The sequence below is a fragment of the Myotis yumanensis genome, unplaced genomic scaffold (assembly GCF_028538775.1).
Source record: "Myotis yumanensis isolate MYYU_CA2020_CCGP unplaced genomic scaffold, mMyoYum1.0.hap1 SCAF_27, whole genome shotgun sequence".
NCBI lineage: Eukaryota > Metazoa > Chordata > Mammalia > Chiroptera > Vespertilionidae > Myotis > Myotis yumanensis.
In genome coordinates this window covers 716,116-787,147 of record NW_027223778.1, presented here as the reverse complement: position 1 = coordinate 787,147, position 71,032 = coordinate 716,116, and the positions used below count along the sequence as shown (strand labels likewise).

Genomic DNA, 71,032 nt, shown 5'->3' with positions numbered 1-71,032 from the left:
AGTCGCAGATGTGCACACTCCGGAAGTTCTCCCAGTCCTACGGGCGCCAGAGCCCGCTGACAGGAGGAGCGTGGAGGCTGGGCTGGGTCCTTGGGAAGGTGGTGGGCAGCAGCTCTCCAGTGGGTCCTGCACCGGCAGCAGCTATTGCTCTCCCAGCACTGTGAACCGGCAGCAAGGTCACGTGCGCCCTACTGGGCTCAGCATGCAACTCGGATGCAGGCGCCAAGGCCCGCCGCCACGCTCATGCGCAGTGGCCACCACAGGGTGTTGGCGGTAGGGTGGCGGGGTGCAGAGCCCAGGCCACCTCCCCAAGGTGTATGCTTAGAGGTTCGCCAACTATGCAGGCGAGCAACTGTCGGCGGAGGCACACTGACCTGGGCTCCTAGCACCCGCGTGGGCGCACACCCTGGTCCCCTCTGGTCCTGCGGCATCTGCAGGACTGGCCAGGAATACAGGGCCAGTGGGCAGCCCAGGGCCTGCGGGGAACACTGGCTCCTCAGGGTGCATAGTAATGGGGGACAGCACAGAAAGCCGAGACAGCTTCCCCAGGAGTGGCACCAGGACCGCTTCCGCAGGGCCTTCGACAGGGGCGCCGGCCTGATGACCGGGGGAAGCTGCTGCTGTCCAGCCTGGACTTTGGAGTGTCCGACGCGGACATCCAGCAGCTGTTTGAGGAGTTCGGGCCTCTGAAGCAGGCCGCTGTCCATTACGACCACTCTGGCCGCAGCCTGGGAACAGCCCACGTGCACTTTGAGCGCAAGGCAGACGCCCTGGAAGCCAGGAAACAGTACAACGGCGTCCCTTTGGATGGCCGTCCCCTCCACATCCAAATCCTCACCTCGAAGATAGTCACGCAGCCCGGGCCGGTACCGAGTGTCAACAGAGGCTGGGTGACTACAAACCGAGGATCTGGAGTTGTGCTGCGGTGGCGGCAGCGGCACTTATGGCCGCGCCAGCGGAGGCAACAGGCGTCCAGGCAGGCGCACTGGCAGCCATTCAAAGCGACACATCTCGGCGGAGGAGTTGGACGCCCAGCTGGACGCTTACAACTTCATGAGGGGCCCCAAGCAGTTGGATGCCAAGCAGGACGCTTACAGCGCGATGAGGGGCACCCAGCAGTTGGACTCCCAAAAGGGTGCTTACAACTCGATGAGGGACACCAAAAGGATGAATGCCCACCTGGGCGCTTACCATGCCAAGAGGGACACCAAAAAGTTGGACGCCCAGAAGGATGCTTGCAGCGCCATGAGGGACACCGAGGAGTTGGACTCCCAGCTGGACGCTGACAGCGCGATGAAGGACGCCGAGGAAATGGACGCCCTGCTGGACGATGATGATGCGATGAGGGACACCAGCTAAAGCACCAGCAAGTCAGTGTGCGCGAGGATGGCCGGGGACCTGGGGCCAATGATGGAGTTGTTTCTTCTGTTTGGAAATAGGATTGAAAACTCCTAGAAAGATTTTTCATTAACTTTTATTTTATTAAATAACTCTGAAAAAGACCTGTTTTGTGCCGAGTCATTTTCGGGATTCATTTTACCGGTTGCTGTTTTCACCTTGGCCATAATCACCCGAAAATGTGTGGGAAAAGCAAAGCAAACAAACAAACAAAGAAACAAAAGAACTCGTTCCCTCCGATAAAACAACAACAACAAAATACCCTCCTCAGAAAAAAAGGTTGATCCCGCCTTTCCAATTTCTGAGGTTTTGGCAAGCCCAGGTGGTCAGGCCTGGATTTGGTCTCTGGGTGGGGGTCTGACCATCCATCCACAGAGTGAGCGGGGTGGGGGGAGGGTTAGGGGTGGGGGGTAGCGGGGTGGGCTTAGGCAGGGTGACAATCAGATGGACAGGCCAGGACGTCATCTTTGGCTGTGGATTACAGAATTTGGGTGGACTGGGGCAGGGGCCGAAGAGCCCGCCCCGCCCTCTGCTGGTCGAGAAGCGTCAATGCAAGCCCCCCTCCTGCAACCTCCTGTGGGGAAAGCACAGACAGGTGACTGGTCTTCCCAATTTCTGGCTAGACCCTAGGCGGGAAGGACGTGCAAGGGGCGTAGTCTTTGAGAAGGCAGGGCCTGAAGGGTGTTCATGGATGGCGACGGACCGTTCAAAGCAAGGAGTGTCCGTGCGGGACTGCGGATGTACACGCACAGACGCACACGCTCGCGCGCACTCAAACTCCCACACCCACAGGCACACACCTATCCCTTCCGCCTCCAACCCCCCCTCCCCGCCCCCCGCGTCCCCCCACCACACACACACACGAACACACACACACACACACACAAACACACACACGAGAGCAAAAGGTCCCGCTAACAAGATTATCTGCCGAGGGAGGCACGCCTAGGAGATTTTCCGTGGCTTTGTCTGCTTTTAGCCTTTCCTGGGCCAACCAGAGCCTGTCTAAGTATGTATTGCCCCCTCTTCCACCGAGAAAAAACGGTGATGCTCTCCCGCAAGGCATGGAGAAAGAGCCCTGCGGGCCTCCTTGGGCAACTGCCCTGTCTCCCAAGTCCTCCCCCAAGCCCAGTGAATCGCTTGGGTGGGGCCAGTAGCGCCCTCTCCTGGCCCTGCAGCGCAAATGCACGCCTCCTCTCCTAAGCTTGAGGCCCAACAAGTGATGTTGGTCCTGGGGGCGGCTGACAGGTCCAGAGGCTGCTTTGAATCCTCCCACCACACTCTGGTGATATAAAAGAAAGCAGGGTCCTGCGTGCTGAGCTTCTCAGCCCTAGGCTTGTTGTCTTGGTCGCTGTCGCTGACCTCCTTCTCCAAGGGAGCTTTCAGGGGAGACGTCTTCCCAAGACGCGGTCCCAGGACATAGAAGCCGCTGAAGCATCTGGCTAGAACCTGGCAAGGCTGCTGATCCACTGACCGCCGTCTGCGTGTCATTTCTTATTGGCCGACTGTGGTCTTCTCCCGGGGCCCGGTGCCCCCCAAACCACGGAGGGAGCCCCGGGAGGTGCTGCCGCACTAAGGACCCCGGACCTCGCTGGGTCACTGGTACTTGTAACGTTTTGACTCACCGCCACTGACTGCACTGCCTGCTGGCCCTGAGGTTGAGCGAGGGGGACCCGGCCTGGGTGACGTGGTGCCCGTTGGCGGAGCCCAGGGCCCTCCCACCCTGGCCCGCCCTCCTGCACAGGAAGTGATTCCGCGGTCCAGGACTGGATTGCGGTTCTCACGCCCCTGCTGTGGGGAGGGGGTGTTCAAACCAAGGCCTTCGGTCCTTCGGTGTCTTGCGAGTTTTCTGTGTATGCCCATATTCTGCTCTTCAGTTCATAAGTATACGTGTACTGAGCGTGTCCACGTCTCCTTGCCCAAACTGAGGAGTCCTTTGGCACCATGTGCTGGGGTCCAATCCCAGCGGGTCCAGGGGTCCCCAAAGGTGTGGACGGAGTCGGGGAAGAAGGAATGACACGAAGACAGCCTTCAGTTGATCAGCAGCCTAGTCAGGACCTATAGCCAGGATTTCCAGCCAAAGTTCTGGTCGGAGCTCTGGTTAGGAACTGATGAGGTTCTGATGTTTATTGTCTTGTTACATCCATATTTATACCAGCCGATTTTAATCCTGTCAATTTCTATTACAAAGGTTAGGGCGTTTCTTATCTCCATTCCAGGGAGTAAAGATTATGTAGCTTAACTACCCGCCTGGCACTTAATTAAGGGGTTGTATCTCCTCCCTAACCTCAGGGAAAGATCCCCACCTGGGGAAACAACCTTTCTCGGAGAGGTGACCTTGGTTAAAACACATGGCGCTAAAGAGAGCAAACATATTAAGAACAATATGCTATATATGCCAGGTCCCTTGAAACATATGCTGTGCAGATGTTTCTTTCCTGCAGCGACTGTGTCAAGCAGCAAGGATGGACTGGCTCCCGGCAAATTCCCCGTTTTTTATTTTTTCAATGATAGCGCATGCAAATCAGTGGCCACCTCTCAGATTGGGCTGTTTAAGACTTGGAAGAAGACTGGCAAGCAATGACAATAAGCATAGCTATAAACATAGTGGATGAAGCACACAAGGAGCCCCGTTCCTTAGGAGGTTGCCAGCCTCTTCAGTCAAGAGATTTCAGCTGTCCTCAAGTTGTTGGTTTGATTGTCTTTGTTGGTCTGGCTAGCGGGTGGCATCACTGGCGACGGGCTTCCCGACGTGTCAGCGAGTTGAAGGGCTGCATCAAAGGGTCCATCAGGGCCGTGCTTGATGGTGGCGTCGGCGTCCAAGGAGGAGCAAGCTGTGTTCTCTGGGTCAGCTGTTATGGAGGATGGAGGGTAGTAGAGAGAAAAAGAAAAGAAAGCAAAAGAACTACAAGGCATGGAAGCGTTCAGAAAAAAGAGGAAGAAGAAAGGGAAGAAGGCAGCATCCTGCTCCAGCCCTTTCCTTCAGCTGCCCCTTTCCCTGAGGTCCAAGGTAGAAATGGGAAACAAGTCCTGTTGCAGTGAAAGGGAAGCTGCTGTCAGCCAGGTCTCTTATCTAGGTACTGATCTCAGCTGGACCAAGTCTCTTTCTGTTCCCGATCTGAGCTGGGCCAAGTCTCTATTCGTTATCTGGGTCCCTATCTGGGATGGACATGGGAAGCGAGAAGCAGCCATGGGGGAAGGAGACCTTCCTCAGAAGGGGCGAGTGTTCAAGCCCCTGCACCATTGGGGGGGTGAGGATCTGTGCCCCACCTCTTTTGAACCCCAAGTTCTCTCCTACTGGCCCCTCTGTGACTGTGCCTGTCTTAGGTTGTTCCTCCCTGAGGAATCTTACCCGTCTTTGACTAACCAGCCAAGCTCCGGGGCCAAGCAGGGTAATGTGAGGTTCAGTTCTGTCTCCTTGGTAGTCTATGTCCCTCTGGCCTCCATGCCCAGCAACTGCCTTTGGATCCCCTCGCCTGCTGGTGGGGTCCTGGCATTGATCACATATCTTGGGGAACCCAGGTTTCTTCTCCAGAGAGAACCCAGCTCACTCCATTGGGAGAGAGACATATCCATGGTACCAGCCACCGTGACCTCAGCATTAACAGAGAACTCAGGCAACAGCTGTGGGCAATTGGATTGTAAGAAGAGGGTCCCTCTTGACACAAGGGTCAGAGGGGCCAATACAGGAAAAAGGAGAGTCCCGGGACAGGGCTTTCTCAGCCCAGGATGTCAGGCTCTTGGCACAAGACAACTCCATGTATGGGACATATACCAAACATCCATAGTCACGGCAGAAAAGGGAGGTGCCCTTCCTGGAACAGTAGGGTAGGGAGATTCTAGAAAAGGCTGTGTTCAGGAGAGAAGGAGACAGGCCAAAGAACCAGCAAACAAGTAGTTAGATTTTTAAGAAAAAGGAAAAAGGAAAGAAGATGTGGGGCAAAGCTGGGACATATGGAGGCACATGTGATCCTCCCAATGGACAGGTGGTTCCAGCTCAGGGCTGCACATCTGCTGCAGACGGGCACAGGTCAGGTGTGCTAGGTTGAGGCGGAGATGGAGGGTGGTGAGACATAAGGTCGGACTAGACGGTCTGGAATCCACACAGGTGAGTCTGCGTCCTGTGGAAATATACAAGCATATCCTCTCCCCCGTGTTAAAAGTACATCAGGTCCCTTCCAGGCTCCTGTAAGCAAGTCTCTCCATTTGACGAGGACTTTAGGTTTAGTTAGATCAGGGTTCCAATGCCTGTACATCGGGGAATTTCCCTCAGAATCTACATTTAGTATATTAATTACAAATAGAGTATGTTGTAGAACATGATGAGGAGAGGAATATTTAAACTCATTTTCTTGTAATTTTTTAATTTGTGTTTTTAAAGTTTGGTGAGCCCTTTCTACTATTGCTTGGCCTTGAGGATTGTAAGGTATTCCTGTAGTATGTGCGATGCCGAATGTAGAGCATAAGTTTTTAAAAGCTCTAGAGGTATAGGCAGGCCCATTGTCTGTTTTAAGTGCCCTTGGTATTCCTAGGTAGGAAAAACATTGGAGTAAATGTTGACTTACATCTTTAAAGGCTTCTCCTGTACGTGCAGAAGCAAGGATAACATGAGAAAAGGTATCAATACAAACATGCACATAGCAAAGTTTGCCAAAAGATGGGACATGAGTAATATCCATCTGCCATAAGTCACAGGGTCTAAGTCCTCTTGGATTAACTCCAGTAGCAGGGCTAGGAAAATGAGTAGGACAATGGCCGCAGTCACGCACAATACTTCGAGCAGCTTCTCTAGATATGCGATAACATAGACGGAGAGCAGAAGCATTTTGATGATGAATGGCATGAGACCGCCGGGCTTCTTCTAGAGCTGTACAAACTATTGGGCAAGTTAGTAGATCCGCCTGATAATTTCCTTCGCTTAAGGGTCCTGGTAGACAGGAATGAGCTCTAATATGTCCAATATAGAAAGCCTTTTCTCGTTTATGAATGTAAGTTTGTAGCTGAGTTAACAAAGAGAAAATGGCTGTTCTTCCTTGTGGGAGAGAGGCGGTCTCAATATGAGGAAATAATTTAACTATATATTGAGAGTCAGTGTACAAGTTAAAGGGAACCTGTTGCAATTGTTCAAAGGCATAAATGACTGCCAAAAGCTCTGTTCTCTGGGCTGACGTCTCTAGGGTTTGTTGAACATGGGTTATTGAATCAATGATTGTTACTGCCTTACCATTAGAGGAGCCATCTGTGAATACTAAGGAGGCAGGAGGTGATAATGGCTCTTTTGAACATTTAATAGGAAATATAAATGGATGTAGGGAGAGAAATTGCAATATAGGTGATCTTGGCAAATGATGTAAAATTTGTCCTGGGAAGTTACTTATAGCTATTTGCCACTCTTCTTCAAATTGTAATAGTGTGTCTAATTGTTCTCTTTTATAAGGTATTATTATCTCAGTAACTTCTCTTCCAAAGAGTTCGATACTGCGGCGTCTACCTTTGATAATGAGAGTGGCCACTAGGGAAGGATAGGATGGTACAATCTTCCTAGGAGTGACAGGTAAATGTATCCATTCTAATGGTCCTTCCTGCCATAAACATCCTGTAGGAGTATATTTAGTGGCTAGAATAATTAAGGCCCAAGATTTGGAATAATCTAGATACTGTAGTTGCTGTTTATTGATGGCCTGTTCTATTTTTGCTATAGCCTTTTCTCCTTCTACAGTTAATTGTCGGGGAGACTTAGGGTTAGAATCTCCCTTTAAAATGTCAAATAGAGGTTTTAAGTCAAAAGTGGTTATTTTTAGATATGGCCTGACCCAGTTGATATCACCTAATAGTTTCTGATAATCATTTAATGTGTTTAAATGATCTTTTCTTAATTGTAAAGGCTGATGGGTGATAGTAGAGGTATGTAATATTCTGCCTAAGTAGGAAAAAGAAGGTTCAGTCTGAATCTTTTCTGGGGCTATTTTTAGACCATAATTTTCTAAAGTAAGGACGGTCTGAGTAAGAATTTCCTGTAAAGTAGCCCGATCTTTATGAGCTAGTAAAATATCATCCATATAATGAATAAGATATAGATCTGAAAATTTCTTTCTAATAACTTGCAATGCCTGATCTACAAACTTTTGACATAATGTAGGACTATTTTTCATCCCTTGTGGGAGAACCTTCCATTGATATCTCTGATAAGGCTGTTTAAAGTTTTCTGATGGTATGCTGAATGCAAATCTTTGACAATCAGCTGGGTGAAGAGGTATAGTGAAAAAACAATCCTGTAAGTCAATAACAACAACACAATACTCCTGTGGAATTGCCACAGGGGAGGGCAATCCAGGTTGTAAGGAGCCCATATCTTCCATGGTGTCATTTATGGCTCTTAGATCTTGCAAAAGTCTCCACTTGCCTGATTTCTTTTTTATTACAAATATAGGTGTGTTCCAGGGACTATTTGATGGCTCTATATGTCCCTCTGCTAATTGCTGATCAATTAATTGTCGGGCTGCTGATATTTTCTCAGATGTTAAGGGCCATTGCTCGACCCATACTGGTTGTGATGATTTCCAGACTATGGGATCAGCAGTCCTATGGGCAATGGCCCCAATTATAAATCCTGTCGAGGAGTGTGAGGTATTACTCCCTTTTCCTAATCCCTTTTCTGGATTAAATCCCATGTGCAGCATCTGTGATGTTACTCTATCACTGGGGCTATATAATAGAACTCCCATTTGAGACAAGATATCTCTTCCCCATAATGTAAAGGGGATAGTCGTAATTACATAGGGACAGAAGGTTCCTGAATGTTGATCTTCATCAGCCCAAGTTAAAATCTGAGAACTCTTTTTTACATTAGATGCCTTGCCTAGTCCTACTAGGGAAGTGGAGGTGGTGTGTGTGGGCCATGAAGAGGGCCAATCCTTCCCTGCTATGCAGGAAACATCTGCTCCTGTATCCAATATACCTTCAATTGGTTTTCCCTGAATTTGTAAAATTTTTGTAGGTCTAGTAGCATGGATTTCTTGTATCCAAAATGCTGCATCACTAGATCCAAAGCCTCCGGCCCCTCTGGCTTCCTGGGTAACAGCTGTCCCTATTTTATGTATTGGTAACAGGAGTAATTGGGCAATTCTCTGGTTGGGCTGAATCTGTATAGTTGTGGTGGGTGGGGAAAGTAAAATCTGTATTTCTCCTGTGTAGTCTGCATCAACAACTCCTGGGATGACTAAGATCCCCTGTAACGAGGTGGAGCTCCGCCCTAATATTAATCCTACAGTTCCCTCAGGCAGCGGCCCAGACACGCCTGTAGGAATGGCTGCTACTGGCGAGTCTGGGGTTAGTATTGCGTGGGTGGTTGAATGGAGGTCCAATCCTGCACTGCCTGGGGTTGCTCTGAAGAGGTCACTGACGGATTGAAATTTGCAGCAGAGGGGTTGAGGGTGGATGCCCCTATTATTGCAGGGGCCTGGGGCCGGCCCCTTCTCAAGTTTCCCAATTGAGGTGATGGGATATAACCTCCTTGGGAGCGATTTGTAGAATTTAAAGGCCGACCATTCTTATGGTATTTGGATCTACATTCCTTTGCCCAATGGAATCCTTTCTGGCATTGGGGACAAACGGTTTTTGGAGGATTAATATTATTCCCTGATGTATTTCCAGGCTGTCGAGGAGCTTGCCATCTGGCTTGAGTATTATTATTTCTATTTGGGCATTCTCTGCTAAAGTGCCCAGATAAGCCACAAGAGTAGCAGTTCATATTTCTTTTATTACCTGTATTATTGCTGGCTTGTCCTATGCCCTGTACATATTGAGGGTATGTCTCCCCTTTGAGAGCTGCAGCTATAGCTACACCCTGTATAAATGCTGGACTTACATCAGCACACTGTTTTATAAAATCATTTATAGTTCCCGTTCTGCGAATCGGCCTTAATAAAGCCTGACAGGTATTATTAGCATTTTCAAAAGCCAGTTGTTTGATTAGGATATCGGCAGCCTCTTCATTATTGATTACTCTCTTGACTGCCTGTATGAGGGGAGAAAGGAAATCCTGATATGGTTCCTCAAACTTCTGTTTAATCTCTGTAAGGGAGGTTGTTTTTCCTGCTGTATAAGGTAGGGATTTCCAGGCATTTACTGCACAACTGTTTACTTTAATAAGTGCCTCTTTGGGCATATACATTTGCTCCTGAGCCGTGTTAAAATCACCTTCTCCTAATATCATGTCTAGGGTTACTCCTCCTCTGGATTTTTTGCTAGTGGCTACAGCTTTCTTAGCAAGATCGTCATATTCAGTTTTCCATAATAAGTAATGGCCTCCTGAGAGACAGGATTTACAAACCTGTGACCAATCATAAGGAGTCATCCATTTATTGGCTAGGGTTTCTACCAAGGTTAGTGTGTAAGGAGCTAGAGGTCCATATTCAGAGCAGGCCAATTTTAATTCTTTAAGTATTTTGTAAGGTATAGCCTCCCAGGTGAAGCTTTCGTCCTCATCAAACTCATTCTCATATGCAACTGGGAAGCAGAGTGAGAACTCAAGATCTCCATTAGCTTCAGCTTCTCTTATCGCCCTTTGAAATTTAGACATGGAGCTCCTAGGAGCCGCAGGACCTGGTTTAGGCTTTCTTTCTAATTTAGGGAGCCTGTTTTGAATGGGAGGGCCTCTCTCCTCTCTACTGACTGGAAAGGAACAATGATCATGTTTATGATATTTATTCTCCTTCCGATCAGTAGGCATAGCTAAATTGCTCTTAGATTGAGCTGGAGACAATAATGATGTGTCTTCTCTAGGTGGATCCGAGGGACTATTTAAAGTTTGAGAACGTTCAATAGTTTCTGCCTCTGGTGCCAAGATGCCACGAATTAAATTCCAGAGGGGAAAAGCATTTTCCGGGACCTTCTGGTCCTGCGGATGGAAGGTGTGATAATTCATAAATTGCTCTCCTATTTTAGTCCAAGTTCTTAAATTAACAGTTCCATCCTCAGGAACCCATTGACATGCATATTCTATAAAACTTTCTATCTGACTGGGAGTAATCTCAACTCCTCTGCTAGCAAGCAGATGCATCAAAAGATTAACACAGAGTCTTTTTTCTTTAGACTCAGTATGACCCATCTTGTCAATCTAAGTTTTGTACTAACTACCTGCTTACCCTACTTATCCTCTATACGAGGGGTCTTCAGCACCCTACAGTGCAGTCCTATCCGTCCCAAGTACGTCCAAAGTATGGGGGGACTTACCTTCGTGCCCCACGTTGGGCGCCAGTTGCTGGGGTCCAATCCCAGCGGGTCCAGGGGTCCCCAAAGGTGTGGACGGAGTCGGGGAAGAAGGAATGACACGAAGACAGCCTTCAGTTGATCAGCAGCCTAGTCAGGACCTATAGCCAGGATTTCCAGCCAAAGTTCTGGTCGGAGCTCTGGTTAGGAACTGATGAGGTTCTGATGTTTATTGTCTTGTTACATCCATATTTATACCAGCCGATTTTAATCCTGTCAATTTCTATTACAAAGGTTAGGGCGTTTCTTATCTCCATTCCAGGGAGTAAAGATTATGTAGCTTAACTACCCGCCTGGCACTTAATTAAGGGGTTGTATCTCCTCCCTAACCTCAGGGAAAGATCCCCACCTGGGGAAACAACCTTTCTCGGAGAGGTGACCTTGGTTAAAACACATGGCGCTAAAGAGAGCAAACATATTAAGAACAATATGCTATATATGCCAGGTCCCTTGAAACATATGCTGTGCAGATGTTTCTTTCCTGCAGCGACTGTGTCAAGCAGCAAGGATGGACTGGCTCCCGGCAACCATGTCCTGTGTGCATTATAAATTCGCTTCCACACTCAACTATGCCATCGTCACCTTTGATGGGCGGCACATCTCCCTCCGAGACCTAGGAAACAGATTTTGGGGAGAGAGAAGCTGAAAGCTGCCAAGTGCGACCTGCAGATCAGCAATGCGCAGATCGTGGAAGAGTACACTGATGATAATGCTCTGATTCCTAAGAATACGTCTGTCCTTGTTAGAAGAATTCCTATTGGAGCTGTGAAATCTACAAGCCAGACGGACGTTATACGTCGAACTGAACCAGCGATGGGAACTTCAAAAGTCACTGACGACTCTTCTGCACCTATGTGTCTGGCCCAGCTTACAAAGACTGCCAATCTGGCTGAAGCCAATGCTTCTGAAGAAGATAAAATTAAAGCCATGATGTGGCAGTCTGGCCGTGCATACGACCCCATCAATTACATGAAGAAGCCTCTAGGTCCGCCACGTCCATCTTACACCTGTTTCCGCTGTGGTAGACCTGGCCATTATATTAAGAATTGCCCAACCAATGGGGACAAAAACTTCGAATCTCATCCTAGGATTAAAAAGAGCACGGGAATCCCCAGAAGTTTCATGATGGAAGTGACAGATCCTACCATGAAAGGTGCAAAGCTCACCAGCACCGGAACATACGCAATACCGACTATAGAGGCAGAGGCATATGCAATTGGGAAGAAAGAAAAGCCACCTTTCTTCCCAGAGGAGCCCTCTTCGTCTTCTGAAAAGGACGACCCTATCCCAGACGAGTTGCTCTGTCTCATCTGCAAAGACATCGTGACTGATGCTGCTATCATTCCCTGCTGTGCGAACAGCTACTGTTATGAGTGTATAAGAACAGCGCTCTTGGAATCAGAGGACCATACGTGCCCAACGTGTCATCAACATGATGTCTCTCCCGATGCTTTAGTTACCAATAAAGCCTCGCGACAGGCTATTAATAACTTCAAAAATGGAACTGGTGGTTCTACAACAGGACTACGGAAACCGTTACCACCACCACCACCGCCGATACCACCTCAGAGACCACTCCTTCAGCTGAATCGACAGCCTCTGATGAGATCTCCAATATCAAGACAGCAAGATCCTCAGATGATTCCAGTGGCGTCTTCATCAGGCCACCCAGCTCCCTCTATACCTTCGTTCACTTCTAATCAGTCTTCCTTAGCCCCTGCTGCGCCTGGAAATTCATCTACCCCAGTGCCTGTACCCGATGTAACTGCAACCGTCTCCATATCAGTCCACTCGGAAAAACCAGATGGGCCTTTCTGGGATTCCAATCGTAAAATATTGCCGGCCACAGCCCTCGCCTTCGAACATTCAAAGGGAACCTCTTCAATAGCAATGACTGCCCTTGTGGAGGAGGAAGGTTACCAGGTGCCTGTGCTCAGAACCCCATTTTCACTTGGACAGTCACCACCTGCTGGGTATAGCGTCCCTACCCCCGGGTTCCCTGCAGCACCAGCCAACTTTTCCACACCTTGGGTATCATCAGGAGGGCAGACTGCTCACTCAGATACCATCCCAACAACACAAGCACCACTTCTGTCCAGGGAAGAATTCTACAGAGAACAGCGACGGCTAAAAGAAGAGTCTCAATATCCCTACAGTGTTTCCGCATACTCCGGAAGTCCTTCTGCCAATTTATCAGCACCTTGAGTATCATCAGGAGTGCAGACTGCTCACTCAAATACCATCCGAACAGCACAAGAACCACTTATGTCCAGGGAAGAATTCTATAGAGAGCTGCGACGGCTACAGGAAGAGTCTAAGTCTAAATATCCCTATAGTGGTTCCTCATACCCCAGAGGTCTTTCTGCTTACGCAAAGTCAAGACGTGGTTCAGGGCGCTCACATTCTCATTCTCGATCACCTAGCCATTCACACTCTCATTCCTATTCGCGATCACTGCCATGCCCCAGAACAGGCAGAGGCAAAAGTCGAAGTTACCGCCCAAGGTCTAGGTCTAGAGCTCATGGATATCGTTGTCGATCTGGGTCAAGGTCACCACTATATAGGCGACATCCTTTGTGATCAAGGTCCCCTCAAGCATTTAGGGGACAGTCTCCAAATAAACGCACTGTACCACAAGGGTAAACAGAACGTGAATATTTTAAGAGATACAGAGACGTTCCACCACCCTATGACAGAAAAGCTTATGATGGGAGGAGTGTTAACTTTAGAGACCCATTTGTAAAAGAGCATTACCGAGAATGGGAGAGGAAATACAGGGAGTGGTACGAAAAACGCTACAAAGGTTATGCTGCTGGAGCACAGCCTCGACCATCAGCAAATGGAGAGAACTTTTCTCCAGAGAGCGTTCTACCACTTCATATCAGGAATTCTCCCCTTACAAGGGGCCGCAGAGAAGAGATTTGGGTGGGAAAAGTCGTAGAAGTAGAAGCATCGGTGCTAGCAACCATCCAGAAAAGCTTTCAACAAGAGACAGCCACAATCAGAAGGACAGTACAAAGTCAAAAGAGAAGGAGAGGGACAGTGCTGCAGGAGATGGTTCAGGAAGTAAACATACAGATCTTCGAAGGTGGAAGAAAGTGAAGGCTTTCTAAACCCAGAGTTGTTGGAACCTTCTAGAAAATCAAGAGAACCTACAAGTTCAGTGATAAGATGCCTCCCAGGGCCTCCGGTTTGGGAGAGAGTGGCATTCCAGGTGCACCCCTTCCCCAACTCCAGGGCTACACCTCCGGGGATGCTGGGGTCTCCCACCACTGGGTGCTGACTGCCGGAATAGGCCCAGCCTTGCGTTCTGCAGTGTTCCATGCAGAACCCCTAAACCTAAACTTAACAACCCCATCCCTAACCCTAACTACCCTCACCCTCACCCTAACCCAAACCTGACCATGAACTGACACTGACACTTATGTTAACCCTGACCCTGACGCTAGATCTGACACTAACCCTGACCCACTATACCCTATGCCGTGGCGTCCACCACCTGGGTTTTCCCGTGGAAGGCCCCGCAGGCTGAATGGCAGTGAAACCGGGACTGGAGATTTTTTTTCTTTTTTTTCGTGTGTGTGTGTGTGTATGTGTGTGTGTGTGTGTGTGTTTGGCGGGGGGTAGGTGTGGGGGGATTGGGTGTGACTGAGGACTGAGTGGATGTACCCAGAACACTATTTGTGGACCTGGACCCTTGAAACCCGGGAGCTCTGAAAGCCTAAAAGAGGCAAGTACTCCAGGGACAACAATGGAGGATTCATTTTCTCTTTGTTGTTCTTGCTGTTGTTTTTGCAATTGAATGTATTGGGGGAGACATCGGTCAATAAAATGAAATGGAATGCCATAGGATAAAATGGAAGGTGTAAATACATAAGAAGCTTTGCATTGTGGATGAAAAGGGGCCACATGCTCACCTGACCCACTCCCGGGAGGCCTGGCCTGGGCTTGTAAACTCAGACACCTAAAGAGATCACCCAGGATGTTCTGAAAATAAAAGTCTTTTAAAAGTAGTAAGCAGTGTATAGTGAGTGTGTAGTCATGCCCTAGGCCGGGTATCTTCCCTGAGAGAGATCTTCTTTGACCTTACTGGTATCTGAGCCTATTATCTTTCTATGCCTCTAGGATCACATGTCTTTAGACTCGTGAAGGCCACGGTAACAAGTCACTTTCCTTTTTTCCAGTGCCCTCAGGACACAGGCAAGGGTCCCAGGGTAGAGACCACAAATTCCCTCGTTGTTAGTTTTGTATTTTTTTTATAAATCAAGGGACACATGAATAAGCAAGTGGAAAATCAATTTCCTGTCCATCTCCCTCTCCCTCCCCTCTCCTCTCCTTCTCCCTTTCACTTCCAATCTGTTTTTAAACAGCAACAGCAAAATGGCCCTAGCTGGTTTGGCTCAGTGGATAGAGTGTCAGCCTGTGGACCACGAATCCTCCCGCGTTCGATTCTGGTCAAGGGCACATGCCTGGTTTGGGGGCTACATCCCCAGTGTGGGGTGTGCAGGAGTCAGTTGACCGGTGATCCTCTCTCATCGTGGATGTACTATCGCTCTCTCCTTCTCCCTTCCTCTCTGAAATCAATAATGATATATTTTAAAACACACACACACACACACACACACCAATGTCACAACGATATTTATCCACTTCCGTATAGAAAAACGTACACTTGTGCAACGTTTTGTACTTGCATTTTGTGCTATCCAAACGCGGAAGTTAAAACGCAGGATTGGGTTGGCAGGGAGAGGATTAAAGAGAGGGATTGACCTTTGCCATTTCACAATGGCGGCTGCCACCCTAACTGGTTTGGCTCAGTGGACAGAGCACCATCCTGCGGACTAAAGAGTCCCAGGATCGATTCCGCTCAAGGGCATATACCTTGGTTGTGGGCACATCACCAGTAGGAGTCGTGCGGGAGGCAGCTGATTGAAGTTTCTCTATCTTTGAGGTTTCTAATTCTCTATCCCTCTTCTTTCCACTCTGGAGAGAAAAAATCAATAAAATATATTTTAAAAACAAAATGGCAGCTGCCAAGTTACTGGGGCCAAAATGGCGGGAAGTATGCCAGGGTCACCCGCATCACGGGACAGTGCATGAACACTAAGGTAGAGATCCACCTCATGGGCCGCATCCACCGGCCAGATGGTGAGATCTTCTGCAACTTCAAGGAGCTCTCCAGCGTGGTCCAGTAGATTGGCGAGCAGGTGATCTGGGAGCAGCAGCAAGAACTCGGGACTAAGGAAAGCCAGGGACATGGCTTGCAGGACCCTGCCCAGCCGATCGTCGGGGAGCCCAGGGCTGCAGCTTCGGAGGAGCAGCCTGTTCCATTTGTTCTGCCTGTTAGCCTGAGCTCAGGACCCCAGAATTACCCCATAACCGCAGGATTTGTTCCTATAGCGAGCATAGAAACCATTGCTGTAAACTTCCCTATGTACGTCTTTACCAGGCGCCGCCCTGGAGTCTTCATCCGGTTCAATGAGAACTACTCCGAGTTCATCTGTCTGGAGGCAAAATGCTTCATCCTGTTCGGCAGAGTCCAGAAATCCTTCCAGAAGGTGGAGGCACCATCCCCACAGGTCTTCCTGGAGATGCTCTCTAACATTCAGTCCGGGCCCCCTAGGAGGAACAGCTTGCATACACTTTGAAGGTGCAGACCTGGAGTTGGGGAAGGGGTGCAGCTGGAATGCCACTCCCACCCAAACTCGAGGCCCTGGGAGGCATCTCGTCACTGGACTTGTAGGTTCTCTTGATTTTCTAGAAGGTTCCAACAACTCTGGGTTTAGAAAGCCTTCACTTTCTTCCACCTTCGAAGATCTGTAAGTTTACTTCCTGGACCATCTCCTGCAGCACTGTCCCTCTCCTTCTCTTTTGACTTTGTACTATCCTTCTGATTGTGGCTGTCTCTTGTTGAAAGCTTTTCCGGATGGTTGCTAGTACCTATGGTTCTACTTCTACGACTTTTCCCACCCAAATCATCTTCTCTGAGGCCTCTGGTAAGGGGAGAATTCCTGATATGAAGTGGTAGAAAGCTCTCTGGAGAAAAGTTCTCTCCATTTGCTGACGGTCGAGGCTGTGCTCCTGCAGCATAACCTTTGTAGCGTTTTTCGTACCACTCCATGTATTTCCTCTCCCATTCTCGGTAATGCTCTTTTACAAATGGGTCTCTAAAGTTAACACTCCTCCCATCATAAGCTTTTCTGTCATAGGGTGGTGGAACGTCTCTGTATCTCTAAAAATATTCATGTTCTGTTTCCCCTTGTGGTACAGTGCGTTTATTTGGAGATTGTCCCCTAAATGGTTGAGGGGACCTTGATGGCAAAGGATGTCGCCTATATAGTGGTGACCTTGACCGAGATCGATGACAATATCCATGAGCTCTAGACCTAGACCTTGGGAGGTAACTTCGACTTTTGCCTCTGCCTGTTCTGGGGCATGGCAGTGATCGCGAATAGGAATGAGAGTGTGAATGGCTAGGTGATCGAGAATGAGAACGTGAGCGCCCTGAACCACGTCTTGATTTTTCGTAAGCAGAAGGATTTCTGTGGTATGAGGAACCACTATAGGGATATTTAGACTTAGACTCTTCTTGTAGCCATCGCTGCTCTCTATAGAATTCTTCCCTGGACAGAAGTGGTGCTTGTGCTGTTGGGATGGTATTTGAGTGAGCAGTCGGCACTCCTGATGATACCGAAGGTATTGATATTTTGGCACAAGAACTTCCGGAGTATGCGGAAACACTGTAGGGATATTGAGACTCTTCTTTTAGCCGTCGCTGCTCTCTGTAGAATTCTTCCCTGGACAGAAGTGGTGCTTGTGTTGTTGGGATGGTATCTGAGTGAGCAGTCTGCCTGCCTGATGATGCCCAAGGTGTGGAAAAGTTGGCTGGCGCTGCAGGGAACCCGGGGGGAGGGATGCAAGACCCAGCATGTGGTGACTGTCCAAGAAAAGATGGGGTTCTGAGCACAGGCACCTGGTAACCTTCCTCCTCCACAAGGGCAGTCATTGCTATTGAAGTGGTTCCATTTGAATGTTAGAAGGCGAGGGCTGCGGCCGGCAATATTTTATGATCAGAATCCCGGAAAGTACCATCTGGTTTTTCCGAGTGGACTGATATGGAGACGGTTGCAGTTACATCGGGTACAGGCACTGGGGTAGATGAAATTCCAAGCGCAGCAGGGCTAAGGAATACTGATTAGAAGCGAATGAAGGTATAGAGGGAGCTGGGTGGCCTGATGAAGACGCCACTGGAATCATCGGAGGATCTTGCTGTCTTGACATTGGAGATCTCATCAGAGGCTGTAGATTCCGAGGAAGGAGTGGTCTCGGAGGCGGTATCGGTGGTGGTGGTGGGGGTAACGGTTTCCGTAGTCCTGTTGTAGAACCACCAGTTCCATTTTTGAAGTTATTAACAGCCTGTCGCAAGGCTTTATTGGCAAATAAAGCATCAGAAGAGACATCATGTTGATGACACGTTGGGCATGTGTGGTCTTCTGATTCCAAGAGCACTGTTCTTATACACTCATCACAGTAGCTGTTCGCACAGCAGGGAATGATAGCGGCATCAGTCACGATGTCTTTGCAGATGAGACAGAGCAAGCCGTCTGGGATAGGATCGTCCTTTTCAGAAGACGAAGAGGGCTCCTCTGGGAAGAAAGGTGGCTTTTCTTTCTTCCCAATTGCATATGCCTCTGCCTCTATAGTCGGTATTGCGTATGTTCCGGTGCTGGTGAGCTTTGCACCTTTCATGGTAGGATCTGTCACTTCCATCATGAAACTTGTGGGGATTCCCGTGCTCTTTTTAATCCTAGGATGAGATTAGAAGATTTTGTCCCCATTGTTGGGCAATTCTTAATATAATGGCCAGGTCTACCACAGCGGAAACAGGTGTAAGATGGACGTGGTGGACCTAGAGGCTTCTTCATGTAATTGATGGGGTCGTATGCACGGCCAGACTGCCACATCATGGCTTTAATTTTATCTTCTTCAGAAGCATTGGCTTCAGCCAGATTGGCAGTCTTTGTAAGCTGGGCCAGACACATAGGTGCAGAAAAGACGTCAGTGACTTTTGCAGTTCCCATCGCTGGTTCATTTTGACGTATAACGTCCATCTGGCTTGTAGATTTCACACCTCCAATAGGAATTCTTCTAACAAGGACAGACGTATTCTTAGGAATCAGAGCATTATCATCAGTGTACTCTTCCGCGGTCTGCGCATTGCTGATCTGCAGGTCGCACTTGGCAGCTTTCAGCTTCTCTCTCCCCAAAATCTGCTTCCTAGGTCTCGGAGGGAGATGTGCCGCCCATCAAAGGTGACGATGGCATAGTTGAGTGTGGAAGCGAATTTATAATGCACACAGGCCATGGTGCCAAAGGACTCCTCAGTTTGGGCAAGGAGACGTGGACACGCTCAGTACACGTATACTTATGAACTGAAGAGCAGAATATGGGCATACACAGAACACTCGCAAGACACCGAAGGACCGAAGGACTTGGGTTGAGCAGCCCCTCCCCACAGCAGGGGCGTGAGAACCGCAATCCAGTCCCGGACAGCGAAATCAGGACCTGGGCAGGAGGGCGGGCCAGGGCGGGAGGGACCGGGACTCCACCCACGGGCACCGTGTCACCCGGGCCGGGCCCCCCTCGCTCAACCTCAGGGCCAGCAGGCAGTGCAGTCAGCGACGGTGTGTCAAAACGTTACAAGTACCAGTGACCCAGCGAGGTCCGGGGTCCTTAGTGCGGCCGCACCTCCCGGGGGCCCTCTCCGTGGTTTGGGTGGCCCCGGGCCCCGGGAGAAGACCAGAGTCGGCGAAGAAGAAATGACACGCAGACGGCGGTCAGTGGATCAGCAGCCTAGCCAGGTTCTAGCCAGGTGCTTCAGCGGCTTCTATGTCCCAGGACCGGGTCTTGGCGAGACGTCTTCCCTAAAAGCTCCCTTGGAGAAGGAGGTCGGTGACGGTGACCAAGACAACAAGCCTAGGGCTGAGAAGCTCCGCACCCAGGACCCTGCTTTCTTTTATATCACCAGAGCGTGGTGGGAGGAGCCAAAGCAGCCTCTCGACCAATCAGCCGCCCCCTTGACTGTGAAGTCACAAGTTGGGTGCACATGCCCCCAAGCCAGGCCCCGCGAAAGTACCGAAAGGAAAGGTCCTGCTGAACCTGGTGTTCATTCCTCAAAGGGAATGGGCCGGGCGAGGGTGGAGGGTGGGGTGTGGGGGGGCGGAAGCGGGTAGACACGAGACGCAAACACTCAGCATGACGCTGGCCTTGGAGGTCATGGGAGGCAGAGGCTGAAGTTGATGTGAATAAATGTGTATGGTTTTGTATATTAGCGTGCCCCCTACTGGCCCTTCCCCACTCAGGTCAAGTTCAGGCACCGGCCTCTGGCTGCAGGAGAGTGGCTTGCATTGGTGCTTTTCGACCAGCAGAGGGCGGGGACGGCCCCGCCCTGGTTCACCGGGCCCCTCCCCCTTCCCCTGCGCCATGCTCCCTCTCTGGATAGATGGGATGGTCAGGCCCCCGCCCACAGGCTGGATCCATGTCATTTCTATTTTTTTTTTTTAATTTTTTTGTTATTTTTTTTATTTTTGCTAAAAGTATTACAAAGGGTATTACATAAGTGCCCTTTCCCCCCTCCTCCCTTGACAAACCCCTGCCCTCCCTAACCCCCCAGTGTCTTATGTCCATTAGTTATGCTTATATAGGTGCATACAAGTCCTTCGGTTGATCTCTTACTCCCCTCCCTCCTGTCCCCCAACCCTCCCTGGCCTTCCCACTGCAGTTTGACAATCAGTTTGAGGCAGCTCTGCCTCTGTATCTATTATTGTTCAAAAGTTTGTAATGGTCTTTATTATCCATGAATGAGTGAGATCATGTGGTATTTTTCCTTCATTGACTGGCTTGTTTCACTTAGCATAATGCTCTCCAGTTCCATCCATGCTGTTGCAAATGGTAAGAGTTCCTTCTTTTTTACAGCAGCATAGTATTCCATCGTGTAGATGTACCAAAGTTTTCTAATCCATTCATCTACTGATGGGCACTTAGGCTGTTTCCAGATCTTAGCTATGGTGAATTGTTCTGCTATGAACATAGGGGTGCATATATCCTTTCTAATTGGTGTTTCTGGTTTCTTGGGATATATTCCTAGAAGTGGGATCACAGGGTCAAATGGGAGTTCCATTTCCAATTTTTTGAGGAAACTCCATACTGTCTTTCATAGTGGCTGCACCAGTCTGCATTCCCACCAGCAGTGCACAAGTGTTCCTTTTTCTCCACATCCTCTCCAGCACTTGTCGTTTGTTGATTTGTTGATGATGGCCATTCTGACAGGTGTGAGATGGTACCTCATTGTTGTTTTGATTTGCATCTCTCGGGTGATTAGTGACTTTGAGCATGTTTTCATATGTCTCTTGGCTTTCTGAATGTCCTCTTTTGAAAGGTGTCTATTTAGCTCCTTTGCCCATTTTTTGATTGGATTGTTTATCTTTTTTTTGTTAAGTTGTATGAGTTCCCTATAAATTTTGGAGATTAGGCCCTTATCAGATATGACGTTGGCAAATATGTTTTCCCATGAAGTGGGTTTTCTTGTTGTATGTTGATGGTTTCTTTTGCTGTGCAGAAGCTTTTTATTTTGATGTAGTCCCATTTGTTCATTTTCTCTTTAGTTTCAACTGCCCTAGGAGCTGTATCAGTGAAGAAATTGCTTTGGCATATGTCTGAGATTTTGTTGCCTTTGTATTCTTCTAGAATTTTTATGGTTTCCTGTCTTACATTTAAGTCCTTTATCTATTTTGAGTTTATTCTTGTGTAAAGTGTAAGTTGGTGGTCTACTTTCATTTTCTTGCATGTATCTGTCCAATTTTCCCAACACCATTTATTGAAGAGACTATCTTGACTCCATTGTATGTTCATGCCTCCTTTGTCAAAAATTAATTGAGCATATTGGTTCGGGCCAATTTCTGGACTCTCTATTCTATTCCACTGATCTATATGTCTGTTCTTGTGCCAGTACCAGGCAGTTTTGAGAACAGTGGCTTTGTAATACAGCTTGATATCTGGCATTGAGATCCCACCTACTTTGTTCTTTCTCAGGAACGCTGCAGCTATTCGGGGTCTTTTTTTATTCCAGATGAATTTTTGGAGAGTTCGTTCTAGATCTTTGAAGAAGGCCATTGGTATTTTAATGGGAAGTGCGTTGAATTTATAGATTGCTTTGGGTAGTATGGACATTTTAATGATGTTGATTCTACCAATCCAAGAACATGGTATGTTCTTCCATCTCTTTATGTCTTCCTCTATCTCTTTTTTCAACGTCCTGTAGTTTTCTGAGTAGAGGTCTTTTACCTCTTTAGTTAAGTTTATTCCTAGGTATCTTAATTTTTTTGGTGCGATGGTAAATGGGATTGTTTTTATAATCTCTCTTTCTGAAAGTTCACTATTGGTGTACAGAAATGGCTCGGATTTCTTGGGGTTAATTTTGTATCCTGCTACATTGCCAAATTCATGTATTAAGTCTAGTAGTTTTTTGTGGCTCCATGTCATTTCTAAGGAGGTTTTTTTGTTTTTGTTTGTTTGATTTTTAAGATTTATTTTTTAAAAGAGGATTTTCTTAAGGAGGTTAATTTTTTTCTTATTTTTCAATTTTAAAAGGAGTATTTTTGGATTGGCTTTGAGGTTTTTTTAAAAGCAGGTCAGAAGGTCAAACCTTCAAAGTGCATGCAAACTGCTCCTCCTAGGGGGCCCGGACTGAATGTTCCAGAGCATCTCCAGGAAGGCCTGTGGGGATGGTGCCTCCACCTTCTGGAAGGATTTCTGAACTCTGCCGAACAGGATGAAGTAGTTTGCCTCCAGCCAGATGAACTCCGAGTGGTTCTCATCGAACAGGATGAAGACTCCAGGGCGGCGCCTGGCCAAGACGAATGTAGGGAAGTTAACAGTAATGGTTTCTACACTCGCTATAGGAACACATCCTGTGGGTTAGGGGGTAATTCTGGTCTCCTGAGCTCAGGCCAACAGGCAGAACAAATGGAACAGGCTGCTCCTCCGAAGCTGCAGCCCTGGACTCCCCGACGCTCGGCTGGGCAGGGTCTTGCCAGCCATGGCCCTGGCTTTCCTCAGTCCCGTGTTCTTGCTGCTGCTCCCAGATCACCTGCTCGCCAATCTACTGGACCATGCTGGAGAGCTCCTTGAAGTTGCAGAAGATCTCACCATCTGGCCGGTGGATGCGGCCCATGAGGTGGATCTCTACCTTAGTGTTCATGCACTGTCCCGTGATGCGGGTGACCCTGGCATACTTCCCGCCATTTTGGCCCCAGTAACTTGGCAGCTGCCATTTTGTTTTTAAAATATATTTTATTGATTTTTTCTCTCCAGAGTGGAAAGAAGAGGGATAGAGAATTAGAAACCTCAAAGATAGAGAAACCTCAATCAGCTGCCTCCCGCACGCCTCCTACTGGTGATGTGCCCATAACAAAGGTATATGCCCTTGAGCAGAATCGATCCTGGGACGCTTTAGTCCGCAGGATGGTGCTCTGTCCACTGAGCCAAACCCGTTAAGGCGGCAGCCGCCATTGTGAAACAGCAAAGGTCAATCCCTCTCTTTAATCCTCTCCCTGCTGCCCCACATCCTGCGTTTTAACTTCCGCGTTTGGATAGCACAAAATGCAAATACAAAACATTGCACAAGTGTACGTTTTACTATACAGAAGTGGATTAATATCTTTGTGTCATTGGTGTGTGTATTTGTGTGTGTGTGTGTGTGTGTGTGTTTTAAAATATATCATTATTGATTTCAGAGAGGAAGGGAGAAGGAGAGAGCGATAGTACATCCACAATGAGAAAGGATCACCGATCAACTGCCTCCTGCACACTCCACACTGGGGATGTAGCCCCCAAACCAGGCATGTGCCCTTGACCAGAATCGAACGAGGGAGGATTCGTGGTCCACAGGCTGACACTCTATCCACTGAGCCAAGCCGGCTAGGGCCATTTTTCTGTTATTGTTAAAAAACAGATTGGAAGGGAGAGGGAGACGGAGAGGGAGAGGGGAGGGAGAGGGAGATGGACAGGAAATTGATTTTCCACTTGTTTATTCATGTGTCCCTTGATTTAAAAAAAAAATACAAAACTAACAAGGATAGAATTTGTGGTCTCTACCCTGGGACCCTTGCCTGTGTCCTGAGGGCACTGGAAAAAAGGAAAGTGACTTGTTACCATGGCCTTCACGAGTCCAAAGACATGTGATCCTAGAGGCATAGAAAGATAATAGGCTCAGACACCAGTAAGGTCAAAGAAGATCTCTCTCAGGGAAGATACCCGGCCTAGGGCGTGACTACACACTCACTATACACTGCTTACTACTTTTAAAAGCCTTTTATTTTCAGAACATCCTGGGTGATTTCTTTAGGTGTCTGAGTTTGCAAGCCCAGGCCAGGCCTCCCGGGAGTGGGTCAGGTGAGCATGTGGCCCCTTTTCATCCACAATGCAAAGCTTCTTATGTATTTACACCTTCCATTTTATCCTAAGGCATTCCATTTCATTTTATTAACTGATGTCTCCCCCGATACATTCAATTGCAGAAACAACAGCAACAACAACAAAGAGAAAATAAATCCCCCACTGTTGTCCCTGGAGTACTCGCCTCTTTTAGGCTTTCAGAGCTCCCAGGGTTTCAATGGTCCAGGTCCACAAATAGTGTTCAGGGTACATCCATTCGGTCCTCAGTGACACCCAATGCCCTCAAACCCACTACCCGCCAAACACACACACACACACGCACACACACACACACACACAAACACACGAACAAAAAGAAAAAAAAATCTCCAGTCCCCGTTTCACTGCCATTCAGCCTGCGGGGCCTTCCTCGGGAATACCCAGGTGGTGGACACCAGGGCATAGGGTATAGTGGGTCAGGGTTAGGGTCAGATCTATGGTCAGGGTCAGGGTAAACATAAGTGTCAGGGTCAGGTCATGGTCAGGTTTGGGTAAGGGTGAGGGTGAGGGTAATTCAGGTTAGGGATGGGGTTGTTAAGTTTAGGTTTAGGGGTTCTGCACAGAACCCTGCAGAACGAAAGACTGGGCCTGCTCGGGCAATCAGCACCCAGTGGTGGGAGAGGTCCAGCATCCCCGGAGGTGCAGCCCTGGAGTTGGGGAAGGGGTGCAGCTGGAATGCCACTCCCACCCAAACCAGAGGCCCTGGGAGGCATCTCATCACTGGACTTGTAGGTTCTCTTGATTTTCTAGAAGTTTCCAAAAGTCTGGGTTTAGAAAGTCTTCACCTTCTTCCACCTTCGAAGATCTGCATGCTTACTTCCTGAACCATCTCCTGCAGCACTGTCCCTCTCCTTCTCTTTTGACTTTGTACTGTCCTTCTGATTGTGGCTGTCTCTTGTTGAAAGCTTTTCTGGATGGTTGCTAACACCTATGCTTCTACTTCTATGACTTTTCCCACCCAAATCATCTTCTCTGCGGCCCCTTGTAAGGGGAGAATTCCTGATATGAAGTGGTAGAACGCTCTCTGGAGAAAAGTTCTTTCCATTTGCTGACTGTCGGGGCTGTGCTCCAGCAGCATAACCTGTAGCGTTTTTCGTACCACTCCCTGTATTTCCTCTCCCATTCTCGGTAATGCTCTTTTACAAATGGGTCTCTAAAGTTAACACTCCTCTCATCATAAGCTTTTCTGTCATAGGGTGGTGGAACGTCTCTGTATCTCTTAAAATATTCTCGTTCTGTTTCCCCTTGTGGTACAGTGCGTTTATTTGGAAACTGTCCCCTAAATGCTTGAGGGGACCTTGATCACAAAGGATGTCGCCTATATAGTGGTGACCTTGACCTAGATCGACGACGATATCCTTGAGCTCTAGACCTAGACCTTGGGAGGTAACTTCAAATTTTGCCTCTGCCTGTTCTGGGGCATGGCAGTGATCGCGAATAGGAATGAGAGTGTGAATGGCTAGGTGATCGAGAATGAGAACGTGAGCGCCCTGAACCACGTCTTGATTTTGCGTAAGCAGAAGGACTTCTGTGGTATGAGGAACCACGATAGGGATATCTAGACTTAGACTCTTCTTGTAGCCGTCGCTGCTCTCTATAGAATTCTTCCCTGGACATAAGTGGTTCTTGTGCTGTTGGTGTGGTATTGGAGTAAGCAGTCTGCACTCCTGATGATACCCAAGGTGCTGATAAATTGGCAGAAGGACTTCCGGAGTATGCGGAAACACTGTAGGGATATTGAGACTCTTCTTTTAGCCGTCGCTGCTCTCTGTAGAATTCTTCCCTGGACAGAAGTGGTGCTTGTGTTGTAGGGATGGTATTTCAGTGAGCAGTCTGCACTCCTGATGATCCCCAAGGTGTTGATATTTTGGCAGAAGGACTTCTGGAGTATGAGGAACCACTATAGGGATATTTAGACTTAGACTCCTCTTGTAGCCATCGTTGCTCTCTGTAGAATTCTTCCCTGGACAGAAGTGGTGCTTGTGCTGCTGGGATGGTATTTGAGTGAGAAGACTGCACGCCTGATGATACCCAAGGTGCTGATAAATTGGCAGAAGGACTTCGGAGTATGCGGAAACACTGTAGGGATATTGAGACTCTTCTTTTAGCCGTCGCTGCTCTCTGTAGAATTCTTCCTTGGACAGAAGTGGTGCTTGTGTTGTTGGGATGGTATCTGAGTGAGCAGTCTGCCCTCCTGATGATACCCAAGGTGTGGAAAAGTTGGCTGGTGCTGCAGGGAACCCGGGGGTAGGGACGCTATACCCAGCAGGTGGTGACTGTCCAAGCAAAGTTGGGGTTCGGAGCACAGGCATCTGGTAACCTTTCTCATCCACAAGGGCAGTCATTGCTATTGAAGAGATTCCCTTTGAATGTTCGAAGGCGAGGGCTGTGGCCGGCAATATTTTACGATCGGAATCCCGGAAAGGCCCATCTGGTTTTTCCGAGTGGACTGATATGGAGACGGTTGCAGTTACTTCGGGTACAGGCACTGGGGTAGATGAATTTCCAGGCACAGCAGGGGCTAAGGAAGACTGATTAGAAGTGAACGAAGGTATAGAGGGAGCCGGGTGGCCTGATGGAGACTCTACTGGAATCATCTGAGGATCTTGCTGTCTTGATATTGGAGATCTCATCAGAGGCTGTCCATTCCGCTGAAGGAGTGGTCTCCGAGGCAGTATCGGCGGTGGTGGTGGGGGTAACGGTTTCCGTAGTCCTGTTGTAGAACCACCAGTTCCATTTTTGAAGTTACTAACAGCCTGTCGCAAGGCTTTATTGGCAACTAAAGCATCGGGAGATACATCATGTTGATGACACGTTGGGCATGTATGGTCCTCTGATTCCAAGAGCGCTGTTCTTATACACTCATCACGGTAGCTGTTCGCACAGCAGGGAATGATAGCGGCATCAGTCACGATGTCTTTGCAGATGAGACAGAGCAACTCGTCTGGGATAGGGTCGTCCTTTTCAGAAGACGAAGAGGGCTCCTCTGGGAAGAAAGGTGGCTTTTCTTTCTTCCCAATTGCATATGCCTCTGCCTCTATAGTCGGTATTGCGTATGTTCCGGTGCTGGTGAGCTTTGCACCTTTCATGGTAGGATCTGTCACTTCCATCATGAAACTTCTGGGGATTCCCGTGCTCTTTTTAATCCCAGGACGAGATTCGAAGTTTTTGTCCCCATTGGTTGGGCAATTCTCAATATAATGGCCAGGTCTACCACAGCGGAAACAGGTGTAAGATGGACGTGGTGGACCTAGAGGCTTCTTCATGTAATTGATGGGGTCGTATGCACGGCCAGACTGCCACATCATGGCTTTAATTTTATCTTCTTCAGAAGCATTGGCTTCAGCCAGATTGGCAGTCTTTGTAAGCTGGGCCAGACACATAGGTGCAGAAGAGTCGTCAGTGACTTTTGAAGTTCCCATCGCTGGTTCAGTTCGACGTATAACGTCCGTCTGGCTTGTAGATTTCACAGCTCCAATAGGAATTCTTCTAACAAGGACAGACGTATTCTTAGGAATCAGAGCATTATCATCAGTGTACTCTTCCGCGATCTGCGCATTGCTGATCTGCAGGTCGCACTTGGCAGCTTTCAGCTTCTCTCTCCCCAAAATCTGCTTCCTAGGTCTCGGAGGGAGATGTGCCGCCCATCAAAGGTGACGATGGCATAGCTGAGTGTGGAAGCAAATTTATAATGCACACAGGCCATGGTGCCAAAGGACTCCTCAGTTTGGGCAAGGAGACGTGGACACGCTCAGTACACGTATACTTATGAACTGAAGAGCAGAATATGGGCATACACAGAACACTCGCAAGACACCGAAGGACCGAAGGCCTTGGTTTGAACACCCCCTCCCCACAGCAGGGGCGTGAGAACCGCAATCCAGTCCTGGACCGCGGAATCACTTCCTGTGCAGGAGGGTGGGCCAGGGTGGGAGGGCCCTGGGCTCCGCCAACGGGCACCACGTCACCCAGGCCGGGTCCCCCTCGCTCAACCTCAGGGCCAGCAGGCAGTGCAGTCAGCGGCGGTGAGTCAAAACGTTACAAGTACCAGTGACCCAGCGAGGTCCGGGGTCCTTAGTGGGGCAGCACCTCCCGGGGCTCCCTCCGTGGTTTGGGGGGCACCGGGCCCCGGGAGAAGACCAGAGTCGGCGAAGAAGAAATGACACGCAGACGGCGGTCAGTGGATCAGCAGCCTAGCCAGGTTCTAGCCAGGTGTTTCAGCGGCTTCTATGTCCCGGGACCGGGTCTTGGCGAGACGTCTCCCCTCAAAGCTCCCTTGGAGAAGGAGGTCGGTGACGGCGACCAAGACAACAAACCTAGGGCTGAGAAGCTCCGCACCCAGGACCCTGCTTTCTTTTATATCACCAGAGCGTGGTGGGAGGAGCCAAAGCAGCCTCTCGACCAATCAGCCGCCCCCTTGACTGTGAAGTTACAAGTTGGGTGCACATGCCCCCAAGCCAGGCCCCGGGAAAGTACCGAAAGGAAAGGTCCTGCTGAACCTGATATTCATTCCTCAAAGGGAATGGGCCGGGCGAGGGTGGAGGGTGGGGGGTGGGGGGGCGGAAGCGGGTAGACCCGAGACGCAAACACACAGCATGAAGCTGGCCTTGGAGGTCATGGGAGGCAGAGGCTGAAGTTGATGTGAATAAAATGTGTATGGTTTTGTATATTAGCGTGCCCCCTGCTGGCCCTTCCCCACTCAGGTCAAGTCCAGGCACCGGCCTCTGGCTGCAGGAGAGTGGCTTGCATTGGTGCTTTTCGACCAGCAGAGGGCGGGGACGGCCCTGCCCTGGCTCACCCCGCCCGTCACCCCCCCTTCCCCTGCGCCATGCTCCCTCTCTGAATGGATGGGATGGTCAGGCCCCCGCCCACAGGCTGGATCCATGTCACTTCTAAGGAGGTTTTTTGTTTTTGTTTGTTTCTTTGTTTATTTTTTAAGAATTCTTTTTAAAGAAGGATTTCCTTAAGGAGGTTTATTTTTTTTTTTAATTTTCTATTGTAAAAGGAGTGTTTTTGGTTTTGGTTTTGGTTTGGGTTTTTTTTAAAACCAGGTCTGATGGTCAAATCTTCAAAGTGCATGCAAGCTTCTCCTCCTAGGGGGCCCGGACTGAATGTTCGAGAGCATCTCCAGGAAAGCCTGCGGGGATGGTGCCTCCACCTTCTGGAAGGATTTCTGGACTCTGCTGAACAGGATGAAGTATTTTGCCTCCAGCCAAATGAACTCAGAGTGGTTCTCATCGAACAGGATGAAGACTCCAGGGCGGCGCCTGGCCAAGACGAACATAGGGAAGTTAACAGTAATGGTTTCTACACTCGCTATAGGAACACATCCTGCGGGTTAGGGGGTAATTCTGGTCTCCTGAGCCCAGGCCCACAGGCAGAACAAATGGAACAGGCTGCTCCTCCAAAGCTGCAGCCCTGGACTCCCCAACGCTCGGCTGGGCAGGGTCCTGCCAGCCATGGCCCTGGCTTTCCTCAGTCCCGTGTTCTTGCTGCTCTCGCTGCTGCTGCTGTTCCCAGATCACCTGCTGGCCAATGTACGGGAGCACCCTGGAGAGCTCGTTGAAGTTGTGGAAGATCTCTCCATCTGACAGGTGGATGTGTCGCATGAGGTGGATCTCTACCTTAGTGTTGATGCACTGTCCAGTGATGTGGGTGACCCTGGAATACTTCCTGCCACTTTGGCCCCAGTAACTTCGCAGCCGCCATTTTTTAAAAATATATTTTATTGATTTTTTTCCTTCAGGAGTTGAAGGAAGAGGGATAGAGAATTAGAAACCTCAAAGATAGAGAAACATCAATCAGCTGCCTTCCGCACACCGCCTACTGGTGATGTGCCCACAACCTAGGTATATTCCCTTGACCGGAATCGATCCTGGGACCCTTTAGTCCGCAGGATGGTGCTGTGTCCACTGAGCCAAACCAGTTAGGGCGGCAGCCGCCAATTTGAAATGGCAAAGGTCAATCCCTCTCTTGAACCCTCTCCCTGCAGCCCCCCTTCTCGCATTTTAACTTCCGAGTTTGGATAGCACAAAATGCAATTTCAAAACATTGCAGAAGTGTACGTTTTACTACACGGAAGTGGACTAATATCTTTGTGTGGTTGCTGTGTGTGTGTGTGTGCGCGTGTGTGTGTGCGTGTGTGCTTGTGTGTTTGTGTGTGTGTGTGTGTGTGTGTGTGTGTTTTAAAATATATAATTTTTGATTTCGGAGCGGAAGGGAGAGGGAGAGAGCGTTAGTACATCCACAATGAGAGAGGATCCCTAGTAAACTGCCTCCTGCACACCCCACACTTGGGACCCACTCCGCAACCCTGGCATGTGCCCTTGACCAGAATCGAACCCCGGAGGCTTCGTGGTCCACAGGCTGACACTCTATCCACTGAGTCAAACCGGCTAGGGCCATTTTGCTGTTGTTGTTTAAAAACACACTGGAAGGGAGAGGGAGAGGTAGAGGGGAGGGAGAGGGACAGGGAGAGGAAGAGGGAGAGGGAGAGGGAGAGGGAGAGGGAGAGGGAGAGGAAATTGGTTTTCCACTTGTTTATTCATGTGTCCCTTGCTTTTTTTCTTTAAAAAAATACAAAACTAACAATGAGGGAAATTGTGTCCTCTACACTGGTACCCTGGGCTGTGCCTTGCGGGCACTAGAAAAAAGGAGCGACTTGTTACCGTGGCCTTCACGAATCCAAAGACATATGATCCTAGAGGCATAGAAAGATAATAGGCTCTGATACCAGTAAGGTCAAAGATGATCTCTCTTAGGGAAGATTCCGGCCTAGGGCATGACAACATACTCACTATACACTGCTTTCTACTTTTAAAAGACTTTATTTTCAGAACATCCTGGGTGATCTCTTTAGGTGTCTGAGTTTGCAAGCCCAGGCCCGGCCTCCCGGGAGTGGGTCAGGTGAGCATGTGGCCCCTTTTCATCCACAATGCAAAGCTTCTTTTGTATTTACACCTTCCATTTTATCCTATGGCATTCCATTTCATTTTATTAACCGATGTCTCCCCCAATACATTCAATTGCAAAAACAACAGCAACAACAACAACGATGACAACAACAAAGAGAAAATGAATCCCCCATTGTTTTCCCTGGAATACTCATTTAGGCTTTCAGAGTTCCCGGGGTTTCAAGGGTCCAGGTCCACAAATAGTGTTCTGGGTGCATCCTCTCGGTCCTCAGTCACACCCAATCCCCCCCACCCACCCCCCGCCAAACACACACAGACAGACGCACACACATACACAACACACACACACACACACATAAAAATAATCTCCAGTCCCCCTTTCACTGCCATTCCGCCTGTGGGGCCTTCCGGGGGAAAACCCAGGTGGTGGACGCCAGGGCATATGGGATAGTGGGTCAGGGTTTGGGTCAGATCTATGGTCAGGGTCAAGGTAAACATAAGTGTCAGAGTCAGGTCATGGTCAGGTTTGGGTAAGGATGAGGGTGAGGGTAGTTTGGGTTAGGGATGGGGTTGTTCAGTTTAGGTTTAGGGGTTCTGCACGGAACCCTGCAGAACGCAAGGCAGGGCCTGCTCTGGCAGTCAGCACCCAGTGGTGGGAGAGGCCCAGAATCCTCGGAGGTGCAGCCCTGGAGTTGGGGAAGGGGTGCAGCTGGAATGCCACTCCCACCCAAACCAGAGGCCCTGGGAGGCATCTCATCACTGGACTTGTAGGTTCTCTTGATTTTCTAGAAGGTTCCAACAGCTCTGGGTTTAGAAAGCCTTCACTTTCTTCAGCCTTCGAAGATCTGTATGTTTACTTCCTGAACCATCTCCTGCAGCACTGTCCCTCTCCTTCTCTTTTGATTTTGTACTATCCTTCTGATTGTGGCTGTCTCTTGTTGAAAGCATTTCTGGATGGTTGCTACCACCTACGCTTCTACTTCTACGACTTTTCCCACCCAAATCATCTTCTCTGCGGCCCCTTGTAAGGGGAGAATTCCTGATATGAAGTGGTAGAACGCTCTCTGGAGAAAAGTTCTCTCCATTTGCTGACGGTCGCGGCTGTGCTCCAGCAGCATAACTTTTGTAGCGTTTTTCGTACCACTCCCTGTATTTCCTCTCCCATTCTCGGTAATGCTCTTTTACAAATGGGTCTCTAAAGTCAACACTCCTCCCATCATAAGCTTTTCTGTCATAGGGTGGTGGAACGTCTCTGTATCTCTTAAAATATTCACGTTCTGTTTCCCCTTGTGGTACTGTGCGTTTATTTGGAGACAGTCCCCTAAATGCTTGAGGGGACCTTGATTGCGATGCATGTCGCCTATATAGTAGTGACCTTGACCTAGATCGACGATGATATCCATGAGATCTAAACCTTGACCTTGCCAGGTAATTTCGACTCTTGCCTCTGCCTCTTCTGGGGCATGACAGTGATCGGGAATAGGAACGAGAGTGTGAGTGGCTAGGTGATCGAGAATGAGAACGTGAGCGCCCTGAACCACGTCTTGATTTTGGGTAAGCAGAAGGACTTCTGGAGTATGAGGAACCACTATAGGGATATTTAGACTTAGACTCTCTTGTAGCCATCGCTGCTCTCTATAGAATTCTTCCCTGGACAGAAGTGGTGCTTGTGTTTTTGGGATGATGTTTGAGTGAGCAGTCTGCACTCCTGATGACACCCAAGATGCTGGTAAATTGGCAGAAGGACTTCTGGAGTATGCGGAACCACTGTAGGGATATTGAGACTCTTCCTTTAGCCATCACTGCTCTCTGTAGAATTCTTCCCTGGACAGAAGTTGTGCTTGTGTTTTTGGGATGATATCTGAGTGAGCAGTCTGCCCTCCTGATGATGCCCAAGGTGTGGAAAAGTTGGCTGGCGCTGCAGGGAACCCAGGGAGAGGGACGCTATACCCAGCAGGTGGTGACTGTTCAGGCAAAGATGGGGTTCTGAGCACAGGCACCTGGTAACCTTTCTCCTCCACAAGGGCAGTCATTGCTATTGAAGATGTTCCCTCTGAATGTTCGAAGGTGAGGGCTGCGGCTGGCAATATTTTACGATTGGAATCCCGGAAAGGCCCATCTGGTTTTTCTGAGTGGACTGATATGAAGACCGTTGCAGTTACATCAGGTGCAGGCACTGGGGTAGATGAATTTCCAGGCACAGCAGGGGCTAAGGAAGACTGATTAGAAGTGAACGAAGGTATAGAGGGAGCCGGGTGGCCTGATGAAGACTCTACTGGAATCATCTGAGGATCTGGCTGTCTTGATATTGGAGATCTCATCAGAGGCTGTCCATTCCGCTGAAGGAGTGGTCTCCGAGGCAGTATCGGCGGTGGTGGTGGGGGTAACGGTTTCCGTAGTCCTGTTGTACAACCACCAGTTCCATTTTTGAAGTTATTAACAGCCTGTCGCAAGGCTTTATTGGCAACTAAAGCATCGGGAGATACATCATGTTGATGACACGTTGGGCATGTATGGTCCTCTGATTCCAAGAGCGCTGTTCTTATACACTCATCACGGTAGCTGTTCGCACAGCAGGGAATGATAGCGGCATCAGTCACGATGTCTTTGCAGATGAGACAGAGCAACTCGTCTGGGATAGGGTCGTCCTTTTCAGAAGACGAAGAGGGCTCCTCTGGGAAGAAAGGTGGCTTTTCTTTCTTCCCAATTGCATATGCCTCTGCCTCTATAGTCGGTATTGCGTATGTTCCGGTGCTGGTGAGCTTTGCACCTTTCATGGTAGGATCTGTCACTTCCAGACCATGGATTCAACCCAAAACCTAGGTATATGCCCTGACCTGGAATCAAACTCGAAACCATTTAGTGAACAGGACCGTGCTCCAACTAACTGAGCCACCCAGCCAGGGTTGGGCAATGTCTCTTAAAGTGATTGCTTCCAACTAGAGTATTGTTCACTGAAACCCAGTATGACCTTAAGTCATGCTTGATCCAGTGCCCCTTTAGTCACTTCTTAGTCACTTTATTCAATGACAATACAGTTACTGTAAGAGTAGTTACAAATTAACTTAAAACTTGATGGTAGTAGGTACCCAAACTTGCTCCCTTTTCATTGTAGTATATTTTAAAATCATTGTGAAAAGACCTTTAATATTTTCTTTAAAACCAAAGTCATATGAAACATAGTTTTAATGTGCTCTTATTTATTTTTATAATGTCACAAAATCATCTTGAATAAGAAGTGACAAATCAATAAATATCCTTTGGGGGCGGGGGGAGTAAAACCACACACACACAAAAAGAAAAGTGAAACCACAAAAAGTCATTTCATTTTTTAATTCTACCTCTGTGTCGGGAGCCAGTCCATCCTTGCTGCTTGACATAGTTGCTGCAGGGAAGAAACATCTGCACAGCATATGTTTCAAGGGACTTGGCGTCTATGGCATACTGTTCTTAATATGTTTGCTCCCCTTAGCGCTAGGTGTTTTAACCAAGGTCACCTCTCGAAGAAAGGTTGTTTCCGCAGGTAGGGATTTTCCCCTTAAGTAGGGAGGGAATAAAATCCCTTAACTAAATGCCAGGTGGGTAGTTAACCACTTTAACTACGAACAATCACCCTTAAGCTACATAATCTTTACTCCCTGGAATGGAGATAAGAAACGCCCTAACCTTTAGAATAGAGATTGATAGGATTGGAATCAACTAGCATAAATACAGATGTAACAAGACAACAGGACACCCAGAACTGCAGAACGGGGCCAGCGCTGCGCCCTCGCCCCTCCTAGTCCCCGAGCCTGCCCCGGCCCCAGCCCCGGGCCTGCACCCTCCCCGCGCCTTCCCCAGCGCAGGCCGCCAGCAGTCAGCCCGGGCCTGCCACCTCGCCCGCGCAGGTGGCCAAGGCAGACTCACCAAAGACCTTGGTGCAGCCGGCGCCCCCACCACCACAGACCCTGGCGGCCAGTTGCTCAGCCGGCGCGGGGGCCGGCATGATCCTCTGGCCAACTATGCAAGGGTTGCTGTCCACGGCCACCGGCCTCCCGCCGCCCGCCCCCGGCACCCCTACCGGGCTGCCCAAAGGCTCTGCCAGGGCAGTCACCCAGAGTCTGCCCAGGACCCCTTGGGTCACTACCAGCGGTATCGGGCCACGCTGACGCCCACGGTCCTGGCCCCTCGTCTGCCACAGTCGCCCCAGAACCCAACGAACATCCAGAACTTCCAGCTGCCCCCAGGTATGGTCCTCGTGTGCAGCGAGAACGGGCAGTTGTTAATGATCCCTCAGCAGGCCTTGGCCCAGGCCCACGCCCAGGCCCAGCCTCAGACCACCATGGCACCCCGCCCTGCAACCCCCACAAGTGCCCCACCTGTCCAGGTCTCCACCGTCCAAGCACCTGGGACCCCTATTATTGCCCGGCAGGTGACCCCGACGACCATAATTCAGCAGGTGTCTCAGGCCCAGACCACGGTACAGCTCACCCGGAGTGCAGCCTCAGCTTGTTCTGGGTGGTGCTGCCCAGACAGCTTCGATTGGGACGGCGACAGCTGTCCAGACGGGGACACCTCAGCGGACTGTCCCGGGGGCCACCACCACCTCCACAGCTGCCGCGGACACTATGGAAAACGTGAAGAAATGTAAGAACTTTCTGTCGACGTTAATAAAGCTGGCCTCATCAGGTAAACAGTCCACAGAGGAGACGACGGCGGCGAACGTGAAGGAGCTGGTGCAGCACCTGCTGGATGGAAAAATCGAAGCGGAAGATTTCACCAGCCGGCTGTACCGAGAACTTCATTCTTCGCCTCAACCTTACCTTGTGCCTTTCCTGAAGAGGAGCTTGCCCGCCTTGAGACAGCTGACCCCTGACTCCGCAGCCTTCATCCAGCAGAGCCAGCAGCAGCAGCAGCCGCCTGCCCCGCAGGCCACTGCTGCACTCACAGCCGTGGTGCTGAGCAGCTCCGTCCAGCGCACGGCCGGGAAGACGGCGGCCACTGTGACCAGCGCCCTCCAGCCCCCTGTCATCAGCCTCACGCAGCCCACACAGGTTGGCGTTGGCGAGCAGGGGCAGCCCACACCGCCGGTGATCCAGCAGCCGCCCAAGTCCGGAGCACGGATCCGGCCCCCGCAGGGGACGCCGACGCAGACGCCCACCGTGGCCCTCGGGCAGCCCCACCACCGCCTCGTGCAGACCACACCCCAGCAGACCCAGCTGAACCCACTGCAGCCGGTCCCGGTGATGAAACCTGCTGTGTTCCCTGGAACCAAAGCTCTTTCTGCTGTCTCGGCCCAAGCAGCTGCTGCGCAGAAAAATAAACTCCAGGAGCCTGGGGGAGGCTCGTTTCGGGACGACGATGACATTAACGATGTGGCGTCCATGGCTGGAGTAAACCTATCGGAAGAAAGGGCAAGGATCTTAGCCACGAGCTCTGAGGTGGTGGGCACGCTTACACGGTCTTGCGAAGACGAAACCTTCCTCCTGCCAGCGCCTCTGCAGAGAAGGATATTGGAAATAGGTAAGAAACACGGCATAACGGAACTGCACCCCGACGTCGTGAGTTACGTGTCACGCGCCACGCAACAGAGGCTGCAGAACCTCATGGAAAAGATATCAGAAACGGCTCAGCTGAAGAACTTTTCTCATAAGGATGATGACAGATACGAGCAGGCGAGTGATGTTCGGGCTCAGCTCAGATTTTTTGAACAACTCGATCAGATTGAAAAACAGAGGAAAGATGGACAGGAAAGAGAGATTTTAATGCGAGCAGCCAAGTCTCGCTCCAGACAAGAGGATCCAGAACAATTAAGGCTGAAACAGAAGGCGAAAGCGATGCAGCAGCAGGAGCTGGCGCAGATGAGGCTGCGTGACGCCAATCTCGCCGCGCTGGCAGCCATCGGGCTCCGCAAGAAGCGGAAAGTGGACGCCCCGGGACCGGGCTCCGGGACAGAGGGGTCCGGCCCGGGCTCTGCAGTCCCCGGCAGCTCCGGCGTGGGAACCCCCCGACAGTTCACACGACAAAGGATCACGCGGGTCAACCTCAGGGACCTCAGATTTTGTCTAGAAAAAGAACGCGAGACACGCCGTTCACTGTTGCTCTATAAAGCGTTCCTTAAGTAGCACAGGACCTGCGGCATCTCGTTAGAGACGCCTGGGGACGTTTTTATATATTTGCAGATGACACCTTTTTGTAACAAGCAAATGGGATATCTTTTAAAAAACAGCCACCTCGACCAGAACTTGGCCAGAACTTCACTGGAGGTCCTGACCAGAACTTGGCTAGACATCCTGGTTAGGCTGCTGATCAACTGAACGCTGTCTCCGTGACATTCCTTCTTCGCCGACTCCGTCCACACCTTGGGGAACCCCTGGACCTGCTGGAGTTGGACCCCGGCATCTGGCGCCCAAACAGGGACAGCAATTGTCTTGATTACCAGTGATTTGAAATAAGTTTTGAAATTAGAAAGTGTAGTAACCTTCTACTTTTTTTTTTTCAAGATTGTTTTGCATTCTGGTCACTTGCATTCCATATGGATTTTGGTATCAGCTTTTACATTTTTGTAAAAGAGCCTTTGGGATCTTAATGAGGATTGATTGAGCCACTAGATTGCCTTTGGTAGTGTTTCCATCTTAACAATAATACTGCTTCTACTAATCCATGAACATGGGATGTATTTTCATTTATTAAGTCCCCTTTCGTTGATTTTTACAATATCTTATACTTTTCACAACATAGGTCTTGCATGTCCTTAGTTAAATTTATTTTTTACATGCCTCGATATATGATTATTTTCTTAATTTACTTTTGAGATGTTAATTGCAGATACATAGAAATAAAACAGGGGAGAGATCAACCAAAGGACTTGTATGCATGCATATAAGCATAAGTGATGTACGTAGACAACAGGGGGTGAGGGTGAGGGCAAGACTGGGGGAATGAGGGGACAATGAGGGGATAAAGACACATTTGTAATACCTTAATCAATAAAAAGTTAAAAAAAAATAAAAAATAAAAAAATAAAAAACAGCCACCTCTTTGCCACGGAACTGTTTTATATTCCTGTTTCTAAGTCAACTCTTCAGTCTGGAAGAAAACAAGTTTCTGTAACAGAGAAAACAGAGGCCCATAGGCACTCTTAACAGATAACTAAATCTTAACTCATCTTTGATTGAGTGGCCTTCTTGCCAAACAAGCCATATATAGAAGCTGACAGAATCGTTTCGCAAATAATTAGCTGCCCTATGTCGCCTCCCAGCGGCTCTTACATTATTTGTGCATTTGGTTTTAGTTCAGCCCCACTTACTGCCTAGGTGTGTGTCTGCAAGCCAATGACCTCATTTCATTTATTTTATTTTTGTATCAGTCAGTTGGCAAAGCAAACTGATTTTTAGACTGTTTATCCCCCTTCCCCATTCAGCACTAGGAACACGGCCCACCACGGCCTCTGGGTGAGTCACTCTCCTACCTCAGGGAGCCAGCCTGGCGGCTCCTGGATGTGTGGCCAGCATCTGTACAGATGCATTTCATTTGCTATAGTTTGTAAAGCTGCAAAGTTAAAAGAAATGAAAACCTTTTCAGCATAAATATATTTTACTTGCACTGTGTTTTTTAGCTAAAAGTGAAAACTTAGATGAAATAAAATCAAAGTTGAGAAGAATCATCAAAAGACTTTCTCAGTGTGAATCAAGTGTTGAGAATGGCTGGTGTATTTTGTCAGTAATTGTACATATTTTGGCACATAACATGAAACGCCTCTGTAAACTGTAATTATTTTGCTAAGAGACTGTGTGCGAGCTGTGGGCCCTTTACAGATGCCCAGAGCAAGCCCCTTCTTTGTACCTATTTTTTTTTATTACAAATATACTAATTGGTTCTTTATATTTTCAGAGGTTATTGTATTAAATTGCCTATTGATAGTACTTTTATGACTATAAATACTTGGCTTTCTCCGTGGGAGCCTGGCAGTAGACTGATTCGCCAGAGTGGGAGCTGAAAGATCAGTATTTTTTACCGACACCTGAGAACTGTTAACACCTTTGATTTTGTCTTTTAGGAAATCCCGTCTTTCCATTTTTTCATGTAAATTTTGCACAGTTACTTGTTCATATGTAAATATTTTACTTTCAAAAATGAAGTTTTTAATTGCTATTGTTTTATATAGGGTTGAAAGAAAATTAACTCCTTTATTAGAAACAAATTTATCTGAAAAAAAAAGAGAGAGAGAGAGAACATGGACACAGAACCTGGCTGGAGAACCACCAGAACTTCTCTGGAGATCCTAACCAGAACTTGGCCAGAACTTGGCTGGAGATCGGGACCAGAACTTGGCTGGAGTTCCTGGCTAGAGATCCTGGCTAGGCTGCTGATCAACTGAATGCTGCCTCCGTGTCATTCCTTCTTCGCCGACTCCAACACCTCTGATCTCCTTTCCTTTCATTTGGATAGGGTGGGAAGTTTATGATATTTTAATAGCTACATATGATTTAGTACTATATTCCTCACTATATAACACCATGGTGTTTTCTTGCATCAAAATCTTCAGAAGTGCTCCACTTACCATTGTCTCCTAATTCAGACTTCTTAGGTTTACTTAAACATTTTATAATCTTAATTCAAACTATCAAAATCTTCAGAAGTGCTCCACTTACCATTGTCTCCTGATTCAGACTTCTTAGGTTTACTTAAACATTTTATAATCTTAATTCAAACTATGTTTCCAGATATAGGCCCCATTATCTATTAGATTTCCATCCAGCAAAACTATCTCATTATCTTTGAGTTTACTTTAGCTTTTCTTTTTTCATCTTTGTACTTTATCTTCAACATTCCTTTTCCTCCTTCTTGCGCTAGAAGCTGGCATACTGTTGTGGACCACTGTTCGCGAGAATGAGATCACCTACTCCAATCAGGTCTTAGCAGCAAACGAGGATTTACTGAAAGCTGGCCAGCGACTGCAACAGGTCCTGCACACAGGGAGCCCCATCCTGCTGCAGCCCCGAGCCTTTCTCTAATAGCCTTTTTAAAGGGTGTCACAAGCTTGACAGCGGGCAGTGTGGTGTCACACCTGGCTGGAGCTTTTAACCACAACCCATTCTTTGAACAATCCAGAGGAAACTACCTACTCTTTGTACAGATTGACATCAAGATACATAGGGTAGCCGAAACCGGTTTGGCTCAGTGGACAGAGCGTCGGCCTGCGGACTGAAAGGTCCCAGGTTCGATTTCCGTCAAGGGCATGTACCTTGGTTGCGGCACATACCTAGTAGGGAGTGTGCAGGAGGCAGCTGATCGATGTTTCTAACTCTCTATCCCTCTCCCTTCCTCTCTGTAAAAAATCAATAAAATACATATTTTTTTAAAAAAAAGGTTTTTCCAGACAAAGATGATAGAGGGAGGGTGTTCCAGGCAGAACAGAGCATCAACAAAGGCCAAGTGTGCCTCATCGGTTGGACATCCACCTGTGAACCAGGAGGTCACGGTTGGATTCCAGTCGTTGGGGACTCAATCCCCAGTGGGGGGCATGCAGGAGGCAGCCGACCCATGATTCTCTCTCATCATTGATGTTTCTACCTCTCTCTCCTTCGCCCTTCCTCTCTGAAATCATTAAGAAAAAAGAAAAAGAAGAGCCCTGGCGGGTTTGCTCAGTGGATAGAGCGGTAATGGCGAACCTTTTGAGCTCAGCGTGTCAGCATTTTGAAAAACCCTAACTTGCCGAAACCGGTTTGGCTCAGTGGATAGGGCGTCGGCCTGCGGACTCAAGGGTCCCAGGTTGGATTCCGGTCAAGGGCATGTACCTTGGTTGCGGGCACATCCCCAGTAGGGGGCGTGCAAGAGGCAGCTCATTGATGTTTCTAACTCTCTATCCCTTTCCCTTCCTCTCTGTAAAAAATCAATAAAATATACGTAAAAAAAAAAAAGAGAGAGAGAGAGAATTGAGCCCCAGCCGGTGTGGCTCAGTGGTTGAGCATTGACCCAGGAACCAGGAGGTCACGGTTCAATTCACGGTCAGGGCACATGCCCGGGTTACAGACTCAATCCCCCAGTGTGGGGCGTGCATCGGTATTTCTGGCTCTCTATCCCTCTCCCTTCCTCTCTGTAAAAAATCAATAAAATATATTTAAGAAATATATATATTAAGAAAAAAAACACCATCACAGAACAGCCCTGGCTGGTGGGGCTCAGTTGGTTGGAGGATCACCCAGTACACTATGCACCAAAAGGTTTTCGGTCCGGTTCCTAATCAGGGCATATGCCTGAGTTTCTGGCTTGATTCCCAGTAGGGGGCAGGCAGGAGACAGCCAACTGATGTTTCTCTCTCATTGACATTTCTCTCTCTCTCTCTCTTCCTCTCAATAAAAACGTATTAGGCCCAGCTGGTGTGGCTCAGTGGTTGAGCCTTGAGCTATGAACCAGGAGATCATGGTTCGATTGTGGGCTCGATCCCCAGTGTGGGGTGTGCAGGAGGCAGCCGATCAATGCTTCTCTCTCATCATAGATCAGTGGTTCTCAACCTGTGGGTCGCAACCCCCTTGGGGGTCGAACGACCCTTTCACAGGGGTCTCCTAAGACCATTGGAAAACACATAGATAATTCCATATTGTTTTTGTGATGAATCACTATGCTTTCATTATGTTCAATTTGTAACAATGAAATTGGGGGTCACCACAACATGAGGAACTGTATTAAAGGGTCGCGGCATTAGGAAAGTTGAGAACCACTGTCATAGATGTTTCTATCTCCTTCTCCCTCTCCCTTCCTCTCTGCAGCTGGTTTTAGGAACAACTTCACTGGCTGAAGTCAGTCTATGACCATTGGGACCTGTGCTGGCTGAACTGATAACCACCTTAGGCCGACATGTGAAGGCCCTCAGGGAAGTAATGAGCCACCTGGGCAGCGGGGGTCCTGTGTTAGCTAAGGAGCAAACTGAGGCTTCACTTGCACAGTTAGTGGTAATTGAACATCAAACACCTTTATCGTAAGACTCATTGCCCAGCAGTCACTTAGGGCAAGATATATAAGAAAAATTTTGTTCCCATGGATGGGGGTACTCAAATTTGAAATTATTATTTTTCTAACTTTTTAAAATTGACTTGAGAGAGAGAAACATCCATTTGTTGTTTCATGTACTTATGCACTCATTGGTTGTTTCATGTTCTTGTATGTGCCCTGAGTGGGATCGAACCCCTGACCTTGGCATACCTGGAGGATGCTCTAACCAACTGAGCTACCTGGCCTGCTTGAAATTTTTTTTAAAATATATTTTATTGATTTTTTTTTTACAGAGAGCAAGGGAGAGGGAGAGAGAGTTAGAAACATCGATGAGAGAGAAACATTGATCAACTGCTTTCTGCACATCTCCTACTGGGGATGTGCCCCCAACCAAGGTACATGCCCTTGACTGGAATTGAACCTGGGACCCCTGAGTCTGCAAGCCAAAGCTCTATCCACTGAGCCAAACCGGTTAGGGCTGAAATTTTTTTAAATATATTTTTATTGATTTCAAAGAGAGAGGGAGAGGTCGAGATCGAAGCATCAATGATGCTTCAATGATATGCAAGAGAATCATTGATTGGCCGCCTCCTTCATACCCCCTCCCAGGAATAGACCAATAGACCAGAACTGAACCTTGACCTCCTAAATCATAGGTCAGCTGGGCCCTGCTCGACCATATATATATATACACACAGTATGTCCTCAGATTATGTCAGAGATCCGTTCCTATGGCGAGACGTAATGCGATTTTGTCTGTAAGCCAGAACCCACCTACATAAGCACCTATGTCACTCACATGGAACACATACACAGCCGTAATGAAGTGAAACAGTAAAAAAAAAAAATTAAAAGAAAGATAACAATTCCTGACCTTCATTTGTGGTAAATAAATAATAAAAAACATAAAGCAGCAGAACAGGTTTGGCTCAGTGGACAGAGCGTCGGCCTGCGGACTCAGGGGTCCCAGGTTCGATTCCGGTCAAGGGCATGTACCTTGGTTGTGGGCACATCCCTAGTAGGGAGTGTGCAGGAGGCAGCTGATCGATGTTTCTCTCTCATCGATGTTTCTAACTCTCTATCCCTCTCCCTTCCTCTCTGTAAAAAATCAATAAAATATACATTTTTTAAAGAAAAGATTTTTCCAGACAAAGATGATAGAGGGAGGGTGTTCCAGGCAGAACAGAGCATCAACAAAGGCCAAGTGTGCCTCATCGGTTGGACATCCACCTGTGAACCAGGAGGTCACGGTTGGATTCCAGTCATTGGGGACTCAATCCCCAGTGGGGGGCATGCAGGAGGCAGCCGACCCATGATTCTCTCTCATCATTGATGTTTCTACCTCTCTCTCCTTCGCCCTTCCTCTCTGAAATCATTAAGAAAAAAGAAAAAGAAGAGCCCTGGCGGGTTTGCTCAGTGGATAGAGCAGTAATGGCGAACCTTTTGAGCTCAGCGTGTCAGCATTTTGAAAAACCCTAACTTGCCGAAACCGGTTTGGCTCAGTGGATAGAGCGTCGGCCTGTGGACTGAAGGGTCCCGGGTTTGATTCTGGTCAAGGGCATGTGCCTGGGTTGCGGGCACATCCCCGGTTGGATATGTGCAGGAGGCGGTTGATCGATGTTTCTCTCTCATCGATATTTCTAACTCTATCTCTATCCCTTCCTCTCTGTAAAAAAATCAATAAAATGTATATGTAAAAAAAAAAAATTAGAAAAACCTTAACTTAACTCTGGTGCTGTGTCACATAGAGAAATTTTTTGATATTTGCAACCATAGTAAAACATATTTTAAAATATATTTTAAAATATATTTTATTGATTTTTTACAGAGAGGAAGGGAGAGGGATAGAGTTAGAAACATTGATGAGAGAGAAACATTCATCAGCTGCCTCCTGCACACCCCCCACTGGGGATGTGCCCGCAACCAAGGTACATGCCCTTGAGCGGATTCGAACCAGGGACCTTTCAGTCCACAGGCCGATGCTTTCTTTATCCACTGAGCCAAACCGGTTAAGGCAAAGATTTATATTTTTGATATTTATTTTATATATTTAAATGCCATTTAACAAAGAAAAATCAACCAAAAAAATGAGTTCGTGTATCATCTCTGACACGCGTGTCATAGGTTCACCATCACTGGGATAGAGCGTCGGCCTGTGGACTGAAGAGTCCCGGGTTCGATTCCGGCCAAGGGCACATGCCCAGGTTGCGGGCTCGATCCCCAGTGGGGGGCGTGCGGGAGGCAGCCGATCAGTGATTCTCTCTCATCACTGGTGTTTCTATCTCTCCCTCTCCCTTCCTCTCTGAAATAAAAAATAAAAAATAATTTTTTCAAAAAGAAAAATTCAAAAAAAAAAAAGGAGAAAGAAAGAACGGAGAAGGGGATTGGTGGGCTGCAGCCTCGCGGCGCCCCCACCCCCACCACCGCCTTACCCTTCACCAGGTCCTCCCTGCGTCCTCGCTCCCACAGGTCCTTCCTGTGGATCCGCTCGAGGATGCTCAGGGCCAGCAGCCAGGCCTCCCGGACCCCGCGATGGGCCACCAGCAGCTGGGCCATCTCCAGGGGCCCCGCCATCTCCATGCGCCCCCGGGGGATCCGGTCCTCCCCCACCTCCGTCGCCACCCCCAGGTACAACTTGAACTTCTTCAGCTCTGCGGCCTCCAGCTCTTCCAAGTAGGCGGCCAGGAGGCAGAGGCCCTCCCTGGCCGCGGTCCCGGGCATGGGGGCGCCGGGACCCCTGGCGGGGACAAGCTGGCGTCTAGGATGTGGCCGCACTCGGGGCCAGCGATGCCAACATGCCCACCGTCTCCTGGTGCGCGCAGGCGCGCGCGCGCTGCGCGCGCTGGGTAGAGAGACAGCGCGCAATAACGCTTCCTGTTGCAATCAATGCTTCCTCTGCCTGGGTTCCCGCCTGGGTTCCCGCCTGCCACCATGGGGTTTGCTGAGAAGGGGAAGTGGGGGGCGGTGAGAAAATCGAAATCGCAGTAGTCATCCCTCACTTCTCCCTCTCCGGCTCCCTCCACCTGGCACCCTCTCTCTCCTGTGTCCTTCAGTGTCTGTGGTTCACCCGTGTGGCTCAGTGGGTTGGAAACTCCAGGGTGAGGACACAACCACGGGTTACGGGTTCATCCGAGGTGGGGGTGCATAGGGAAGGCCACCCCTAGATGTTTCTCACATGGAGGTTTCTCTCTCTCTCTCTCTCTCTCTCTCTCTCTCTCTCTCGTCAGTAAAAATAGGCCTGGCTTGTTTGTCTTAGTGGATACTAGGTTGGCCTGCAGATTGAAGGATCCCGGAATCGAACCCTGGAACCTGTCAGTTCGAGGCCTAATGCTCTATCGCCTAAGCCAAACAAGCCAGGGCAGGAAAGCCCTTCTTTCTGATGGGTAGAAAGAGAATTGAGCTTAACTGGTTTGGCTCAGTGGATAGAGCTTTGGCCTGGGGACTCAAGGGTCCCAGGTTCAATTCCAGTCAAGGGCATGTACCTTGGTTGCGGGCACATCCCCGGTAGGGGGCGTGTAGGAGGCAGCTGATTGATGTTTCTAACTATCCCTTTCCCTTCCTCTCTGTAAAAAATCAATAAAATACGTTAAAAAAAAAAAAAAGAGAGAGAGAGAGTATTGAGCCCCGGCCGGTGTGGCTCAGTGGTTGAGCATCGACCCAGGAACCAGGAGGTCACCATTCGATTCCCGGTCAGAGCACATGCCTGGGTTACAGACTCGATCCCCCAGTGTGGGGCGTGCAGGAAGGAGGCAGCCGGTCGATGATTCTGTCTCATCATGGATATTTCGATCTCTCTCTCCCTCCCTCCCCCTTTCTCTCTGAAATCAATAAAACCATAAAAATTTAAAAAGAAAAAATTAAAAGAAAAAGCTCTGGAATTAGACAGTGTTGATGGGGCCTCCACTTTGCAACAAAAAACAGACCAGCCTTGAAATGTACATTTTATAAGGGTGAACTTACGGTATGTGAATCATATCTGAATTTGTGTATGTGAGTGTGTGTTTTTATTTTTAATTTTTAAATCTTTATTGTTGAGAGTATTACATATGTCCTCTCCCCCCCCCCCCCCCCCCCCGCCCCCATGGACCCGCTCCAATCCCTCAGCCCCTCCCCCACAGGACATCACCGCCCCCTGTTCCTGTCCGTGTCCATGGGCCTTGCATAGATGCATACAAAGTCTTTGGTTGATTACCTCACACCCAACCACCCTCCCCTACCTTCCCTCTGAGATTTCACACTCTGTTCCATGTCTCTGGACCCACTCCGTTCATCAGCTTATTTTGTTAATTAGATCCCACATATGAGCGAGTAGATCTGAATTTTCCAAACTCTCTGTGGCCCTAGCCGGTATGGCTCAGTGGACAGAGCGTTGGCTTGCGGACTGGAGGGTCCCAGGTTCAATTCCGGTGAAGGGCATGTACCTTGGTTGCAGGCACATCCCCAGTTGGGGGCGTGCAGGAGGCAGCTGTTCAATGTTTCTCTCTCATCGATGCTTCTAACTCTCAATCCCTCTCCCTCTCCCTCTGTATAAAATCAATACAAAAATATAAAATTTCCACAAGTAAAACCACAGTTAAGAAGTTTTCATTTGGAAGGGGGGTGGGGTGGTCAGGGAATCAGCTTGGTTAGACATTTTAAAATAAACCAAAGTAAAAATCCAAATGTTAGAAATTCAGGCAAAACTACACTTGGATGCAAAATCAATGCTTTTAATCTGTTTGTCTGTACTTTTAAAAAAAGAAAGGGAAAACTCTCCCAGCCAGGTCAAGTTTTTTTTTTTCTTTGGGGGGGGCAGTAGGCTTTATTCTTTTGGCAGATCCTCTCAGTCATTATAGATATTGCTGCACAGTTAATAAAAAATATATGCTTCTCTGTAAAGCATTAAAGAAAAATCCAAAGATGAGATGGCTGAGGTCTCAGCTCAAGTATCTCCAAATACAATGTTGCCCATTCCCTGATCTTTCCATGTGTTATTTCTTGGTTGTTTCCCAGATCAATGCCATTCTCTGTTTGTGAGACTCTGTGGTGCAAGCTTTTTTGTAGGGTTGGATTTCTTCAGAGCCCCATCCTGGGATCGACATGTTCCACTGCCTCTCTAGGTGCAACTGGACGTCCTTCACCTCCAGGGTGCTGGACTTGCGATGCCCAGCAAGCTGGCAGGCTGCTGTCACCACACTCTCGATGAAATCATCAGCAGTCTGCAGCAGCAACTCCTGTACATCTTCATCCAATTGCTCATTCGGGTCCACTTCTCTTACTAAGTCTTGTAATTTCTTCTTGGTCAACACCTGGTTGTTTTCGGGGCTGAGACGCCCTCCAGACACAGGTGTGCCTTGTATCTTTACCACTGTAGTGCTATTGGCCATGGAGCCTTGTGGAGGGGTGCTGGCTGGTTCCGGGTGCCTATGACCAGGGTAAAATGCCTGGTCTGTAGCCATATTCTCTGGGAATGTCTCCAATGGGACTGGAACAAACCCATTCTGAAGTCAGCCCCTGAGGGAGAGCGACAGAAGGTACGGACTCAGTAACAGGTTCACAGTTCTGGGGGGAAGAAAGGAGAGAATGAGATGGGATTCACCTGCTGATCCACCCAATAATAAACACCTCTCACTTCTCCCATATTGAATACCCTGGAAGTTAACCCATAGTATTTTTCTTTTAAATAATATTTCATTTTATTGATTTTAGAGAGAGACAAATGAGAGGAGAGAGGGGGAGAGAGAGACAGAGAGGAAGAAGAAGAAAGAAAGAAAGAAAGAAAGAAAGAAGAAAGAAAGAAAGAAAGAAAGAAAGAAAGAAAGAAAGAAAAAAAGAAAGAAAGAAAGAAAAAAAGAAGAAAGAAAGAAAGAAAGAAAGAAAGAAAGAAATAAAGAAAGAAAGAAAGAAAGAAAGATTAGTTGACACCTGCTGGCTCTCCAATGGGGACTGAGCCTGAAAGCTGGGCATGTGCCTGACCAGGAAACAATCCAGTGATCTGTTGGTTCATTGGTCGACACTCAACAACTGAGCCACACCAGCCGAGCTCCAAAATCTATTTCAACAATAACATCAGCGTTTATTGCTTCTCCTCAAGACGACTCAGTTGGTGTTGGGAGCCATTATAAATCACATATACATCTCCAGCTTACAACAAGAGGTTTCTGGCTCCTCCAAGCCAACTCCCAGTTTGGCCTGGAGTTAAAAGTTAACCTTGCGATTTAGCCTGGAGTTAAAAGATAACATACCCTCACCCTAAGCACAAAGCAAGCTACATCTCCGCTGATAAGCTGCGACATTCCAAAGTCTGTTACATCCTTAACGACTTCCTTTGCCCACCCCCCTCCTCTAGAAACAGTATAAATACCACCCGCTGTAAAAAATAAAACCGAGGCTTGATCAGAACTTTGTCTTGCCTCCATTTCTTCGCGTCTCCTATCCTCTCATTCCTTTGCAGGATTTGGTGTGGTGTACCCACGAAGCGTGCCCTGCAGGTCGGGGCAAGTTGGTTAGTGTGTCTATCTCCTAGGTCAAGTTTGCAGGTTCTGTGCCCAGTCAGGGCACAGACACGAGTCAACCAATAAATGCAATGCTAAGTTCAACAAGAAATCTCTCTTTCTCTCTCTCTCTCTCTCTCTCTCTCTTTCTCTCAAAAATCATCAATTAAGAAATATAAGATACAGTAATTCCATTGGTAAATTACAAGCACAATTTGGTCATGATTCTATAGGAAAATACAGAAAACAAATATTTACAACCTGGCATTGCATGGGATTCAATATGCTGAGTGAGAGAGGCCCGCCAGACAGACAAGTTATCCCAAGATTTCCCTTCGATGTGGAATCTACAGAACAAAGTGAATGACCAAACACACTCCGAGGCACCAAGAGCAGACTGATAGTCCTCGTGACCGGGCCTGGGGTGCGGAAGAGGGGGGTGTTCGGGGGTGGATAGAGGAGGCACTGCAACGCTCCCTAAGATGCACCCCCATCACACTTCCCAAATAAAAAATTAATCTGGTCAAAACGCCAACATTGGCCTAGTCTGAAATGCGCTCGTTTAAAATAGAAATCACGCCCTGTGTGTGAAGGGGGGCCAGGTTTACCCCTGGTTTCCACAGGATCTCAGAAAAGATGCACAGGGCACACACCCAGGACTTCTGAGACCAACCTCCGTGCATCCATCTGTGCATTTGTCCGCCGAACCATTCATCCACCCACCCACTCATCTATCCATCCCTCCATCCATGCATCGGTAATCACTCACTTCCAAACCCCAGGCCTCGGACGCCCTCGCCCTACACAACGCCTGGGAGTCCAGACTGGGGAACTCTGTGCCAGGCGCTGAAACCCGCCTGTTTATATACCCGCTCCAGGCATCACTTCCTGTCCCCCCCACCCCCCCGCCCTGTGATTGGTTAGAGACCAGGGTTGATCCATTTTTCATAATCCGATGGGACATGGCTTCCGGGAGAATAACTCCTGCGGCCGCATGGGGCGTGTTTGCCTATGAGCTGCTCAGCATGCGTCTGAAGCGTTTGAAGGACCCAGACACGCAGACCGGGCCCTGGCAGGTGTGGCTCAGTGATACCAGTGCGTGCCTGGGTGCCGAGGGGTCACGGAGGGTCACGGGTTCGGTTCCCTGTTTGGGCACATGCCCTGGTTTTGGGTTCAAGCTCAATAGGTTCAATGTTTCTCTCCCGCCCCACCCCCGCCACCTCTCTTTCTGTCCCTAGAAGTAATTTAAATAGAAAATAATTTATTTTTTAAAAAATAAAAAAGCCCGCCCTAACCTGCTGGGCTCAGTGGACAGAGCATCAGCCTGAGGACTGAAGTGTCCCAGGTTCGATTCTGGTCAAGGGCAGGTACCTTAATTGCGGGCACATGTACCTTGGGAGCCGGTGTGCAGGAGGCAGCTGATCGATGTTTCTCTCTCACGATGTCTCTAGTTCTCTGTCCCTCTCCCTTCCTCTCTGTAAAAAATCAATAAAATATATTTAACATAAATAAATAAATCAAAAAGCCCAGCCTGGTATGCAGGCGATGGAGACCCGGTCGCAGACCAGTAGGATTCCATTTGGCCGGAGCTAGCTGCCATCTCTCCTCCTAAGTCACGCCGTGGGGTCACCGACACCCATGAGAGCCATGGGAAGCTATGAGTTCTGAGCCCTCGGAAGTGGCTGGACCTGTAGGGTGAGGGGGTCCAGGAGTGGGACTGAGGTGGATTCAGGGACCAGGCAAGGGCGGCCCAGGCTGCTCCCACCACTCGCCCGTCAGGTGGGGTGGGGCCTGGTCTTGCCCCTGTTCCAGGCCAAGGGCCTGTTACGGGAGGGGGTGCAGAGGCGGAGGAACTACAGAGCCCCTGGCCAGGCCCCAAGGAGCTGGGACAGAAGGATCACCCCCCACCCCAGCCAGGCCCGCACAGACCTCTGGGAGCACCAGCCGGGCCCCCGGTTACAGCCCAGTCTCCAGAACCACAGCCCCAGCCGGCCTGGTGCTGAGCAGGCCCTTTCCCTGCCTCTGAGAGGGACGTGGGGTGACCTGATCCTGGGGCCCAGCGGATATGCGTATCTCCCACGGGTGGAAATGGGGGAGCCTTCACCTCCATCATCTCTCACCGGGTCCCCGTTCTAGACTCAAGTGCAGGAATGGCTTTGCAGGAGTTGGGTGGGTTCCAAGAAACCTCTCTCCTCCCCCCGCACCCCCGAGGGTGGTGCCCCCTCAGAACCCTGAATGGGGCTGGCACCTCATCAGTGACTTTATTTCTGGGCAGATGCTGGTGAATTGTTTCCAGGCGCTTCTCAGAGCAGGCATCTCCGTCCCGCTCCTGCCTTCCTGGGTCGCAGACCACAGAGCCCACTGCCAGGCCCCTCCTCTGCTTTCAGCTGCCCCTCTGTCCAAGGAGCCCACCCGTGCTCCTCTCCTGGGCCCCTGGACCGCCTCGCTGCCCCCCCATCCCCCATAAGATGTGTGCCCGAGGGAGAGGGGACAGGGACTATGCAGAGGCCCCTTTCACTGGGGCGGGCTTGAGGAGGGGAGATCTGGGTGCCTCCACTTCTCATTGCCCTTTGCGAACTGGGACAAAATTCAAAAGAAAAACACACGCTACTTTGAACTCAGGAATAAGGTCAAGTCCACTCGGAACAGAAACTCCCCCAGCCCCAACCATGGGCAGCTCCGCCCGCGCACTGGCCCCGGCCCCCGCCTCGCGGGAAAGCGGGGTTTGGGGCAGAAACAGCTGGGAAGGACCCGAGGACATTGGGGTACAGGTCTTCTTAGACCAGGGAGGAGCCAGGGGGGGGATGGGCGGCTCCTGGTGGCCAGTCTGGGCTGGAGTAGGCAGCGGGCAGCACCATGGGAGGCGGCTACCCCAGAGGCCAGGGCAGGAAGGGCTCCCCGCCCTCAGGAACAATCATGGTTCCTGAGTTGTCTGTGGAATGAGTTACTGGTTCTTGGCGGTGTGAGAAAGGCCTGCTGTTGCCACCCCCACTGCTTCCATGTGGAGCTCTTCCTCTAGGCCCCCATCCTTCTCCTGTCAGTCACTCACCCCACAGACACCCCTGAGCACCCAGTGTGTGTGCCAGGCTCTGACTCTGGGGGACTCTGAGTCACGTAGAGTAGACAGCACCACTGAACAGACTCTGGAGTGAGGAGAGGAGGCAGTGTAGTGAGTGCTGACGCCTGTAGCTGAGTTCTCCTGGAAACAGACAGCACAGACCCAGGCTGCCTCCACGAGGTATCATGGAATTTGTCTGCAGTGCAACATCACACCAACCACATGCGTATGGGGCCATGAGATAAGTGCACAGGAGACCCAGACGTGCCCAGTGAGTCCTGAGCTTGGCTTCTGCTGGTGTTTCCTGGAAGGGAGAAGCAGTTTTTCACAAGGGTGGAGCAGGCATGCCTAGGGCACCCTGCTTGGGTTCAAATCCCAGCTCAGGACTCATTCCCTGTGTGACCTCGGGACAGTCACCCCCCTCACCCCCCCCCTCCCCGCCCCAGGCCTGTTCCTTTTCTATGAGCAGGTGTGATGGTTAGTACCAACTCTGGCATCTGTCCTGGACAGTGATGTTGACAGTGGAGATCTTACAAGGGAAGCTCTCTCCTGGCTCTTAGACATTTTTGTTTTTGCCTTTTTATTTTTATTTTATTTTATTTTAACTTTTTTGTTGTTGTTGTTATTGTTGGTGCTAAAGCTCACTGGAGGATATATTTTCCATGGATATTTTAGAGAGAGTGGAAAGGAGGCAAAGAGACAGAGAGAAACATCTATTGAAAGAGACACATTGATTGGTTGCCTCCCCCAAGCTCGGGATCAGGGTCAAGGATCCTGCCCCCAACCAGTACATGACCTTGACTGAAATGGGACCCAGGACCTTCATTCAGTCCATTGTGCTCAGTGACCCCAGACCCATAGCTCTCCCCCTGCAGGTGCCAGGACAAGCATCTCAGAAGCACCCACATCTTTCATTCCAGTCTGACTGGGAAGTGGTTACTCAGGAGCAGGAAAGCTGACTCCCCCCGCCCCCCCGCCCCCCCCCCCCCCCCCCCCCCCGCCCGGCATTTTTGGGGAAGTTTCAGACCAATCAATCAACACAAAAGAAATATTTAAAATGTCCATGCCCAAACCGGTTTTGCTCGGTGGATACAGCGTCGGCCTTCGGACTGAAGGGTCCCAGGTTCCACTCCGGTAAAGGGCATAAACCTACCTTTGTTGCGGGCACATCCACAGTAGGGGGTTTTCGGGAGGCAGCTGGTCCATGTTTCTCTCTCATCGATGCTTCTAACTCTCAATCCCTCTCCCTCTCTCTCTGTATAAGATCAATACAAAAATATAAAATTTCCAGAATTAAAACCACAGTTAAGAAGTTTTCATTTGGAAGGCGGGGGGTTGGGGGGTGGTGGTCAGGGAATCAGCTTGGTTAGACATTTTAAAATAAACCAAAGTAAAAATCCAAATGTTAGAAATTCAGGCAAAACTACGCTTAGATGCAAAATCAATGCTTTTAATCTGTTTGTCTGTATTTTGAAAAAAAAAAAAAAGAAAGGGAAAGCTCTCCCTGCCAGGTCAAGTTTTTTTTGGGGAGGGGAGGTGGTGTGTGGAGGCAGTAGGCTTTATTCTTTTGGCAGATCTTGCCTCACCTCCTGGCAGCAGAGGTAGAATTTGTAGGAGAACTTCTGCTGGTAGAGCTTGTCCTCTGCCCAGGCCAGCATCAGCTTTGCCAGTACAGTGGTCTTCCCGACCCCCTGAGCCCCTGTAAGGATCACCGTCCATCTCCTGGGCTCCTTGGGAGCAAAAAGAAACTCCAGGCATTTGCACTCTTTCTGGGTGAGCTCCTTGTCAACGTATCCGTAACAATGCATGACAGTGTCTTGGAACCACACCTTGCTGAATTTCTCCTTGATGTGAGTGCGATAGGTCTTTGTGTGTCTGAGTCCGTGAGCCCAAGAAAATAAGACAAAACACACATGTTTGAGTGAAAACCCCAGTACAGATGTTAGCATTGGCCCTGCCATTTCCCCCTCTCACTGTGTTTTAGCCACCAGAGCTGGTCAACAGTCTGTGTTGTAAAAAAAAAAAAAATGTCACTGTGACTCAGTCATGCTCTTTGCTTATATGTTGTCTACAGCTGCTTTGCCACTACCTGAAACTATTGTAGTATTGTGTGCAACTTTTCAGGTACCACAATAGAAAAGTCAACATAATATCCCAACTGTTATTATAGCAAAATGGCATGCATTCCAATATTTTTTAATCTTCTTGTTTTATTTTAGAGAGAGAGAGGAAGGGAGAGGAAGGAAGAGATAGAAACATCATCAATGATGAGAGAGCATCATTGATTGGCTGCCTCCTGCATGCCCCACCTTGGGAATTGAACCATGACCTCCTGGTTCATAGGTTGATGCTCAACCACTGAGCAGCACCAGCTGGGCTGCATTCCAATATTTAAATGCTCCAATAGGGCTACTGTGAGGATATAATGAAGCTGCTGAGAAAATTGCATTCTATGTGAACATGATCTATACACAAATGCCAATGGTCATCATGGTGATCAGAGATCATGACAAGTGTTACTATTGGGGCTATCATGTTGAAAAATGGTCAAATATTTTTTCAATATAATCCTTACCTCAGAATATGATTGTTGATTTTGAGAGAGAGAGGAAGGGGGCCCAGAGTGAGAGAGAGAGAGAGAGAGAGAGAGAGAAAGGGAGAGAGAGAGAAACATTGATCTGTTGCCTCCCATGCGTGCCCTGACCAGGGATCAAACCCACAATCTTTTGGTGTACTGTATGATGCTTCAACCAACTGAGCCACTCTTGATAGAACAAAATACAATCTTCCCTTTTAAAAAATTGGCCCTTAAGGCTATATTGCATGTAGGTCATAGCTCCTCTGACTTTAACATTTGCTTGTTAAAGATTAAAATGCATCCATACAGGACAGTGACTTAGAAATCTTATTGAATACTGGAATTCCATAGTTGCTTTGGATAAATACACAATGACACCAAGTTAACCTTAGCTCAGTGTGTGATCCACAAAAGATGTTAACTATGATTTTTGCTGAACTATAAAGTTCGTAGTTGTTGTGATACAACTTCACCTTAGAGTTTCTGGCTTGGATGCAAGGATAAATAATCAGTAACCCAGCCCTGGTTGGTGTGAGCAGTGGTTAGAGTGTCAGCCCATGCACTGAAGGGTCTCAGGTTCAATTCCTGGTCAAGGGAACGTATCTGGGTTGCAGATTTGACCCCTGGCCCTGGTCAGGGTGTATGTGAGAGGCAACCAATTGATGTTTCTCTCTCTCCCTTCCATCCCCCTTCCACTCTCTCTAAAAAACAATGGAGCCCTAGCAGATTTGGCTTAGTGGATAGAGTGTTGGACTGGTGACTGAAGGGTCCCAGGTTCGATTCCAGTCGAGGGCACATGTTCGGGTTGTGGGCTCAATTCCCAGTGTGGGTCATGCAGGAGGCAGCTGATCAATGATTCTTTCTCATCTTTGATGTTTCCATCTCTCTCTCCCTCTCTCTTCCTTTCTGAAATCAATACTAATAAAAAAAGCAATGGAAAGAATATCCTCGAGTGAGAATTAAAAATAAATAAATAAAAATAACAAAATTATTGGTAACTCAGATGTGCAATTCAGGCGAAGACATGGTACCCAATCACATTCACCACTGTCTTCTGTGGACAAGGATGACACGATCCCCTAGTACTTGCTGAGTCTGCTGTGGAGCCCATTAGATGGAGATGATAGATGGAGATCATTTATCAAAATTATGTCAGGATCCTTGATATGAGAAGCCTTGTCCCCGTGCACCAACCCCGGACTCCCTCACCTGTACACTCCTTCTTGGCCTTCTGGCAGAGGTCCTCCCGGTTGATCTTCTGGAAGATGGTGAAGGTCACATCCCAGGCTTGTGTTTCCTTATAATGCTCGACCAGCAGGTTTGCCAGGACTTCCCGGGTTGCCTTCTTCACATTAGCCCAGGGGATCTGCTGGAGTCCCAGGTGCAGAGTTTCTTGCTTGAGTTTCTCCTTAAAAATGTTAAACTCGTTACTGCTGAGCTCCTCCAGGTACCACAGAAGGCCAAATTCAGAAAAGAAAGATGATGCCATCTTGGCCCGGACAGAGATCACAGTCTTCAGAGAGAGAGAGAGAGAGAGAGAGAGAGAATTACCAGGAACGAGGACTAACTGAAACCTGTGTAAAATTCAGAGAAGTTTCAAATTATCCACATTATCCTCTGGACCTCATCTCTGTTCTCCTGTTTGTCTCAACAGGTATGAATCTAATTTAAAAAGAAAACTCAGCCCTAAGCTCCAAGTTCTCCCATCCTCATGATGCCTTTTGTGCATGAATGTCTTCCTGTGTATTCGAGACCCCCCACTCTTCCCACTGGTTGTAGGCTGAGCTAATAAGGAATGTACAGGCACACACAGTTCATTTGGTCTACCAGTTTGGAGTAGAAAAAAAGCCAGTTAAGTTGAGTAGGAGGAGCCTGGCTGGGCCAGTGTTGGAGCATGGCACTTTATTTTATTTTTAAAAAAATTTTGAAACCAAGATGGCGGCATAGGTAAACATGGGAGTTTGCTGCCTCGAACAACCACTTCAAAAATACAACTAAAAGACGGAACAGACATCATCCAGAACCACAGGAAAGCTGGCTGAGTGGATGTTCTACAACTAGGAGGAAAGAGAAAAGCATACCGAGGCTCAGAGGAGGCGCAGTGCTGAAGTAAAATACTAAGGTTCGGAGTGCATGTGGAGCGGGCTGGAGGCTGAGGGCGCGGTAGTTTTCAATTGGGAGGGCGTCTCAGGCTCTGAGCTCCAGTTCCGGGCGAGTCTCTAAGGACCCAGACTCATACGGGAGAAGCGGGACTGTCTGGCATCGCTCAGAACCCTAGGGCAGCTTTCTCTCTGTGGGGCTTGCAGCGACTACTGGAACACTGAGAAGCAGAGCCTCTGAGGGCAAGACTGAGAGCAGCCATAATTGCTAACCCCGCCCTGTTGATCCCGTGGGACCCGCCCCGCCCAAGCCCTGCAGGGAGGCTTTTGCTGGATAGCCTCAGGCAAAGGCTGGATTAGCACCTCCCTAGAGATCCAGGAGCCAGGAAGCCCAGAGGTCAGAGTGGGACCATCCAGCTTTAAGCTCCGTGGAACCATAAAAGACATACTCAGGAGGCAGACTCAGTGAGCACCAAAGCCCCATCGAAGCAAGTCTAGCCCCAGAGGGGTGTCTCCAGCACAGAAGTTCTCCCACCACAGACACAGCTGATTCTCACAGCCAACTGACCTGGAGGTCAATTCCTCACAGTGATAACTACAACAATCAAGGCTTAACCACAACAAGACTGTGCACAAAGCCCACAAGGGGGTGCACCAAGAGTGTCTACCTTAGGTAATTGGGACACTTAGCACAGAAAGGCACTCTATCGACACAGCGAAGCATAAAAAAATGCCGAGACAAAGAAACAGGACACAAACGACAGAATTGGAGGAAAGCAAACTGTTGGATATAGAGTTCAAAACCACACTTTTAAGGTCTTTAAAGAACTGTTTAGAAGCCCTCGAAAAGACTGGTAAGACCGCCGATAAATGTAGTGAGATCCTCAAGAAATCTAATGAGACCCTCGATGTTGTGATAAAGGACCAACTAGAAATTAAGCATACACTGACTGAAATAAAGAATATTATACAGACTCCCAACAGCAGACCAGAGGGTCGCAAGGATCAAGTCAAAGATTTGAAATACGAAGAAGCAAAAAACACCCAACCGGAAAAGCAAAATGAAAAAAGAATCCAAAAATATGAAGATAGTGTAAGGAGCCTCTGGGACAGCTTCAAGCGTACCAACATCCGAATTATAGGGGTGCCAGAAGATGAGAGAGAGCAAGATATTGAAAACCTATTTGAAGAAATAATGACAGAAAACTTCCCCTACCTGGTGAAAGGAATAGACTTCCAAGTCCAGGAAGCACAGAGAACCCCAAACAAAAGGAATCCAAAGAGGACCACACCAAGACACATCATAATTAAAATGCCAAGAGCAAAAGACAAAGAGAGAATCCTAAAAGCAGCAAGAGAAAGAAAATCAGTTACCTACAAGGGAGTACCCATACGACTGTCAGCTGATTTCTCAACAGAAACTTTGCAGGCCAGAAGGGAATGGCAAGAAATATTCAAAGTGATGAATACCAAGAACCTACAACCAAGACTACTTTATCCAGCAAAGCTATCATTCAGAAGTGAAGGCCAGATAAAGAGCTTCACAGATAAGAAAAAGCTAAAGGAGTTCATCACCACCAAACCAGTATTATATGAAATGCTGAAAGGTATCCTGTAAGAAGAGGAAGAAGAAGAAAAAGGTAAAGATACAAATTATGAACAACAAATACACATCTATCAACAAGTGAATCTAAAAATCAAGTGAATAAATAATCTGATGAACTGGTGATTGTAATAGAATCAGGGACATAGAAAGGGAATGGACTGACTATTCTTGGGGGGGGGGGGGGGAGAAAGGGGTGTGGGGGTGAGTGAAGAGATTAGACAACAATCGTGCACCTATGGATGAGGACAGTGGGTGGGGAGTGAGGGCAGAGGGTGGAGTTGGAACTGGGTGGAGGGGAGTTATGGTGGGAAAAAAGAGTAACTAATGTAATAATCTGAACAATAAAGATTTAATTTAAAAAATAAAATAAAAAAATAAAAATAAATTAAAAAAAAAAAGAAAATACAGAAGGGAGTGAGTTTCCACAATGAAAAAAAAAAAAAAAAAAAAAAAATTTTAAGCACTGTTCATGACCTGTTGGCTGTGCTGTGGCTAACGGGTTCCAGTCCAGTGCTACAGCAGCCCCACTGCCACCCTCGGACCACCTGATGGTGGCTCTCAGTGTCAGGTCCTGAACACAAGCATGGGGGGAAAATAATTTTTTTTATCCTCACCTGAGATTTTTGAGAGAGAGAGCAAGAGGGAGAGAGAGAGAGAGAGAGAGAGAGAGAGAGAGAGAGAGATCCATGTGAGAAAGAAATAAAGTGCCATGCTCCAACACTGGCTCAGCCAGGCTCCTCCTACTCCACTTAACTGGCTTTTTTTTTTCTACTCTAATAAGAAACATCAATCAATTGCCTCCAGCACATCCTCAACTGGGATGGATGGAACCCAAAATCTAGGTGTGTGCCCTAACTGGGAATCAAACCCATCACCTTTTGGTACATGAAACAATGCTCCAACAAACTGAACCCTCTGGCCAGGGCTATTCAATATTTTTGAAAATTGATCTTAGAAAGAGAGAGAGAGAGATCTCAATTTGTTGTTCCACTTATTTATGTTTCACTGGTTGATTCTTGTATGTGCCCTGACAGGGGATAGAACCGGCAACCTTGGGGTATTGGGACAATGCTCTAACCAACTGAGCTACTGGGCCAGGGCCGAGCTATGGTACTGGAATATAGCGTTCCAATAGAGGGTGAACACCATCATGGCAGGAGTCTTTCAACCGAAATTTCTCATGTTAAAGAGTCAAAATCCAGGGCCATGGTTAAGGTCACAAGGACTGCTGTCTGGGTGGTCAAGAAAGGAGGCAGGACAAAGGGGGAGACGGCAAAGACTTGGAGTGACAAAGCAGATAAAAGAGAGACTGCAGGGTAGTCTCTTCGCTGACTCACCACTCCAGGTCTTCCTGGAGGGTCCTTAATGAGTGGCGGCTGGGACTGGGAAGAAATAGGTTATGGAGCCATATGATTGGCCAATGAATTGCTCTCCTTCCATTGGCTCAAGGGTGATGACCAGGCCTAAGAATAGGTGAAACAAATTCTTTTTTTTTAAATGTCCCCACGTTGGGTGTGGTCTAGCTCTTTGTTCCTGGTTTCCTACCGGGGTAGATATTTCAAACCAAGATTCTGATTGTGGAGTCCCAAGGCTTCTGTTTGTGAGAAAGTTCCTTCTGGTCTCTCCAAACTGGCTAATTTAGGCAACAGGGGTGACTCTCTTCTCAGTGGTTCTCAACCTTCTGGCCCTTTAAATACAGTTTCTCATGTTGTGACTCAACCATAAAATTATTTGCTACTGTTATGAATCATAATATAAATATCTGATATGCAGGATGGTCTTAGGTGACCCCGTGAAAGGGTCGTTCGACCGCCAAAGGGGTCGAGAACCATAGATTCTAAATGATTATGAAATTCGTCTAAATGATTGACTCTTTCCCACCTCTGAAGCTCCATGAGAATGTTATTGTGCCAGGGCCATTCTTCTGTCACACAGAAAAGGCACACAATGATTCTGAGTATGTACAGCAGGACTCACCTCATGTGTTTCACATGCTTCAGGCGTGGTTTTCTTTCTTTAAAAATGTTTTACATTTATTGTTGGAGAGAGAGAGAGAGAGAGAGAGAGAGGCATTTTAGAGCGCATGTCAAAGATTTGATGATGGAAGGAGACTAGACTTGGGACGGTGAGCACACAATGCAAAATACAGACGATGTACACCTGAAACCTATATAATCGTATTAACCAACCTCACCTCAAAACGTTTAAGTTTAAGAAGAAAGACATTATTAGATCCTTTGCTGGCTCTGCCTACCCAGCCCCAGCTGCATGCCCTCTCCACACTCAATATTTGCCAAATGAAGTGAATTTTATGTTAATTATCCTCCCCTCCTTGACTTTATATTTTCCCCACTGATAAATGTTCCCCTAAGAGATATATTTAGTTTTCCCTGATTTGAATTTTATAATGAAAAGATCCTTTCTAAGACGTTTTTTCCTGCTTACTGTTTGTTCTTGGGGTGTAGAAGAGTTAAATTTGTGTGTGCAACCATTTATTTTTTTTCTGCCTTACAGTACAACATGTATAAATATATCACAGTTTATCCATTCTGCTTCTTTCTTTCAGATCCATCATCTCGTCCCACTGAACTGGCTATACTTTGAGAATTACGTTGAAGTAGGATTAGTGACAGAGGGCATGACTGTCTTGTATCTTAAAGGGTATTCCTTCATCATTTAAAAATGTTTTTTTTCATTGATTTCAGAGAGGAAAGGAGAGGGAGGGAAGGAGAGAGAATTATTTTTCCACTTGTTTATTCATTTTTCCCTAGCTTTTAAAAAAAATATACAACAGTAGCAATGAGGGAATTTGTGGTCTCTACCCTGGGACCCTGGGCTGTGTCCTGAGGGCACTGGGAAAAAGGAAAGTGACTAGTTACCGGGACATTCACTACTCCAAAGACATGTGATCCTAGACTCTAGGACCTAGAGGCATAGAAAGATAGTAGGCTCAGATGCCAGTAAGTTCAAAGGTGATCTCTCTCAGGGGAGATACCTGGCCTAGGGCGTGACTGCCCACTCACTATACACTGCTTTCTACTTTAAAAAGTTTGTTTTTTAAATTCAGAACATCCTGGGTGGTCACTTGAGGTGTCTGAGTTTGCAAGGCCAGGCCTTTCATTTTATCCTATTGCATTTCATTTCATTTCATTTTATTCACCGATGTGTCCCCCAATAAATTCAATTCCGAAAAAATAATAATAACTGAAAGGAAACAGAGAAAATGATTCCTCCGTTGTTGCCCCATGAATACTCGCTGCATTTAGGTCTTCAGAGTCGTGACACGCCCCCCCCCACCCCCACCCCCACACCCCCACCTGTTGAGATTTTAAAGGTCCCGGGCCCACAAAAAGTGTTCTGGGTACATCCTCTCAGTCCTCTGTCAGGCCCCACCCCCCAAAAAACTTTTCCAGTCCCCCTTCCGCTTCCAGGCCTTGTGTGTGCGCGCTCGAGCAGGCACGCACGCATGGGGCCTTTCTGGGAAAACCCCAGGTGGTGGAGCTCCGGCCCGCGCCCCACAGGGTCCCACTGGAGAGGTGGGCGCAGGGAGGAGATCGGCCACCCTTGCCCCCTGCCCCCCTCCTCCCCCCAAACACACACACAGCTGGCAGCCTGGCTCCCGCCCGGGCCCAGCCCGCCTGGCCCATGGCCCCAAGCCGCCCCACTGACATTCTCGCTAGTATTCGCGCGCCACCTGGCGGCCGTTTTTATGTGGTCTTTCCCTTGGTGCGGCGTGGCTGTCTGGCTAGGCCCTGGAATTCAGTTCATTCTGGAAAGCTCTTGCTACTCAGGTGCCACTGTGTGTGATTGTGAGTGTGAGTGTGTGTGTGTGTGTGTGTGTGTGTGTGTGTGGCGGGGGGAGGCGGTGGAGGGGAAGGGGAGAGGGAGGGACCCCTAGAGAAACTCCCCTGTCTTCCTGTTTCTTAAAGGAAGGGCGCTAGTCAGAGCCACTACAGATCCTTTGCGTTTTCTGGTCAATGGACTGGCCTGGCCCGCATACCCCCATGTCCTGTCCTGCCAGACTTTCTTGCAGAAATACCTCCACCCGAAGAGTTCTTCACCTTTGTTTTAAAAAAGAGAAAGAAAGAAATAAAGTAAGAAAGAAAATGACATCAACAAAGGAGCAAACGGACCCCAGGCCCTCCCCATCCCCTGCAAGCCCCCAGCCAACAAACAGAACTCCAGCTGCTCTCCTCCTACCGCATGCCCTTACCAGAGTCGCTCACTGTCTTAGAAATACGTTGGGGGCCCGCTCAGGGAATGACTCCTGTCCGTTCCCCCCCCCGCCCCCCCCCCCCCCCCCGCCCACCTCTGGCACAATTCGCTTTGACAGGCACGCGGCTTGCAGTAAAAAAATTAATGAGCAATGTCATAGAAGCAACAATCTTGATAGGACCTTTCAAAGGTGAAGATGTCCTCATTCCTCACATTCCTATGATTCCAACGGATATGTCATTTCAATTTGAGATATTGCAATTCCCAATTCGATTGGCGTTTGCAATCACCATCAACAAAGCTCAGGGCCAATCTTTAGAATTGTGCAGTTTAGATCTAGACGTGGATTGCTTCTCACACGGACAATGAGATGTTGCATGTTCTAGAGACGGCAAACCAGACAATCTCTATATCTGCACAGACAATGGAACAACACAAAATGTTGCATACCCACAGGCATTGTGAAATTAAGCGTATTAGAAACGTGTGCTTTCTCTTTTCTTTCTTTTCCATTTAACCAGACTGAGCCACAGCAATGCGTGGCTGGGTACAGCATATATATATATATATATAATTCTCTTAGCCTGTTTGGTTCAGTGCATTGAGCAGTGGCCAGCCTGTGGACCAAAGGGTCCCAGGTCCGATTCCAGCCAAGGTCATGGACCTTGGTGGCAGGTTCTTTGGGCCCTTGCCCTGGTCGCAGGCAACCAATTGACGTGTTTCTCTCACATCGATGTTTCCCTCTGTCTTGCCCTGTCTCCTCCACTCTCCCCAAAAATCAATGGAAAAATATCCTCGGGTGAGGATTGACAGCAACAAATGTGTGTGTGTGTGTGTGTGTGTGTGTGTGTGTTATTGATTTTAGGAAAGGAGGGAGAAAGGGAAGGAGAGAGAGTGTGTGTGAGAGAGAGAGAGAGAGAGAGAGAAAGAGAAATACCTATCAGTTGCCTCCAATACCTACTCCAGTTGGGAAATGAACCTGAAATCTGGGCATGTGCCCCAACCTGGAAATTAATTGATGACCTTTCAATGCATGAGATGATGCTCAACCAACTGAGCCACACCAGCCAGGGCTCTGTTGCTTCCTGTATGTGCCCTGATTGGGGATCCAAACCACAAACAGTGGCATAAGGGAAGGTGCTCTCGCCAACTGAGCCACCTGTCCAGGGCCAAATTGATTGATTTTGTACATTTCATGGACAAGGCCTCATCCAGATTTACCTCACTTCAAACACACATACTACAGTGTGCTCCCGCTCCGCCCCAACACTTTCTTGTCATTCATAAGGAGAGTCACGCTAAAATCCACAACCACATGACATTGTACGAATGTTCCCCACACCCACCTGCTTGCTCTCTTTGGGCTTTCTTGTGAATATATATATATACATAGGCAGTGGCAGATGTGGTCAAGGTTAGCGTTTATTGCCTCTATGGCTTCCTGACTTTGTCGCTTTGTTTGTATGCCTTAGAAATGCCAAGTCCCTATGTTGAAAATAATAGATTTGGGGTGGTGGGGGGTAGTGGAAGGGGGGAACACAAAAGAAAGCCAAAGAGAAAGAAACCGGGGCAGGGGGGTTGGGGGGGGAGGAAAATTGTTACAGAAAGAGGCTTTATACTTTCGGCGCTGTATTCAGGTGATGTTTTATTGAGTTGTACACTTGAAAAACTTGCATGTATGTTTGCGTGTGTGTGTGTGTGTGTATGTGTGTTTGTGTGTGTGTGTGGTATGTGGTGTGTGTGTGTGTGTGTGTGTGTGTGTGGTGTGTGTGGTGAGTGTGTGTGTGTGTGTGTGGTGTGCGGTGTGTGTGTGTTTTCTTGGAGTTCCATACCATAAACCTGAGAAACACTCAAACCTGTAAATAATTTCTGTGATGAGTTTATTTGAACCAGACTGTCGGCAATTGCCGGGAAGCAGAATCTCAAGGAATTAAAAATCTATTCCTTTCACGGCAGGGAGGAGACCTTTCCAAGGCCTAGATAACAAAGTTCGGAGGCCAGACAAGGGGTGAAGGATAAACTTAAGTTATCACATAGGAGTTTAAAATCACCCTGTCTCTGCATAGATACACAGCACAGCAAAGCCCAAAGTCCACAAGCATGTCTTTGACCTATTTTTATAAATCACCATCCAAGGATGAGACTTGTAAGTGGTTTCAAACACTGTTCTACACTCTTTCCTGCTGTTGACCAGTGGGTTTCCATGAAATCCAGTGATGGTAGATGAGGGAGGTGGGAGAAAGCAAAGGGGCGGAGGCTCCGGGTTGGTAAACTGTAAAATGATAGTGAGCGGTCAAAAATTAACATGACAACAGTGACAATGAGGGAATTTGTGGTCTCTGCCCTGGGACTCTGGGCTGTGCCCCAAGGGCACTGGAAAAAAGGGAAGTGACTAGTTACCTCTTGTCATTCACCAGTACAAAGATATGTGACCGGCCCTAACCGGTTTTGCTCATCTGGTGCCCGCACAGGAACAGCTCTGGTGCTGTGCGGGAAGTGAAGGACCTGCGTGCCTCCGGAGGGGCTCGATCCGAGGCCGATTCGGGCCCCGCCATGGCCGACAAAATCCACATGTCACTGGATGACATTAGGCTGGACCGGAGCCAGCGGGGCGGTCATGGCCGGGGCGCGGCTGCGGCAGGGATGGGGGCAAGGACCTAGGCCAGACCGAGGCCGGGCTGCCTCCCAGAGAGGCCGGGGTTGTGGAGCGCAGGCCGTCGCACCAGAGAGCAGGGGCAGCGGGCCGTTCTGGAACCGGGCGACCCTCGGCCAAGGCAGGAACCGGCCGGCGCCCTACAGCAGGTGGAGACAGCTTCCCGACGAGTGGCAACACCGCAGCTTCCGCTGGGCCTTCGGCAGGGGCGCCGGCCTGATGACCGGGGGGAAGCTGCTGCTGTCCAACCTGGACTTCGGAGTGTCCGACGCGGACATCCAGCAGCTGTTTGCGGAGTTCGGCCCTCTGAAGAAGGCCGGTGTCCATTACGACCACTCTGGCCGTAGCCTGGGAACAGCCCACGTGCACTTTGAAAGGAAGGCAGACGCCCTGGAAGCCAGGAAACAGTACAACGGGGTCCCTTTGGATTGCCGTCCCTTCAACATCAGATCCTCATCTCACAGATAGACACGCAGCCCAGGCCGGTACAGAGTGTCAACAGAGGCTGGGTGACTACAAACCGAGGATCTGGAGGCTTCGGTGGCAGCACTCGGAGGGGTGCCTGCGGAGGCAACGGGAGCACAGGCAGGCACACTGGCCGCAATTCAAAGTGACAGATCTCAGCGGAGGAGTTGGACTCCCAGTTGGACGCTTACAAATCGATGAGGGACACCAAAAATTTGGACGCCCAGCTGGACACTTACATCGATATGAGGGGTCCCGAGCAGTTGGACGCCCAGAAGGACGCTGAAAACGCGGTGAGGTGCCCAACAGATGGTAGAAAAGCAAGAAGTGGAAGCTACTCTCTCAGCCAAGTCCAAGGACTCTGAGTAAATCAGCAAAAGAAACTTTCATTTAGCAGAAACTCACTTATTTCGTCAAATGGAAAGACTTACTTACAGGAGCCTGGAAGGGACCTGATGTACTTTTAACCTGGGGGAGAGGAGATGCTTGTATATTTCCACAGGATGCAGACTCACCTGTGTGGATTCCAGACTGTCTAATCCGACCTTATGTCACACCACCCTCCGTCTCTGCCTCATCCTCCTCCTCCCCGGTATTATCTATATCGGCCGACCCAGAGGGCACAGCTGACTCCTCCCTAGACACTGACACCACCATCAAGCACCGCCCTGATGGACCCTTTGATGCAGCCCTTCAACTCACTGACGCTTCTGGAAGCCCACCACCAATGATGCTGCCCGTAGCCAGATCAACAAGGACAACCAAACCCCCGACTTGAGGACAGCTGAAATCCCTTGACTGAAGAGGCCAGCAACCTTCTACAGGAACAAGGCTCCTTGTGTACTCCATCCACTATGTTTATAGCTATGCTTGTTGTCATTACTTGCCAGTCTTCTTCTGAGTCTTAAACAGCCCAATCTGAGAGGTGGCCACTGATTTGCATGCGCTATCATTGAAAAAATAAAAAAGGGGGAATTTGCCGGGAGCCAGTCCATCCTTGCTGCTTGACACAGTCGCTGCAGGAAAGAAACATCTGCACAGCATATGTTTCAATGGACCTGGCATATATAGCATACTGTTCTTAATATGTTTGCTCCCTTTAGCGCCATGTGTTTTAACCAAGGTCACCTCTCCGAGAAAGGTTGTTTCCCCAGGTGGGGATCTTTCCCTGAGGTTAGGGAGGGGATACGACCCCTTAATTAGTGCCAGGCGGGTAGTTAAGATACATAATCTTTACTCCCTGGAATGGAGATAAGAAACGCCCTAACCTTTGTAATAGAAATTGACAGGATTAAAATCGGCTGGTATAAATACGGGTGTAACAAGACAATAAACATCAGAACCTCATCAGCTCCTCATCAGAACCTCATCAGCTCCTCATCAGCTCCTCATCAGCTCCTCATCAGCTCCTCATCAGATCCTCATCAGATCCTCATCAGATCTTCATCAGAACTTCATCAGATCCTCATCAGCTCCTCATCAGCTCCTGGTCAGATCCTAACCAGAACCTAGCCAGAGAACATGGCAAAAGATCCTGGACAGAACCTGGCTACAGAACTTCACTGGAGAACCTAGACAGAACATGGCAAAAGAACCTGGATAGAACCTGGCTAAAGAACCTGGTGACTGAACCTGGCTAAAGAACCTGGTGACTGAACCTGGCAAAAGAATCTGGAGAACCCTGGCTGGAGAACCTAGCAAGAGAACCTGGACAAAGAACCTGGCTAGAGAGAACCTCCCTATGCTGATCAACTGAACGCTGACCCCATGCCATTCCCTCATCGCCGACTCCGTCCACACCTTTGGGGATCCCTGGACCCGTTGGGGTTGGACCCCAACAGTGAGGGGCACTGAGCAGTTGGACGCCCAGCTGGATAATTACAAAGCGATGAGGGGCACCAAGCAGTTGGATGCCCAGCTGGACAATTACAAAGCGATGAGGGGCACCAAGCAGTTGGATGCCCAGCTGGACAATTACAAAGCGATGAGGGGCACCAAGTAGTTGGACCCCAAGTAGGAAGCTTACAACTCAATGAGGGATACCAAAAAGATGGACGCCCAGCTGGACGCTTACAGCGGGATGAGGGACACCCCTGAGTTGGACACCCTACTGGACACTTACAACGCTATGAGGGACACTGAGGATTTGGAAGGCCAGATGGACGGCGTGGAGATGGACGCCCTGCTGGATGATTACGACGCGGTGATGGACACCAGCTAAAGCACCAGCAAGTCAGTGTGTGTGAGGATGGCCAGGGACCTGTGGCCAATGATGGAGTTTTTTCTTCTGTTTTGAAATAGGATTTAAAACTCATGTAAAGATTTTTCGTTAACTTTTATTTTATTAAATATTTCTGAAAAAGACCTGTTTTGTACCGAGTCATTTTGGGGATACATTTTACTGGTTGCTCTTTTCACCATGGCCATAATCAAGAGAAAGGGGTGTAGGAAAAACAAACAAACCAAAAAACCAGTTCTGAGTAGTTGGGCCCCCGAGGTGAGCCTTGAAGCCTAGTGCGCAGGCCTGGGTGGAGCAGCCGCAGGTGCAGATCTTGGTGGTAGTAGCAAAAATTCAAAGGAGGACTTGGAAGGCCGAAGTGGAGAAGGGTTCCATGTGAACAGCAGTTGAACATCGGTCAGTCTGTCCTGAGAGATGGGCGAACGTCGTTCCGAAGGGTCGGGCGATGGCCGCCATTGCCCTCAGCTGATGGAAAGGGAGTTGGGTTCAGATCCCCGAGTCCGGAGTGGCGGAGACGGGCGCCGAGAGGCGTCCAGTGCGGTAACGCAACCGTCCCGGAGAAGCCGGCGGGTGCCCCAGGGAGAGTTCTCTTTTCTTTGTGAAGGGCAGGGCGCCCTGGAATTGGTTCGCCCCGAGAGAGGGTCCTGTGCCTTGGAAAGCGTCGTGGTTCCGGGGGCGTCTGGTGAGCTCTCGCTGACCCTGGAAAATCTGGAGGAGTGGGTGTAAATATGGGCTGTACCCATATCCGCAGCAGGTCTCCAAGGTGAACAGCCTCTGGCTTGTTGGAACAATGTAGGCAAGGGAAGTCGACAAGCAGGATCCGAAACTTCGGACTAAAGATTGGCCCTAAGCGCTGAATTGGTGGTGTTGGGAGCCAAAGCGGGGCTGGGCACGCGCTTTGGCTGGATGAGGCGAGCAGCCCCACCCCAAGTCCGCCCCCGCAGCCCTTCCCCTCCACCTCCAGCTTTCTCTCCTCCCACCCCACGTCGCTCTCCCTTTCCCATCTCCCTCTGTGCAGGGGAGGGCGTCGGGGCGGTGAGTGGGGGCGGGGGCGGGCGGCGCCCCCCCCCCCTGCTTCTGGTCCTAGGGGGGTCCCCCGCAGGATCCGCGGGCCTGGACACCTGGGGGGGTCGGCGGTGGAGGCAACTCTGGACGCGAGCGGGGTCCTTCCCGTGGATTGCCCCAGCTGCTGCGGGCATTGCGGCAGCCCTCAGGTGGGCGGTCCAGCCCAGGATTTTGGGCTGCGCGCGCAGGTCTTTCCTCCGCCTGGCCCGCCCCTGGGGCCGAGGTTCCGCTTGGTGCTTTGCCTCAGCCTGTGCCTAGCAGCCCATTTAGAACTGGTGCGGACCACGGGAATCCGACTGTTTAATTCAAACAAAGCATCGCGAAGTTCCTCGGAGGATGTTGACGCCATATGATTTCTGCCCAGTGCTCTGAATGTCAAAGTGAAGAAATTCAATGAAGCGCGGGTAAATGGCTGGAGTAACTATGACTCTCTTAAGGCAGCCAAATGCCTCGTCATCTAATTAGTGATGCACATGAATGGATGAATGAGATTCCCACTGTCCCTACCTACTATCCAGTGAAACCACAGCCAAGGGAACGGTCTTGGCGGAATCAGCGGGGAAAGAAGACCCTGTTGAGCTTGACTCTAGTCTGGCATGGTGAAGAGACATGAGAGGTGTAGAATAAGTGGGAGGCCCCCGGCGCCCCTTCCCTGAGAGCCAAGGTCGACCAGATGGCCCGACTCGGACTCAGTCTCTGGCTGTCGATTAGTGTAATTGGCTGTGGGACTTTTTATTTTATTATTTTATTTTATTATGTATTTTATTTTATTTATTTATTTTATTTTATTTTCATTTTATTTTATATATTTTATTTTAATGCACAGCCAGTCTCTGGCGGCGGGGACCCTGCCATCCACAGAGAGAGTGCGGGTCGACCAGATGGCCCGATGGGGACTTGGTGTCTGATAAGGACTCCATCATGCACAGAGAGCCGGGGTGGCCCAGATGGACTGGCCTGGACTTAAGTCTCTGATTGTGGATCAGAGTGATTTGGCTTGATCAAAATGTTGACAGGATACTTTTTATTTTATTTACTTTTCTTTATTTGATCTGCTTGACCAGGAGCGGGAGCGGGAGCGGGAGCAAGGGTGGGGCTGAAGAGCAAAGAAATGTTGACGGAATACTTACTTTTTTTTCTTTCTTTTTTTAAAAAAATATATTTTATTGCTTTTTTTACAAAGAGGAAGGGAGAGAGATAGAGAGTTAGAAACATCAGTGAGAGAGAAACATTGATCAGCTGCCTCCTGCACACCTCCCACTGGGGATGTGCCCACAATCAAGGTACACGCCTTTGACCAGAATCGAACCTGGGACCCTTCAGTCCACAGGCTGACACTATCTAATGAGTCAAATTGGTTAGGGCTTTTTTTTCTTTCTTTCTTTCACGTAAAGCCCGCATACAATGATACATTCTTATCATGAATCCAAATTTACTATTTATTATCTATCTATCTATCTATCTATCTATCTATCTATTTGTATGTACAGCCTGGCTTATCACAGCGTTATACTTTTATGGGTCTCTCAAACAAAACCCTAGAAAACACTTTGCAATGCTTACCCTTGCTCCCTTTTATAGCCCTGGAACGTGGTGGGCAGAGCCAGAGACCCACCAATCAGCAGACCCCAAAACTGAAGCGTCGTCACCCGTTGGGGGTCAAGTTTAGGGTGGGGGCGCTCATGCCCCAGGCTAGACCCCCCCGCAGGACACGCCCTTCAGGTGACATTCACCAAAAGCATCTCAAGGAAAGGTTCTCTTGAACGTGGCTGCGATGCCTGGTGTGCTTGACCATCGCCTCTAGTGCGGGATCCTCGGAGCCGGGACCTGTGAAGAGTGTGTGTGTGTGTGTTTGGGGGGGGAGTAGAGGGGTTATTTTATTTTATGTTATTTTATTATTTCTTTGCTCATTTCTCTTCATTCATTGCAATTGGCTCTATTTCTCAGAAATGAATGGTTACAAACATCGGTCCCATTTGTATTTTTTTTTATCAGTAGAATTTCTGGATTTTAAGGACTATTTCAGTGCTTATCATTGCCTGTCACATATCTGCCTGTCCTTTCCATCCATGGCAAATGGATGCCCTCAAGCCTAATGAATTTATTAATAAAAGTTAAAAATAATCTTAACCACGTGCTTCATTTGAAAATTGACATACAACTCTATAGAAGCCCTGTTTCCTGTCTCTGCTATCCAGGTTGTCAACTGTCCTTGAATACATCTAGCAGTGATGGTGTGTGGTGTGAGGTACGGCTTTACCTTCGGGGTGGGTGGGTGTGTGTGTGTGTGTGTGTGTGTGTTTATCTTGGTTTTTCAACCTCCAATGTATGGAGAGGCTGTTCATTTGTCCTAGGTCAAGAATGCCGGTAACCACATACCTGGGCTCCGGTGGGCTCAGGACAATCCACAAGGAAAAAATCTCCTAGGCGCCCGTCACTCAGCAGATATCTTGTTAGGGGACCTTGTGCTCTCTACTGCCCCCATGTGTGTGCGTCTACAGGAGACACTGGAGAAATAAAAGAAAGGAATT

At 48.7% G+C, this 71,032-nt stretch overlaps 2 protein-coding genes and 5 pseudogenes across 2 annotated transcripts; 3 read left to right on the top strand and 4 right to left on the bottom strand.

Moving 5' to 3' along the window:
* The first annotated feature begins 11,197 nt into the window (after positions 1 to 11,197).
* Positions 11,198 to 13,951, top strand: LOC139000723 (E3 ubiquitin-protein ligase RBBP6 pseudogene; annotated as a pseudogene).
* Positions 13,952 to 15,706: 1,755 nt separating this feature from the next.
* On the bottom strand, positions 15,707 to 19,033 carry LOC139000722 (E3 ubiquitin-protein ligase RBBP6 pseudogene; annotated as a pseudogene).
* Positions 19,034 to 22,374: 3,341 nt separating this feature from the next.
* LOC139000720 (E3 ubiquitin-protein ligase RBBP6-like) lies at positions 22,375 to 27,868 on the bottom strand. Its single transcript, XM_070402803.1, is given in 7 exon segments — positions 22,375 to 22,573; positions 22,833 to 22,960; positions 24,884 to 24,941; positions 24,943 to 25,245; positions 25,247 to 25,945; positions 26,425 to 27,781; positions 27,784 to 27,868. Coding segments are annotated over 7 exon segments (2,829 nt in total).
* Positions 27,869 to 29,230: 1,362 nt separating this feature from the next.
* LOC139000719 (E3 ubiquitin-protein ligase RBBP6-like) lies at positions 29,231 to 33,874 on the bottom strand (the record flags this gene model as incomplete). Its single annotated transcript, XM_070402802.1, is given in 5 exon segments — positions 29,231 to 29,429; positions 29,656 to 29,801; positions 31,837 to 31,925; positions 31,928 to 32,711; positions 32,795 to 33,874. Coding segments are annotated over 5 exon segments (2,298 nt in total), but the record flags the coding sequence as incomplete, so codon positions are not given.
* Positions 33,875 to 33,877: 3 nt separating this feature from the next.
* LOC139000718 (transcription initiation factor TFIID subunit 4 pseudogene) lies at positions 33,878 to 37,180 on the top strand (annotated as a pseudogene).
* Positions 37,181 to 47,020: 9,840 nt separating this feature from the next.
* On the bottom strand, positions 47,021 to 47,416 carry LOC139000717 (transcription initiation factor TFIID subunit 12 pseudogene; annotated as a pseudogene).
* A 17,216-nt stretch (positions 47,417 to 64,632) lies between these two features.
* LOC139000716 (aly/REF export factor 2-like) lies at positions 64,633 to 67,199 on the top strand (annotated as a pseudogene).
* Positions 67,200 to 71,032: the final 3,833 nt, after the last annotated feature.